Source organism: Emydura macquarii, unplaced genomic scaffold, assembly GCF_026122565.2.
Source record: "Emydura macquarii macquarii isolate MOO-44397 ecotype Brisbane River unplaced genomic scaffold, CSIRO-AGI_Emac_v2 contig_582, whole genome shotgun sequence".
NCBI classification, from domain to species: Eukaryota; Metazoa; Chordata; order Testudines; family Chelidae; genus Emydura; species Emydura macquarii.
In genome coordinates, this window is record NW_027130719.1 from 67,200 (window position 1) to 137,801 (window position 70,602).

The 70,602-nt window shown below is 51.8% G+C and overlaps 1 protein-coding gene, 2 long non-coding RNA genes and 1 pseudogene across 4 annotated transcripts; 1 reads left to right on the forward strand and 3 right to left on the reverse strand.

Annotated features, from left to right (window-relative positions):
• The first annotated feature begins 26,048 nt into the window (after window positions 1-26,048).
• LOC137147943 (olfactory receptor 5V1-like) lies at window positions 26,049-26,981 on the forward strand. The gene has a single exon (XM_067540367.1). The coding sequence runs from the start codon at window positions 26,049-26,051 to the stop codon at window positions 26,979-26,981; it is 933 nt and encodes a 310-aa protein (XP_067396468.1).
• A 3,029-nt stretch (window positions 26,982-30,010) lies between these two features.
• LOC137147945 (uncharacterized) lies at window positions 30,011-33,784 on the reverse strand. The gene is made up of 2 exons (XR_010918391.1): window positions 33,658-33,784; window positions 30,011-32,275 (listed from the first exon to the last, which is right to left on the reverse strand). It is a non-coding gene; the product is annotated as an uncharacterized lncRNA (long non-coding RNA).
• A 6,088-nt stretch (window positions 33,785-39,872) lies between these two features.
• Window positions 39,873-49,031, reverse strand: LOC137147946 (mast cell protease 1A-like; annotated as a pseudogene).
• A 9,991-nt stretch (window positions 49,032-59,022) lies between these two features.
• Window positions 59,023-63,699, reverse strand: LOC137147947 (uncharacterized). 2 transcript variants are annotated; one of them, XR_010918392.1, is made up of 3 exons: window positions 63,644-63,699; window positions 59,889-60,114; window positions 59,023-59,339 (listed from the first exon to the last, which is right to left on the reverse strand). It is a non-coding gene; the product is annotated as an uncharacterized lncRNA (long non-coding RNA). The 2 variants fall into 2 exon arrangements; XR_010918393.1 differs by having other exon boundaries at window positions 59,023-59,359.
• Window positions 63,700-70,602: the final 6,903 nt, after the last annotated feature.

The window sequence follows — 70,602 nt, forward strand, 5'->3', positions numbered from 1 at the left end:
GGAGATATACTAGGCCTCTCCGAGCCGCTCGAGGAGCTCGTCGACTCGGGGCATGGGGTAGGTGTCAAAACTAGAAATCATGTTGACTTTTCGGAAGTCAATACAAAACCGGTGGGATCCGTCCAGCTTAGGGACAAGACAATGGGGCTCCGTCACTCGCTTTTTGAGGGTTCAGTCATGCAAAGTTCCAGCATAGCCTTATTTCCTCCTCTATGGCCTCCCGCAAGTGTCACGGGAGGGGCCTGGTTGGCGCCAGGACCACCGTCCCTGGGTTCTTCTGAATACTATGCTGTACTATGGTGGTCTGGCCAGGCTTTGCCATGAACGTTCGGGAGAAGGCCTTCAGGAGCTACCTGGCCTGCTTCCGCTGCCCTTTGGTGAGGTCTTCGCCCAGTGTGGGCTCTTGCTTGTCACCAGGGTTTGGGGGCTGCAGTCCCAACTATGGTTCTGGGGTATAGGGCACAATCATGAGGGCCTCCCGCTCACACCAGGGTTTCAAGAGGTTCCCATGGTATATCTGCTGGGGTTTCTGGTGGTTTGGCTGATGGACCTTTTAGTTGACGGGCCCACCTGCCGTATGACCTCAAACGGGCCTTGCCAGGCGGCCAGGAGCTTGGATTCCTCAATGGGGAGGAGGATAAGAACCCAATCCCCGGGTTGGAAGGTCTGGGTGCGGGCACCCCGGTTATAGGTGTGCTGGGCATCCCTGAGATTCGCCTGAGCTAGCTCCCTGGCCTGGGCTAACCAGTCCTGCAGCGTCAGGACATATTGGAGCAGCCCTTGGTGTCAGGGTGGTGCTTGTTCCCAGGTTTCTCATACGAGGTCGAGCAGGCCATGCATTTGTTACCCATACAATAACTCAAAGGGGGAGAAGTTAGTGGAGGCCTGTGGCTCCTTCCAGATGGCCAGGAGGAGAGGGGGGGAGCACCTGGTCACAACGGCGGAGTTCGTCCAGGGAAAACTTGCACAGCATCCCTTTCAGTGTCCGGTTAAATCTCTCCACCAGGCGTCCGTCTGTGGATGGTAGACCAAGGTCTGTAATTTCTTTATCCCCAGGATATCGCACACCTCCGGGACCAAAAGGGAGGTAAAATTCGTCCCTTAATCCGAGAGGATCTCATGGGGTAATCCCACCCAAGCAAAGCTATTCAATAGTTCCGTGGCCAACTGCTGCGCCATGGCCCTCCAGAGCAGAATGGCCTCCGGGAAGTGAGTTGCGGAATCCATCACGACCAGCATGTACAGAAAGCCCGCGGCACTCCTGGGGAGGGGTCCCAGGAGGTCCATTGCGACCCTCTCAAAGGGCATTCTGACTATGGGAAAGGGTATGAGGGGAGCTTGTGGTTTTTCCCAGGGGAGCCGCCAGTTGGCACTTGGGGCACGAGGCACAATAGTCCTTCACCGCTTCCCTAATCCCAGGCCAAGATCCGGACGAGGGTTTTGTCCAACCCCAGGTTGCCAGCCATGGGAGCATCATAAGAACATCATGGGAACATCATAAGTTGGACTCGGGATTCCCTGGTCTGGGGGTCTCGCTCCACGTGGGTAAAACTGGCCTCTCCCCCTTGGCATGGGCCTCTGGTCTGGTTCTAGCTGGGAGCCTCAGGGGAGGGGCGTCCCGCTCCCTCGGCCATCCCCACCTGACCGAGCTCGCAGGCCTGGGTTTTAAAGGCCTGGCTCCCCCCTCCCCGCTACCGGACAGGTGGTGTCCATGGGGTTTCTAACAGCCTGAGCCCGCCCTCCTGCTTTGGGTCAGGGGCTGTCCTTCTGGACTCGACCAGCCAGGGTGGGTTTGGTTCCCGCTTTGGGTCCTTCTCAGAGAGGGACCACCCCTCCTAGCTACAGTGATCCTGTCACTGTACATCATGAAATAGTTAAATATGGGTTGGAGTTTGTAATGCTTCATCTCATGGCAAGCACATCAGAAAATTCATGCAAATATTTAGAAAAGATTAGTATACAAGACATAAAGCATTTGGGTTCAGGAATTGAGTGGTTATAAAAACAATCTAAATTAAAACTTACCTAAGTGCTTTTTTCAGAGACGGGCTATTGGTTTGAATGCCTTCTTTTGTCAGAGTCCTTACTGGGGAAAATGGAGTTAGCCGTGTTCTTGGATTTTTACTCAGCTGTGAATTTTGTGGTCACTTTTCCAGCTTGTGACAAAACAGACAGAATAGGGGAGAAGAGAGAGGATAGCAAAGATGTGGGAATATGGCTTTTTATTGACATTCATGGGATTTGAGGCAGCTAGTCCGTGGACAAATGCTTTGGGCTGCCAAGTTGGGTGTGACTGCTGTTGCTCTGTCTGGGTTCAATTCCCCAGTCAGGGACATCTCTTATTGGTCTGGGCAGGGTCTTCTATTTCACTGGTCACTCTGAGACTGGGCAGGGCTGGATGGCCGCCTCCTTGTGCCAATGCCTTGCGATGCAGTTGGACTCAGAATCTGGTCAAAAGAGATGGACAGTGAAATACAGTAAAGTCGGGGCGGGGGTAGGGGTGAAGAAAATGATGAAGAAAACAGGCCACATAATTCAGAGCCACCTGGATCGCTTCGTGAGCTGAGGGCAAACAAATAGTATGTGTTTTAATACAGCTAAATGTAAATGTATGCATCTAGGAAAAAATAACATGTGCCAAATGTGCAAGGTCTGGAATTCTGTCCTGGGAAGCAGTGATTCTCCACCACTGTCAACTTTAAAATCAAAATTGTGTATTTTGATAGTTCTGCTCTCATTGAAAAGGAATTATTTAGGGGATGCTCCATGGCCTGTGTTTTGCAGACTATACGATCACAGTCATCCCCTATGGCCTTGGTATCTATATTATCTCTAGGAACAACTTCCAGGGGCATATGAGAGCTTCTCCATCATTTGGAGTCTTTAAATAAAGTTTGGATGGCTTTCTGAAAGGTACCCTTGTTTTCACCATAGCTTTCTGGGATTCATTCAGAAATCACCAGCTGAGGTTCCAAAGATTATTTTCAAGGAGGTGATTACCCTAATGGCCTCTTCTGGTCTTAAAGCAGTTGAATCTATGAACAGTTCACTGAAAGCAATAGTCCAGATTCCCTTCTAACTTAAACTGGTGTAAAAGAGAAGTCATGTAGTTGAGGTGAATAGATTCAAGTCAGTGTAAACCTCATCTAGGTAAGAAATATTGGGCTCTTTATCACATATGTATCATATGATTAATGGAGTTTTGATATGTCATTATTTGGGATTGATGCATAATTGTTATGAAACAGTACTTTTGTTTGAAACTTTTCACATACTTGAGTATTCTATAAAGTAATGATACCCTGAATAAAGTCCTTTCAAATCATTGTATTTGCTATCCATATAAACACTGACTACATTGTTAATAAACATAACATAATGTTTACCAACCAAACTGACTTGGATTTTGAAGTGAACACTGAGAGTTAGAAGTCCAATTCCAAGTGATTTTCAACTGCAGTCAGGCACCTAATTCCCTTTGGTTGCTTTGAAAATCTTAGTCATAAAGAATCATGAAATTCTAAGTGTCTTCTGGAAGAAAATGGCATGGTTATTAACAAGCATACTTGAGTGTTTAACTCACAATTTTTTGGAGACATTAATTAGTTAGTCACGCTAAAAACTTAAATTTCCGTACCTACTCTGCATATATTCACTCCTACCCCATTTAAGGGTATAAAGTGACAAACAATTTAATGATGGACAGATCAAACTCCACCAGAAGGCATCAATGCCCCTCCTATTGGATTAACACATAACTCCCATTTTCTTGATCTGGAGCTGTAGTAAGGGTTTTGACATGCGCCCACTAAAAAATGTGCCAAGCCTTCCAAATCGTTATCACATTTTATCAGCGTTTAGACAGTAGCAAATTCTCTGGATTCATAGCAACACCTAGGGATGAAAATCCCAGCTGGCTCTTCCAAGACCTTTGTGCTAGCCTGTTTGCAGCTACTGAGAAATTTGGGAGTTCAATAACTGATGTACAAACACAACACAATAACTCTTCGATGGACGGGTTCTAAACTTTGTCTTTGTTTAATATATCCCATTGGTGATGGAGGATCTATAATTAGTCCCTTTGGGTATTAATTCAAAACAATATTTATTACATCATGTCCCCTGAAATGTTGCCAGTTAGTTTTCAATGGCATGGACCAAACTGCTCCTTGGTGCAACTCCTCTCATTTCACTGTGGTTGCACCAGCGATGTATCTGACCAGCATGCTTTTATCACAGAGATTTTGGGCCAGGTTCTGATCATACATACACAGCTGGAGTAAGTGGAATTAGTCCATATTTACACCAGATTGACTAAATTGAGAATCTGGGCCATTGTGCACATTCAAAGTTCTCCAGTATCTCAAAATAGGAATGTGTCATAAAAACCGAATCTCAGAAGGAGAACACAGAAGAAGCGGTGCTTGGTTTGCTTCCTTTGTAACCAAACTGCGCTGCACTTGGACTAGAGGCAAATACACCAGACACTGTACATACAAACACAAACACACAGTCTGGGCATTTCATTTCCAAACACAGCGCCAGTATTCTGAACCTATTTATTTGCCTAAAGATGCATATAATAACCTACTGAGATTTACAAAAGCAATGGGGGGGGGTAGATTTAGAAGAGGACATAACCTCCTAAGTACTACTCTAAGTGCCTAAATCCCAGAATCAGGCCCCAATGGGATTCTCTAAACCCCTGATCAGCTGCCCCCAAACTCGGTAGGTGCCGAGGCCAAAATCTTTGCAGTAAAAGTTCCGTAGGTGCCTACATTTCTGCTTCTGGATATGGGAACTGCAATCTCAGGCCAGACATCCCAACACGTATCCTTCAGAGCAATGCATGAGCCATGGGAAGATAGATGTTCCTCTGCCTATCTCCCCTGCAGCGTCAGAGCTCACCTACCAGTTTGGGTCCCACAAGCCAGCTCTCCCAAAAAGGTGGGGACTTCCTCAGTCTCTCCAGTTGGAGGGGTTCCACTCTGGCTGAAAAATGGAACAGTCATTGGGCCAGAGAGAAAAAGAGAAAATATAAGAACAAATAAGAACAGCCACAGTGGATCAGACCAAGGGTCTGTCTAGTCCAGTCTCCTGTCTTCCAAGACTGGCCAGTACCAGGTGCTTTAGAGAGAATGAACAGAACAGGGCAATTTATTCCCCTCTATTCGGCACTGATGAGGCTGCATTTAGAGTATTGTGTCCAGTTTTGGGCCCCCCTCTACAAAAAGGATGTGGACAAGTTGGAGAGAGTCCAGCGGAGGGCAACAAAAATGATGAGGGGGCTGGAGCACAGGACTTATGAGGAGAGGCGAAGGGAACTGGGCTTGTTTAGTCTGCAAAAGAGAAGAATGAGGGGAGATTTGATAGCGGCCTTTAACTACCTGAAAGGGAGTTCCAGGGAGGATGGGGCTAAGCTGTTCTCGGTGGTGGCAGATGACAGAACAAGGAGCAACGGTCTCAAGTTACAGGGGGGAAGGTCTAGGTTGGACATTAGGAAAAAGTTTTTCATTAGGAGGGTGGTGAAGCACTGGAATGGGTTACGTAGGGAGGTGGTGGAATCTCCATCCTTAGAGGTTTTTAAGCTGAGGCTTGACAAAGCCCTGGCTGCGATGATATAGCTGAGGTTAGTCCTGCTTTGAGCAGGTGGTTGGACTAGATGATCTCCTGATGTCCCTTTAAACCCTCATCTTCTATAATTCTATGAATTTTGAGTGATCGACTCCCTGTCATCCAGTCCTAGCTCCTGGCAATCAAAGGGTTAGGGATACCCAGAGCATGGTGTTGTGTCCCTGACCGTTGAGGCTAATAGCCATTGACAGACCTATCCTCCGTGATATTAGCAATTCTGTCTTGAACCAAGTGATATTTTTCACCTTCACTACAACCCCAGGAAACAAGCTCAAAGGCTGACTGTGAGTGATGTGAAAAAGTACATCCATGTCTTTGTTTTAACCCTACTGCCTATGAATTTCATCAGGTGACCCCTGGTTTTTGCACTTTGTGGTTGGGTAAATGCCTGTAGGGTCTGGTGATTGGCCCACTTCCCTGGGAGGTGAGAGCCCGGAGTTCCAGACTACCTTCTTTAATGACTTTTTTGTTATTTATCTTGCCTCTCTTATAGTTTGAAAATCTTTTTTACTCTAAATCTTTTGTTTTACTGCTGAAAGTTAACCATACTTTGGGTTAAGAAGGCTGTCAGGGTAACTGTATTTGCCACTGGTCACTGAAAGAAAGAAGAACAGGTGCTGAACCAATTTGGGTCCATCGGGTAAGCGCAGAGGATGCACAGAGTGATGTACCCAGGGCCTGGGCTAAGATCCAGACACCAGCGCGGACACACTCGGAGAGGGGCAACAGAAGTGCAGCTCCCCCTGCAACTATGATAACTTGGCGCCCTTATGAGTGTCAGCAATTATTTATGGCCCACCACGGGACTGAGCCATGCAGGAGAGCAGCTCGGGGTATTGTACTGGAAAAGGTCGCTTTTCAGTGCTTTTGTGGTCTTCTTTCACCTGGTGCAACATCAGTGGGTGCAAAGTTAGGCCAGCACTGAGCCGTTTGTAAAATAGACGTTAGGCAGTAAATGTTCTCCACGGTATTTTGTTTGACCTTTTCATCCAGAAAAGGGCTGGGCTTTTCAAAGAAGGCTGAGACAGTGAGGATCCCAACTACTGTTGATTTCAACGGGACTTCAGCATCTAACTTTGTTAAATGCCTTTGAAAATCCCCGATATGTTTTCTATAAATTCCTTTATCAGAATAAGCAATCCCACAGCCTAAAACACCCTCCTGTTAAGGAAGTTCTTTTTGGTTTTTCTGTTGGTGTGTTCAGCTCATTTTTTCTCACATTCAACCTAAACTTGCTCTTTTCCAGCTAACTCCACCTTGACTAATTCCCCTCCCCTACACAATGGACATAGTATCAGGGCTCCACATGGTTGTTGCGTCACCTGGTGAGTTGTTATATCCCAGTTCCCAAAGTTCTCTGTCCCATACAGTCTGTTAAAAAAATCCAGTTCTGCAATATACAGCTGCTTTTTCATGCTGGCTAGCCCCGCTGGTAAGGATGGGCAAACCAGCGTATCTATAATAAAACCGTTCAGATACTTTATTCCCTTGACTGAGCTTCCTGGCTAGGCAGCAGTTTGGCAAAAAGGCCTGGGGGTTACAGTAGACAAAAAGATGGATGTGAGTCAACAGTGTGCCCTTATTGACATCAAGGGTAATGGTATATTAAGTTGCATTCGTAGAAATATTGCCAGCAGATCGAGGGAAGTGATTATTCCCCTCTATTTGGCACTGGTGAGGCCACATTTAGAGTACTGTATCCAGTTCTCGGCCCCCAACCACAGGAAGGATGTGCGCAAATTGGAGAGAGTCCAGCAGAGGACAACAAAAATGATTAGGGGGCTGGAGCACAAGACTTATGAGGAGAGCCTGAGGGAACTAGGCTTGTTTAGTCAGCAAAGGAGAAGAATGAGGGGGGATTTGATAGCAGCCTTTAACTACCTGAAAGGGGGTTCCAGGGAGGATGGGATTAGGCTACTCTCAATGGTGGCAGATGACAGAACAGGGAGCAATGGTCTCAAGCTGCAGTGGAGTAGGTCTAGGTTGGACATTAGGAAAAAAAAATTCACTAGGAAGGTGGTGAAGCACTGGAATGGGTTACCTAGGGAGGTGGTGGAATCTCAATCTTTAGAGGCTTTTAAGGTGCGGTTTGACAAAGTCCAGGCTGGCAGGATTTAGTGGGGGTTGGTCCTGCTTTGAGCAGGTGGTTGGACTTGATGATCTCCTGATGTCCCTTTAAACCTTCATCTTCTATAATTCTATGAAAGACTGATACAATATAAAATTAAATGAGAAAAAATATAAGACTGAGATTTCCAAAAGTCATGAAGATTGGAAAAAGCATGGGAAAATCCCACCTCATTTTCATGTAGTTTAATGTATTCTTCTTGTTGTTGTTTTTGTTAATATTATTTTATTATGTCACTTTTACTGTGGTTATTACAACATTGGCATTGTGCTAAACACGGCACAAACACATAATAAGTAACTTGAGGAGCTTAAATCTAACTAGACTAGAAAGCTGAAGGATGGGAGGGGAAGCTAAGAGAAAGAAAAATGCAAAGTAAATGTCAATCCTTATTTTTTTTATCATTTATTTCCTTCTCCTTAGCTATACCCATGATGAACACAGACTGGGGCAATCAAACATCTGTCATAGAATTCATTCTCCTGGGATTCAGAAATCTCCCAGAGCTACAGATCTTTCTCTTTCCGCTCTTCCTAGGGGTCTACCTTGTGACCATGGCCAGGGACATCTTCATTGTGCTAGTTGTGGCTGATCAGCACCTTCACACCCCCATCTACTTCTTTCTGGGTCCTTGTAGGACGGGCTCCTGCCCGGTCCAGTCCTGGCGGCCCCTCCGCGGGCCCAGGCTCAGAGGAAGGCCACTGCGCCTTCCTACACAACAGGGGAATGTTGTTCTTTGAGTCTTTTGCCCCAGCCCTCAGGCAGGGCGGGCGAGCAAAGGAGTCTTTCGCCCCGGCCCTCAGGCAGGGCGGGCGAGCAAAGGAGTCTTTCGCCCCGGCCCTCAGGCAGGGCGGGCGAGCGAGGAGTCTTTCGCCCCGGCCCTCAAGCAGGGCGGGCGAGCGAGGAGTCTTTCGCCCCGGCCCTCAAGCAGGGCGGGCGAGCGAAGGAGTCTTTCGCCCCGGCCCTCAAGCAGGGCGGGCGAGCGAAGGAGTCTTTCGCCCCGGCCCTCAAGCAGGGCGGGGCGGGCCCCGCCCTCAAGCAGGGCGGGCGAGCGAGGAGTCTTTCGCCCCGGCCCTCAAGCAGGGCGGGCGAGCGAGGAGTCTTTCGCCCCGGCCCTCAAGCAGGGCGGGCGAGCGAGGAGTCTTTCGCCCCGGCCCTCAAGCAGGGCGGGCGAGCGAGGAGTCTTTCGCCCCGGCCCTCAAGCAGGGCGGGCGAGCGAGGAGTCTTTCGCCCCGGCCCTCAAGCAGGGCGGGCGAGCGAGGAGTCTTTCGCCCCGGCCCTCAAGCAGGGCGGGCGAGCGAGGAGTCTTTCGCCCCGGCCCTCAAGCAGGGCGGGCGAGCGAGGAGTCTTTCGCCCCGGCCCTCAAGCAGGGCGGGCGAGCGAGGAGTCTTTCGCCCCGGCCCTCAAGCAGGGCGGGCGAGCGAGGAGTCTTTCGCCCCGGCCCTCAAGCAGGGCGGGCGAGCGAGGAGTCTTTCGCCCCGGCCCTCAAGCAGGGCGGGCGAGCGAGGAGTCTTTCGCCCCGGACCTCAAGCAGGGCGGGCGAGCGAAGTGGTCTTTCGCCCCGGCCCTCAAGCAGGGCGGGCGAGCGAGGAGTCTTTCGCCCCGGCCCTCAAGCAGGGCGGGCGAGCGAGGAGTCTTTCGCCCCGGCCCTCAAGCAGGGCGGGCGAGCGAGGAGTCTTTCGCCCCGGCCCCCAGGTAGGGCGGGCGAGCAATGAGCAGTGGCTCGAGTTTAGCGGGCGGCAGAGGCGGATTCCCTGTTGGGGATTGGCAAGGATCAGGGGGGAGGGGAGGGGGACGCAGGCCCACCCAACTCCACTGCGTCCCAGCCCAGGGCCCTAGCAGTGGCACGGGTGTTGCCACTCAGTCGGCGGGGCTCCTGCCGCAACACGCCGACTGGGCGTCACCCCTAGTACAGCCACGCCTCTGGCTGTCCCTGGGCTCCTTCCTCCCCGAGTTCCCCAGTACCTGTGTCTGCCAGCTCCTCGGGGTCGTTGGGGTATACCGCCCGGGGTAGGCCAGTCAGTCCTTCGGCATCCACGGGGGGTAGACCGGGAGCTCCTCGGCAAGGGGCAGCTCCTCCAGATCGCTGGGTTGGGGATACGGTTCAGTCTCCGGTAGCTCATCCAGGTCGGATCCTGCCTCCAGGGGTTGGGCGTCTGGCAGCTCCTCCAGGTCCGGACCAGCTTCGGGGCAGAACTCCCAGCTCTCTGGTCCCGGGGGCTCGTCCCAGCCGCTGCGGGCCTGTGGCTGGACCCGGCGCCTCGGGCCTGGAGACCTTGGCCAGTCCAGAGGGCCCGGAGGCCCAACCCAGGCCTTAGAGGCGGGTCGCCGCGGCCGCAAACCTGCGGCCGTAGGCTGGTGTGGTTCAGCCTTGCCGCAGCCGGCGAGGCAGCACGTCTGTCTCCGCCGGCAGCCTTCTCCCTTCTGAGCTGCAGGGCCTACTTTTTATGGCTGCAGCCCTCTCTAAGGCTCCGCCCCCTGCTGTCGGGTTGGCCGCCCGGCAGGACCTATCGGGGCCCAGTAGTCTGGTTGCCGGGCAGACTGGGCTGCCGGCAAGTCTAGGGTCTGATTGGGCGCCTGCGGCCCCTCCGCGGGCCCAGGCTCAGAGGAAGGCCACTGCGCCTTCCTACACACCCCCCCCTTCAAGTCCAGCCCTCGGTCTCCGGGGCTGGTTAGCTCTGGTGGGTCCATCCGTGATAAGGCATCTGCATTCGCATGGTCCCTCCCTGCGCGGTGTTCAATCGTGAACGTGAATGGCTGCAGGGCCAGGTACCACCTCATTACCCGGGCGTTGGTCTCTTTCATACGCTGGAGCCAGCGAAGGGGGGCGTGGTCCGTCACAACAGTGAAGGGGCTTCCCAGAAGGTAATAGCGTAGCGCTTCCAGGGCCCACTTTACAGCTAGCGCTTCCTTTTCTATTGTGGCGTAGCGCTCCTCTCGAGGGAACAGCCGGCGGCTTAGATAGAGGATGGGGTGCTCCTCCCCATCAAATACTTGTGTCAGTACAGCCCCCAGCCCAACGGCCGAGGCATCCGTTTGTACGATGAAGGGCCGAGAAAAGTCAGGGCTGTGCAGGATGGGCTCTCGACACAGGGCCTCCCGAAGCGCGATAAAAGCTCGGTTCCGATCCGGAGTCCACTGGACGCGGAGCGGCTGGTCCTTCCGCAGAGCGTCGGTTAGCGGTGCTGCAAGGGAGGCAAAATTTGGCACAAAGCGTCGGTAATATCCTGCCAGTCCCAGAAATTGTCTGACCTGTTTCTTATTGGTCGGCCGTGTATACTCCCGCAGGGCTTGTACCTTGTTCACTAGGGGTCGCAAGGTCCCTTGGCCCAAAGTGTAGCCCAGGTATGTCGTCTCACGCCACCCAATGCGACATTTCCGCGGGTTGGCGGTCAGACCTGCATCGCGGAGGGTTCTTAGTACCGCGGCCACCTGGTTGAGGTGGTCGCCCCAGTCTTGGCTGTAGATTACCACATCGTCCAAGTAGGCGGCCGCATAACTTATGTGGGGGACCAGAAGCTGATCCATCAGCCTCTGAAAGGTCGCCGGTGCTCCGTGTAACCCGAAGGGCATCCGGACGAAGTGGTATAGGCCACTAGGTGTTGCAAAGGCTGTCTTCTCTCGCGAGCCGGCTGCTAAGGGGATCTGCCAGTACCCCTTGGTTAGATCGAGTGTGGAAAAGTACTGGGCCTCCCCAAGTCGGTCGAGGAGCTCGTCAATCCGAGGCATGGGGTATGCGTCGAATTTCGAGATCTCATTAACGCGCCGAAAGTCAATGCAGAAGCTCCGGGATCCGTCCGGCTTAGGCACTAGTACCACCGGGCTCCGCCACTCGCTCGCCGAGGGCTCGATGACTCCGAGGCGTAACATGGCCTGGACTTCTTCTTCCACCGCCGCTTGGAGGTGGCGGGGCGGTGAGCGGGCGCCCGTCCGCACGACTTCGCCAGGTCGCGTTTCAATGGTGTGGTACACCCGGTCGGTGTGTCCAGGAGTGGCGGTGAAGGTGGTGGCGAAGGTCTCAGTTAGGTGTCGTACCTGTCGGAGCTGAGGTCCGCTTAGGTTATCCCCAAGTTGGGGTTCTCCTGGTCCCTCCTGTTCGGGTAGCAGTGGGCCCAGCTCCGGGTCAGGAGGCTGCGGGTTGATGAGGAGCCCTTCTCGCTCCCGCCACGGTTTTAGTAGGTTTACATGGTATACCTGTCGTTTTTTTCGCCGGTCAGGTTGGCGAACCTCGTAATTCACAGGACCCACGGCCCGAAGGATCTCATAAGGTCCCTGCCAGTGGGCTAGGAGCTTGGACTCAGTGGAGGGCAATAGTACCAAGACCCGATCCCCGGGTTCAAACGATCGAGTGCGGGCTCCCTGATTGTACGATTGGGCCTGCCGCTGCTGCGCCGCCTGTAGGTTCTCCTTGGCCAACAGCCCTGCATGGCGGAGATTCTCCTGGTGGGTCAGTACATACTGGAGCATCCCCTGCGAGGGGGAGGGGGCCTGCTCCCAGTGTTCCCTCATTAAATCCAGGATCCCGCGGGGCTGCCGGCCATATAACAGCTCGAACGGGGAGAACTGTGTCGAAGCCTGCGGAACCTCCCGAATGGCGAGGAGCAGGGGGGGAATCAGTTGGTCCCACCGTCGCAGGTCTTCCGGTCGAAATTTCCGCATCATATGTTTCAGGGTACGGTTAAACCGTTCGACCAGGCCGTCCGTTTGGGGATGGTATACGGAGGTTCTGAGTTTTCGAATCCCGAGGATGGCACATACCTCCCGTAACAATCGGGATGTAAAGTTGGTCCCCTGGTCGGTTAGCAGCTCCCGGGGGAGTCCGACTCGGGCAAACACTTTGACGAGTTCACCGGCCACCGTCCGGGCGGTGGCATTCCTCAGGGGGATGGCCTCGGGGAACCGGGTGGCATAGTCGACTAGGACCAGGAGGTAGCGGAATCCGGCCACGCTCCGTTCTAGGGGTCCCACTAGGTCCACAGCCACCCTTTCAAAGGGTGTCCCTACCACGGGGAGGGGGACCAGGGGAGCGCGCGGGATTCCTGCCGGTGCCACCCGCTGGCATTCGGGGCAGGAAGCGCAGTAGTCCCGGACCTCCCGGTGTACACCCGGCCAATAAAATCGGGAAAGGACCCGGGCCAGGGTTTTGTCCACGCCCAAGTGTCCCGCCGCCGGGATATCATGGGCCAACTTCAAAACGGCCCGCCGGTGGGGTCGTGGCACCACCAACTGGGCATGGGGCTCCTGTGTTTGGGGGTTTCTCTCCAACCGGTACAGCCGGTCCCGCCGCAGCTCAAATCGCGGCCATTGGGCGGCTCGCTGGGGGTCAGTCGGGGTCCCGTCCACCGCGGCCAGCTGTTCATACACCCGGCTTAGGGTGGGATCCTCCCTCTGTTCTTGGCAGAAATCCGCCATGGGGGTTTCCGAGGGTGGCGGACCCCCATCTATTCGGCCGGTCTCTTCGTCTGGTTCCTGGATAGTTGGGTCCGGCGCGGTGGCGGAATCCGGCGGGTCCTCAGCCTCGGGGGGAGCGGGCGCCTCAGGGGGCTCTCCCTCGGGGGCCCCGGCATCTGGGTCTTCGGGGTTACTGGTTCGTTGTAGGACCCCTACCAAGTCAGGCCAGTCCCGCCCGAGGATTACCGGGTACGGCAGACGGGGGGCTAGGCCTACGGAGAGAGTATGAGTCTGCGGCCCGACGGTCAGAGGGACCTGCATTGTGGGATAGTATCGCAGGTCCCCGTGGATACAACGTAGGCCAACCTGGCCCAGCGTCTTCCCATCCTCGGGGACCAGACCCCGCAGGATCAGGGTCTGCCCGCACCCCGTGTCGACGAGGGCCTCAACCCGTCTTCCGGCCAGGTCCACCGGGGTGGTCGTCTTCGGGCCAGAGGGGCCCCGAGCCCGCCCTTCTCCGGCGTAGACCATCCCATAGGTGCAACTTAGGGTCGGGCACTGCCGACGCAAGTGCCCCCGCTGGCCACATGCGTAGCAGGGGCCGGGGTCCCCAGGCCCCTGAGGGGGTCGATTCGGGGGCCGGCTGCGACTGGGCTCCAAACTCTTGGGCGGTCGGGGGTTCAGCCCAGATGGGGGCTTCCCTGCCCCAACAGGTCCGGCCCGCCCAGGACCTGTAGCCATGGGTCCCAGGGGCCTCTCCGCAGCCAGATAGTCCTCCATCAGGTGGACCGCCCCCGTCAGGGTGGTGGGGCGGTGCCTGATTACCCAGGTCCTCCCCTGGGTTGGCAAGATATGTAAAAATTGTTCTAAAATTACTTGCTCGGCCACAGCGGAGGCCGTGTTCTGTTCGGGTTGGAGCCAGCGCCAGCCGGCGTCCCGGAGCTCCTGGGCCACAGCCCGGGGTCGGGCTCCGGGGGGAAAAGTCTTCTCCCGAAACCGCCTTCTGTAGGTCTCGGGACTAATCTCGAGGGCGTCCATAATCGCAGCCCTCACCGCCGCGTAGTCCTGCGCCTCTTCGCTGCCCAGGGCCCGATAGGCTGCCTGGGAGGCCCCAGTCAAGTATGGGGCCAGGAGGATTGCCCACTGGGCTGGGTCCCAACCCGCGGCCGTGGCCACTCGTTCAAAGGTCACGAGGAAGGCCTCTGGGTCATCTGCGGGTCCCATTTTTGTGAGGCGGGGCTGGAGCCAGGTGACGGGCGAGCTTCGGCCAGACGCCTCGTCCTGCCCGGGGCTGGTCAGCCCTGTATGGCCACTCAGCTGCTGCATGAGTTGCCGCTGGAGCTCCTGCTGCTGGGCCCCCAGGTCTCGCAACAGCTGCTGTTGCTGGGAGCCGAGGGTCTGGAGGAGCTGTTGTTGCTGTTGTAGGTGGGCCGTCTGTTGCTGCTGCTGTGCCTCGGTCCACCACTTGATCAGTTTTTCAGCATCCATGCTGCTCGGGTCGATCGACGTCTCCACCCCTAGGAAGAGTCGGTCCAGGCAGTCCCCCTTTTAGTCAGGGGGGGAGGACTGCCTGCATTCTCCACCACGTGTAGGACGGGCTCCTGCCCGGTCCAGTCCTGGCGGCCCCTCCGCGGGCCCAGGCTCAGAGGAAGGCCACTGCGCCTTCCTACACAACAGGGGAATGTTGTTCTTTGAGTCTTTTGCCCCGGCCCTCAGGCAGGGCGGGCGAGCAAAGGAGTCTTTCGCCCCGGCCCTCAGGCAGGGCGGGCGAGCAAGGAGTCTTTCGCCCCGGCCCTCAGGCAGGGCGGGCGAGCGAGGAGTCTTTCGCCCCGGCCCTCAGGCAGGGCGGGCCCTTTCGCCCCGGCCCTCAGGCAGGGCGGGCGAGCGAGGAGTCTTTCGCCCCGGCCCTCAAGCAGGGCGGGCGAGCAAGGAGTCTTTCGCCCCGGCCCTCAAGCAGGGCGGGCGAGGAGGAGTCTTTCGCCCCGGCCCTCAAGCAGGGCGGGCGAGCGAGGAGTCTTTCGCCCCGGCCCTCCAGCAGGGCGGGCGAGCGAGGAGTCTTTCGCCCCGGCCCTCAAGCAGGGCGGGCAGGAGTCTTTCGCCCCGACCCCCAGGTAGGGCGGGCGAGCAATGAGCAGTGGCTCGAGTTTAGCGGGCGGCAGAGGCGGATTCCCTGTTGGGGATTGGCAAGGATCAGGGGGGAGGGGAGGGGGACGCAGGCCCACCCAACTCCACTGCGTCCCAGCCCAGGGCCCTAGCAGTGGCACGGGTGTTGCCACTCAGTCGGCGGGGCTCCTGCCGCAACACGCCGACTGGGCGTCACCCCTAGTACAGCCACGCCTCTGGCTGTCCCTGGGCTCCTTCCTCCCCGAGTTCCCCAGTACCTGTGTCTGCCAGCTCCTCGGGGTCGTCGGGGTATACCGCCCGGGGTAGGCCAGTCAGTCCTTCGGCATCCACGGGGGGTAGACCGGGGAGCTCCTCGGCAAGGGGCAGCTCCTCCAGATCGCTGGGTTGGGGATACGGTTCAGTCTCCGGTAGCTCATCCAGGTCGGATCCTGCCTCCAGGGGTTGGGCGTCTGGCAGCTCCTCCAGGTCCGGACCAGCTTCGGGGCAGAACTCCCAGCTCTCTGGTCCCGGGGGCTCGTCCCAGCCGCTGCGGGCCTGTGGCTGGACCCGGCGCCTCGGGCCTGGAGACCTCGGCCAGTCCAGAGGGCCCGGAGGCCCAACCCAGGCCTTAGAGGCGGGTCGCCACGGCCGCAAGGCCGGGGGGGGTTCACCTGCGGCCGTAGGCTGGTGTGGTTCAGCTTCTTGCCGCAGCCGGCGAGGCAGCACGTCTGTCTCCGCCGGCAGCCTTCTCCCTTCTGAGCTGCCAGGCCTACTTTTTATGGCTGCAGCCCTCTCTAAGGCTCCGCCCCCCTGCTGTCGGGTTGGCCGCCCGGCAGGACCTATCGGGGCCCAGTAGTCTGGTTGCCGGGCAGACTGGGCTGCCGGCAAGTCTAGGGTCTGATTTGGGCGCCTGCGGCCCCTCCGCGGGCCCAGGCTCAGAGGAAGGCCACTGCGCCTTCCTACAGTCCTACTTGCAGACCTGCTAAATCTCCATCATCCTGCCCAGGATACTGGCCAGTCTCCTGTCTGGGGACAGAACCATCTCTGTCAGTATGTTTGCTGCACAAGTTTATGTTTTTGCTTCACTGGCAGCTACAGAATCCTGTCCTCACTCTATGATAAGTATTTAGTGTGTACAAACCACTGCACTGTGCAGCCTCTGAGAAAGGCCGGTTCTTCCTCCAGCAAGAGGACTGGTCGTGGATAAGTGTTTAGTCTGCAAAAGAGAAGAATGAGGGGGGATTTGATAGCAGCCTTTAACTACCTGAAAGGGGGTTCCAGGGAGGATGGGGCTAAGGCTGTTCTCAGTCGTGGCAGATGACAGAACAAGGAGTAATGGTCTCAAGTTGCAGTTGGGGAGGTCTAGGTTGGACATTAGGAAAAAGTTTTCACTAGGATGGTGGTGAAGCACTGGAATGGGTTACCTAGGGAGGTGGTGGAATCTCCATCTTTAGAGGTTTTTAAGCTGAGGCTTGACAAAGCCCTGGCTGGGATGATATAGCTGAGGTTAGTCCTGCTTTGAGCAGAGGGTTGGATTAGATGACCTCCTGAGGTCCCTTCCAGCTCTCATATTCCATGATTCTATAAGTGGTTGTTTGGCTCTATCATCATCATATCATCCTTGATGTCACTATTAATTTTTTATGGCCTCAGAAAAATGGGCCACTTCTTTTGTGATTTCACCCCAGTAATAAAACTGGCTTGTAGTGACTCCACCCTGATCGTGCTTTCAGAATTGACCCTGGTCTTTCTTTGCACTCTTGCCCCATTTCTGTGACATCTGTTGTTGAATGTTTATATCATCATCACCATCCTGATATTTATTTCTATCACCAGTAGACAAAAGGCCTTTCCCCCTTCCTTCTCTCACCTGATTATGGTGGCAATATTTTATGGGACCACAGTGATTTTCTACATGATACCGAAATCTGACAGCACTGAGACCCCTGAGCAAAGTGTTCTCTGCGTTCTAAGCTATCCTGGCCTCAATGATCAACCACCTCCCCTTGAGAAACAAGGAAGTCTATGATGCAATGAGAAAAGGATCAGTACATTTGTGGCTTTGTCAAGAATTCAGACTTCCCTAGCAACTTGTTTTAGATTGAAAAGAAATGAGGATGATCTGAGACCACCAGACCAGGAGGATGAGGTAGATGAGGCTTTCTTTACTCAACTGGGGAAAGTTTCCAGTTCACAGGATCTGATTCTCATGGGAGACTTCAATCACCCTGACATCTGCTGGAAGAGCAATAGAGCAGAGCACAAACAATCCAGGAAGTTTTTGGAGAGTGTCGCTGACAACTTCCTGGTGCAAGTGCTGGAGCAACCAACTAGGGGCCGTGCTTCTCTTGACCTGCTGCTCACAAACAGGGAAGATTTGGTAGGGGAAGTAGAAGTCGGTGGCAACAGAGGCAGCAGTGACCATAAGATGGTCGAGTTCAGGATCCTGACAAAAGGAAGAAAGGAGAACAGCAGGATACGGACCATGGACTTCAGCAAAGCGGACTTTGACTCCCTCAGGGAACTGATGGGCAGGATTCCCTGGGAGGCTAATATGAGGGGGAAAGGAACCCAAGAGAGCTGGCTGTATTTTAAAGAGACCTTAATGAGGGCACAGGAGCAAACCATCCCGATGTGCAGAAAGAATAGCAAATATGGTAGGCGTCCAGCTTGGCTTAACAAAGATGTCCTTGGCGAACTTAAATGCAAAAAAGAAGCTTACAAGAAGTGGAAGCTTGGTCAGAAGACTAGGGAGGATTACGAAAACACTGCTCGAACGTGCGCGAATGAAATCAGGAAGGCCAAAGCACAATTGGAGTTGCAGCTAGCAAGGGACGTGAAGGGGAACAAGAAGGGTTTCTACAGGCATGTTGCCAACAAGAGAAAGATTCGGGAAAGTGTGGGCCCCTTAGAGAATGAGGGAGGCAACCTAGTGACAGAGGATGTGGAGAAAGCTGAGGTACTCAATGCCTTTTTTGCCTCTGTCTTCATAGACAAAGTCAGCTCCCAGACTGCTGTACTGGGTGGCACAGAATGGGAAGGAGGCCAACATCCCGCAGTGCTGAAGGAACGGGTTCAAGACTATTTAGAAGTCTTAGATATACACAAGTCAATGGGGCTGGATGCAATGCACCCGAGGGTGCTGAGGGAGTTGGCTGAGGTGATTTCAGAGCCATTGGCTATTATCTTTGAAAGCTCGTGGCAACGGGGGTAGGTCCCTGAGGACTGGAAAAAAGCAAATATAGTGCCCATCTTCAAAAAAGGGAGGAAAGAGGATCCAGGGAACTACAGCCTCACTTCAATCCCTGAAAAAATCATGGGGCAGATCCTTAAGGAATCCATTTTAAGGCACTTGGAAGAGAGGAAGGTGATCAGGAACAGTCAACACGGATTCACCAAGGGAAAGTCATGCCTGACCAACCTGATTGCTTTCTATGATGAGGTGACTGGCTCTGTGGATGTAGGGAAGGCGGTGGATGTGATATACCTTGACTTTAGCAAAGCTTTTGATACTGTCTCTCACAGTATTCTTATGAGCAAGTTAAAGAAGTATGGTTTGGATGAATGGACTATAAAATGGATAGAGAACTGGCTAGAGCATAGGACTCAATGAGTAGTGATCAATGGCTCCATGTCTAGCTGGCAATTGGTCACAAGCGGAGTTCCCCAGGGGTCGGTCCTGGGGCCGGTTTTGTTCAACATCTTTATTAATGATCTGGAAGATGGGGTAGATTGCACCCTCAGCAAGTTTGTGGATGACACTAAGCTGGGGGGAGTGGTAGATACCCTGGAAGGTAGGGATAGGATACAGAGTGACCTAAACAAACTGGAGGATTGGGCCAAAAGAAATCTAATGAGGTTCAACAAAGATAAGTGCAGAGTTCTCCACTTAGGAAGGAAGAATCCCATGCACAGCTATAGACTGGGGACCGATGAGCTGGGCAGCAGCTCTGCAGAAAAGGACCTGGGGGTAACAATGGATAAAAAGCTGGATATGAGTCAGCAGTGTGCCCTGGTTGTCAAGAAGGCTAATAGCATATTGGGCTGCATTAGGAGGGGCATTGCCAGCAGGTCACGGGAAGTGATCATTCCCCTCTATTCGGCATTGGTGAGGCCGCATTTAGAATATTGTGTCCAGTTTTGGGCCCCCCACTACATAAAGGATGTGGACAAGTTGGAGAGAGTCCAGCGGAGGGCAACAAAAATGATTAGGGGGCTGGAGCACAGGACTTGTGAGGAGAGGCTGAGGGAACTGGGCTTGTTTAGTCTGTAAAAGAGAAGAATGAGGGGGGATTTGACTACCTGAAAGGGGGTTCCAGGGAGGATGGGGTGAGGCTGTTCTCGGTGGTGGCAGATGACAGAACAAGGAGCACCGATCTCAAGTTGCAGGGCGGGAGGTCTAGGTTGGACATTAGGTTAATGTTTTTCACTAGGAGGATGGTGAAGCACTGGAATGGGTTACGTAGGGAGGTGGTGGAATCTCCATCCTTAGAGGTTTTTGAGCTGAGGCTTGACAAAGCCCTGGCTGGGATGATATAGCTGAGGTTAGAGGCTTTGAGCAGGGGGTTGGACTAGATGACCTACTGAGGTCCCTTCCAACTCTAATATTCTATGAACATCAGATTTGGCTAGCTGATATGTTTAAGAGGAAACACATTCTAAGCAGACTAGAATGGATAAGGACTTGAAGACCCAACCCCATACAGATGGGAGTAAGGCTAGAATATCTAAGTTGTGGCAGATATGACAATATATTGTATCATACTGGACAAACCTTACTGGATTAAATTAAACTATACAGAATTAAGGTTCACATCTTTGTAGTTTGTTGTATTAAAATGCAAATGCATTAAAATGTTTATGTATTACTGCAATATTGTAAGGAACTTCACTCGGAGAAGGTCATGAAGACGGCTATCTCTGAGAGATAGTGGGAATGTCAAAGGACTTTGGGGGACAATACATGTGATGTGAATGTCCTAGTTTATTAGTAGGGGGAAGGGAATACAAATGACCCATTTTTATAACTGGCTGTTGGGCAGATACCCAATTCAAGGCTTTTCAAACAGACAAACTGAGTCACTCACAGAGTCAGGAGTTCTTCTTGTTCTGAGCTGAGGATATGAAGACCTTGAATCCACAGGAAAAATCCTGTGTGGGGATTTAAGGCCATGTCCTGCCAAGCCCATATTGCAGTGGGGGTAATCTTTGGTAGACTTCTTTCATAGGTTTTCTTTACAATTGTTTTTAACATATGTTCTCTGGTGGTTTTTGTACCTTAAGGATAAATACGAGTGCTTAGAACCAAACTTCAAATCTGTGCTCCAGGATGGACAGAGGTGGGGACTGAATGAGAGTCTCCCACATCCCAGGTAGTTTTCCGAACCTCAGTGTTGAAGGAATTAGGAGGGACTAAGGTCCTCTGTGCTGTCTGGTGAATTTAGCTTCCCCCCGCATGGAACTATTGGGCAGATTTGTTTCAAATTCACAAATGTATCGGGGCAACCAAAACTGCGTTTTTCAGTGAATCCACTGTTTGTCTTAAACAATGTGTCCAACTCTACACAGTGTAGATCCTCCTTTGTCTCGTCTCCTATTATTTACCACCACCGTACTCGGTCTATTTGCTCCTTTCTCATTCATTGACTGTATCTGTTGGTGAAGTCCAAGGACGGAGGGCTCTTTTCCATGCTTTCACCTCCACTGCCCTCTTGTGGTAATTACACATTATGGCTATCACCTTCAAAAGTGCGGAGGGAGATGAAATGATTGGCTATTTGGATGTCTAACGCATTAGCCTACTTTGGAAAATCTGAGCCTATATACAGGCCTTTTTAATTGACTGTCCCTGAGATTGGAATCCTAAATCATGTGGGTTCTTTTGATAATCTAAGCCTCAGTGATCTCATTCTTCTGAACCATACAACGTTGCTTCAGCACATCGTTATTGGTGGCTTGGCACAGACAGGGAATGTCAGGAACCTTGTCCCAAGGGGGACAAGACAGCATTTAAACAGCTCTCAGGAAATCAGCTGTTAGTCTTGGAGTCTGCTAAGGACAGGCTCTTTGCTCCATTCCCACTGATAACCCTACACACCTTGGAATAATATTTCAAATAGTTGACGTCCTTAGATGCTATATCCCAGAGGCAGACAGAGAGATTAGACAGACCAGTCAATAAGTATGTAGACAGACTAAGAAAAGAAAAAGAGAATATCACAGATCAGAACAATCTCACCATATTTATGATCAGCTTTTAAATGTCAGGTGAGTTGATTCATATTTTATTCGTTTTAATCTTTTATTCTCCTATAGATTTCAAAGGACCAGATTCTGCTTCTCTTATCTACGAGTGGGTCTGTCTGCAAAGTCCCACTGACATCGGCTTGGATGCATCAAACTGCTCTCACAGAGTCAGTTGCAGCCAAGGGCCATGGCTTTTAACCCTGTAATCTCTCTCTGTTTTTCAAGGCAACATGGAGAAAACGGAGAGAAACTGGTGCATGTGAGCAGTAGTTTGTATTTTTTGAGTGTGTCTATGGGGTTGTGAGTAACTTAGGGGCAGGGCATTCTCTGGAGAAGGCATGTTTCACTGTGCACAGACTCTGCTTTTGTTAATGTTCAGGTTCTAGTCCAAGGTCCATCACTTCACCTGAGTATTTATCTCATTAGGTAATACTAGGGAAAGGATTTATTTTCTCTCTAGTGGACACAGCGGGGTAAACATAACTTTGATATTGGACAGAACATTGACTTCATTCCCATTTCCACTAAAAATCAAGGTCAAAATAGCCGCTCACTTCTACGAGGGCAGGATAGATTCTCTTATGCATGAGCAGCCTGAAATTCAGGTGAGCAGGACCCTCAGTCAGACGTCTCATTGGGTTGAATTTTCAAAGGCACGTAGGTGATTTAAGAACAAAACTCCCATGAACTTCCAATCAGACCCCTTTATTTAAAATCATGGCAGCATGCCTAGAGAGTGTTTGCTGGGCACATTCTTTTATTATGAACAGTGTTATTGTTCCTCAGTATTACAGAAGGGGATTTTTAAAAATAAATAGTTTTCACAATGTAAAGGATCTTTAAGGATACGAAGGGCAAAGCTATACAGTTTAAAATTATTCCCCGTGAGTCACCAGTAAATCCTCCGCCTACTCTGTAGGTCTGGGTAGTCAGGAGTTTTGTTAAACCCTCTGCAGAATTCCTGCATTTTAGATGCTCAGATGCACTCGGTCTCCATTAACTTTCCTTAACATTCTCGCAGTGCCTGAGAGTTCTGTTTGCTGGAAATCACTGACCAGGATGTCTTGCCCTCCTAATATGTTCTTCAGCTGCTCAGTCATATCCTCAGGGATAATTATAAATATTACAATAATCATGGGGCTCATCTTTGTTCTATTTTACCATAATATTTCTACCCCATGGAAGCTTTCTTCTTCCTTTGCTCTCTTTTCTTCTTGTTTCTAATAATGATGCTGTCTGGTGTTATGGCGATACCAATGAATGTTTGGCCTGCTTTTCTGCACCACTCGGTCTGCTGACGATTGCCAGAACTCATAAAATCTGAGCCTTTTTGTTCTCCACAGCACTTTTGATTTGGTGGTTGTAATAACGCCTCATTTATTTAAATCCGTAGTTCCACAGAGATTCTGATTAAGGAATTGTATGTCTGTTCATATATTCTCCCCCAGCCAGGCTCAGCAGGTGATCAACTGTCTCTTTTCAGAAAACATCCTGCAATTTGAGGAGCAGTTTTGTTTTTCAGTCTTACTTCTGAGTAATTAAGCCTTAAGGACTTCTCTTGAGGAATTCTCTCTCTCTTTTCAGATATCCTTCTACAAAACGAGATTGTTAATCTTCTATCACTTATACATTTGATCTCTCTCCACTACTGTCTGTGCATTTATTTCTGTATAAAATGTTGGTGTCTTTCTGTGGAGATCTCCTTTCTACTTCCTTCCATGCTGTTTTGGGGTGGGATGCATCTCGATCATTGCTTGTTATGATCACCAGATGCTTTTATACTCTGTCTGACTTTTCATATATTATGATGTCGCATTCTTCATTGTCACTTACTTCCTTCACAGATAGCAAACCTTTTCCACCACCACACTCTTGGATGTCCTGTCCATTTCTTGATTGGTATTAAATACCATTATTATTTTATTTTATTTTATTAAATACCATCAATATGCATTATTAGCAGCTCTCTTGTTTGGATGTCAAATTTTTTACTTGATTCCACTAGGTTACCCCAGCAGCGTATTGTACTACTGTCATCTCCCACATATTAGTAAATTCGTAGCCTTGAATTTTGTCCTTAGAATAGCTCCTATTGGTCTAATATTCTTTCTTCACTTACTCTTTGACTTTCTTATGTTGGAGCTCTGGCAGTTCCTTGATTTCGAGGTATTTGTAGTGACCATGCTGAGAGATACCTTGGAATGTTCCTTCATTAACTTGTATGCCATCCAATTGTACAAGTCTGCCCATCAGTACAGATTCTGACACACATTTAACCAAGCCACCCCATAGTTTCATAAATTCACCAAACTTTGTTACTCATACATCAATCTCTAGCTCCTTTTGGGATTGTTCATCTCCTTTTAGTTCATCCATGTCTAATAAATGGCTAACTCAGAGTTACTCTTTGCTGATACAATAACCAAAATTTATCTTACTGAGCTTCCATGTTTGTGGTAGCATGGCTACCACAAGCTGCTCTCTTGCTAATCAATATCCTTGAAAGTTTTCTTTTCCAGTATGGACATTATCAATAAGAGTCCCTTCTTGCTAGAGTTGAGTGTTCCAGTTAAACATGGATTGCTGAAGAAAGGAAATAATCTTTGGATGAACCCTGTGCATTTTCAGTGTCTCAACGGTCAATGATTGTGAGACTTGGTTGTATTTTTTTTCTAGTAGTCTACCCACACAATTCCTGATTCTTTTCTTTCTTTCTTTTGTGTCTTCTGTATTGCTCCCATTTAGCCTAAGGTGATCTTTTGTCCCTTTCAGGTTTACTGAGGTGTCTTTTTGCTCAGGAGACAACATTCCACCGTGAGCTGGCACCATAAATATCTTCTTTGCCAGAATTGTTGATAGAAATTTCCATATAGTTAATAAACAAGTGGTCAGTCTGTAATTCATAGGCTCACTGCAGCCTTCTTATACTTTCCAACCCATACTTCTTTAACTTGCTGGAAAGAATACTGTGGAAGACAGTATCAAAAGCTTTGTTAAAGTCAAGGTATATCAGGTCCACTGTTTTCCCCACATCCACAGAGCCAGTCACCTCTTCATAGAAAGCAATCAGGTTGGTCATGCATGACTTGTCCTTGGTGAATCCATGTTGACTGTTCCTGTTCATCTTTCTCTCTTCCAAGTGCGTTAAAATGGATTCTTTGAGGACCTGCTCCATGATTTTTCCAGGGATTGAGGTGAGGCTGACCAATCTCTTGTTCTCTGGATCCTTCTTCCCTTTTTTTGAAGATGGGCACTATATTTGCCTTTTTTCAGTCGTATGTGACCTCCCCCAATCGCCACGAGTTTTCAAAGATAATGGCCAATGTTTCTGCAACCACATCAGCCAATTCCCTCAGCACCTTCGGATGCATTGCACCCGGCCCCATGGACTTGTGCATGTCCAGCGTTTCTAAGTAGTCCTGAACCTGTTCTTTCACCACCGAGGGATGTTCACCTCCTCCCCTTACTGTGCTGCCCAGTACAGTAGTCTGAGAGCTGACCTTGTCTGTGAAAACAGAGGGGAAAAAAGCACGTATTACCTCCGTTTTTCCCGCATCATCTGTCACCAGGTTGCCTCCCCCATTCAGGAAGGGGCCCACACTTTCCCTGACTTTCTTTTTGTTACTATCATACCTGTAGAAACCCTTCTTGTTACCCCGCATGGCCAGTGCTAGTGGACTTTCACACAAAACACCTTACCAGTGGAGGAACGTGTCACACAGCTAAGCTCTTCCAAGGTCCTCTTTATGAAATTTGTAATATTTATCAATTTGTCTGTATTCTCTGTGCTTGGTTGGGTCGTCAGCCTCTATCTGGCTGGGTCCCAAAACAGTATTTCTAGGCCTTGGAGGTTATTTCTTATTAATGTTACAGAAATCTTAGTTATGTTGATAAGGATGAATCCAGTAAGACACAACAGATATTAAATACTCTACAAATATTACAACATGTAACAGAATAGGCCAGATTCCCAGTGGGTGTGAATCAGTCATAGCTCCATTGGAGTTAAGGGGCCAGATCCCCTGCTGGAGTCAGAACAGCTGTATTGCTATTGATGTTAGCGGGACAGATTAAAAAGTTATTAGGCCAGAGAGTGGATGATTTTATATCCGGAGACCCAGTATCTAGTCCCCTCTCTCTAATGCCTCTTTAATTATTGACCCACAGTGGAACAGGTCCAGGAGAGACGAAGCAAGGTCTGCATCAGACTGTCCCATGGTCCCAGCTGAGCTGGGATTTTGTGAATGCCTGTGGGGCCTGATTCTGGGATTTAGGTGCTTAAAGGGGCAGTTAGGTGCCTAAATCCTTGTCTGTATCTGGCCTATTTTGACTGTGTGAAACACACAAATTCCAAACGGCTTATGACTACCTGTTTCTTTAAATCATGTCTATTAAAAAACCCCACAAAACAGGCTGGAATTGGGCTCTCTTTTCATTCATCCTTCTGACTAGATTATCTCCACAGGCCCTTTCAATTCACTTTTTTTAATATATGTTATTTTCATTTTATTTCCTTACAGCTCACAGTTTTCCTGAATAAATATCAATGGAAAATCAAACAACAGTGACCGAATTTATTCTCCTGGGACTGTCCAGTGACCCACAGATGCAGATTCTCCTCTTCCTGGTGTTTTTTGTTATTTACCTAATCACTCTGGTTGGTAACATAATTATCATGCTGGTGATAAGAGCTGATTCTCACCTTCACACCCCCATGTACTTCCTCCTCTTCCATTTATCCTTTGTTGATATCTGCTATTCCTCAGTCACGGTGCCTAAGATGCTGGTCAACTTCCTAGCAGAACACAAAACTATTTCTGTCCACGGCTGCATTGCCCAAATGTTCTTTATCCTCTTCACAGCTGGTGCTGAAGTTTTCATTCTCTCAGCCATGGCTTATGACCGCTACGCTGCCATCTGCGACCCATTGCGTTACATGGAGATAATGAGCAAAGCGATCTGTGTTCTGCTGGTGAGTGGCGCATGGACAATAGGCTTCTTCCATGCACTGCTAAACACAGTTTTTACATTCGAATTGCATTTCTGTGGGCCCAGACAAATCAGCCACTTCAGCTGTGAGCTCCCTCATATAATACAACTGTCCTGCACTGAGACCTTCACCAATCAAGTGGTGCTTCTTACTTCTATTGTGATATTTGGAACAAGCTCATTTCTCCTCACCCTGGTCTCCTACATTCACATCGTCTCTGCCATCCTGAAGATACACTCTGCGGAGGGAAGGCGTAAAACCTTCTCCACCTGCAGCTCCCACCTGATTGTGGTTGGTCTATGGTACCTGACAGGTTTTTTCCAGTACACAAAACCTAGCTCACTCTCCTCTGTGTTGCTGGATGAAATGCTCTCCCTCCAGTACAGCATCTTGACACCCATGTTCAACTCCATCATCTACAGCCTGAAAAACAAGGAGGTGAAAAGAGCACTAAGGAAAATGTTGGGGAAATGGATCTTTCTCAAGTAGTGTTGATGATCTTATTTAATTTATTTTTAAATCATAGAGTATTGAACTGTAGATAACTAGGGTTTGAGACATTCAGAGCTCAGGTAACTGACAAATAGGTTGGGACAAAACCTCAGTGGACCTAAATCAGTGTGGTTCTAATGAAATCAATGGGCTAGATCCCCAGATACACAAGAGTCACTGGACTAGGGGGGACTGGATCCTGTGTCTCCAACATTCAAAATGAGTGTGCTGTGCATCAGGCTATTGAGGCATTCATCCACTTCTCTCCTGCCTTTCTCTGAATAGCTCTTTAATCTGGCCCACTGACTGCAATGGAGCTATGGCCAATTTATAACAGCTGGGGATCTGACCATTTCCATACAAAGAATCTCTTCATTTATTAATTTCTGCTCTCTTTTTTTGGCTTAGTTTCTTGGAAACCCTATTTAATATTTTAGTACCTTATTGAACTGTACCACATTGAAGTCTCAAGGGGATTTCAGTAATAATGGGTGGGACCAATTGGTTTGCTCCCCAGGTAGGGCTATATACACAAAGGGACTAAGGCTTGAACAGGAGTATTTGAGATCCAGCCACATCAGGATAGCCCATATCCCAGTGGTTAGGGAACCCACATGGGAGGAGGAGGATTCGTTGGACAGTCAGTGTGTTAGGGTTTCCCTGTCCCATCTCTCCCATTTCCTAAACACAGTTCACCAGAAAGCGAGAGTCCAGAGTCCAATCTGCAGGCAATGCAATGGGTATAATTGGGGCTAAACAAGCAAGCATAAAACCATAGCCCTTCACACTAGTCAGCCTTCCTTTCCCATAAACTTATCTTAATATGCCGATAGTTTCCTTCCGCTCTTGACCCTTTCCTCTTGTCTTTAAACAGATATTGAACTTTATAAATAATTGAGGGACCCAAAGGATTACATGCTTAATAACAAAGCCAAAGAACACTAGCTGGCTGTTTTTGGCACAAAGTGCTTATAAGTTCTGCAACTTTGAATGAAAAATTCAAATGGACCTGTAGTGGTATATCCATTTTAAACATAAAATAGGGTTCCATAAAGCAGAAGTCATATTACATTTTGGAGAGTCTTGAGTCTAGGGGTTTTGGTATCTCCTCTTTTGTATCCCGTGTGTGAGATTGGAAGCAAGGTTACATTTTGGCCAATGTCACTTTATGGTCCTTCAGTGTTTCATTCTCACACCTTTCTTTATCTCCCTTCCTCCTCCCAAGTGATTGCTTGACCTGGCTCTAGCATCCGTCTTGAAGAGGAGTCAGAGCTTTCCTTCATTTGTACATTCATATGTCAAACCTCCGCTACACCTTGAAACTTTTTAACTACATCCCTTATCTCATCTCACAGTACTAAAGAATAGCCATCTAGTGGTGGTTAGGCTGTGAGCCACAGTAAGAATTCTAAAAGCAAATCAGATTCCTTGTTTAATTGCCTGAGTAAAATAGAAATAGATGTAGAGAGATTTTTCCTTTATATTTTGAAGATTGATATAATAATGATTATTCTTTAAAGTGTAATATTGCTTAATGATGGAATTTGTTATTCCTTGACATAAGTGAATTCCATTTTGTTAGGTTCCTCCATTTTGTTGTTTTTCTGAACCTTGTACTATTGAATCTAAAAATATTTTGATTAACTGTTTTTTGTGTATGTGTGAGGATTGGGTATATAGGGTGTGAATAAATAAGGGGAGATGACAGCCCAAACCATTTGGACAACAAAGAGGTGGAGTAAAGATGCCAGCTGCAACTATCATTCTGACCCTGAAGGCCAAAGAATGAAGATAACAACTCTAAAACACGGTAGAATCCACCCTGAGAATGGAACAAAGTGTGAAAGAAGAAGCGGAGAGGTCATGCTTGTAATTGACTGGTGATTAAGTACCATACAGAATCTGGAGGTTGCATGACACAGCAACTCTCATAGGATTGTATGGAGATTAAGCACTATAAAGACGAGGTGAGAACATGGAAACTTTGGATTCCTTCTGCAATCATCATAGAGAATCAGATTACGCAGTAACAGAGGCCCTGCTCCCACCCCTCATGCTCAGCATACCTGGCCAATAGGCTGTCTTGAGCAACACATAATAAGGACTGGGAATTATATTATAACTGTTTACAGAACTCTTGGTTATGAATGGGTGTGTGAATATGTGAATATTATAGTTTTTTAAGATTTTTTTATTTAGAATAAATGTGGCATATTGCCTTATCCCCCGAATAAGATCCTGCAGTCTTTTCCTTTACAAGTATAACAAGGCAAGAGCAAAAACAACGAGAATTCTGTAGCACTTTAAAGACTAACAAATTTAATTTCAGCAGGCATAAGCTTTCGTGAGCTTCAGCTTACTTCCTCAGGTGCAGTTGGTAGAAATGATACAGCAAATAGGAAACATATAAAGCCGGGTAATTAAGGCTTAATGACAACCATTGAGTTGGAGGTGAGAGTGGGTGGTCAGAGCAAATTACTTCACCGCTACCCGTCTGGAACTCTTCTACAAGCCGAGAACAACATACAATGTCTTTGTTCTTTGTTTACCTGTGTACCTTGAAAACTTGAGTTTTAGGAGGGCAAGCAGGCCCAGCAGCAGGCCCGGAATATCATCTCAGGCAGATATACAGGCCTAAATACTTATACAAAACTAAACTTTATACTGCTAATCCTAACACTGACTGTGTTATGTGGACTCTTTGGGACTATAGATGGATCCAAATTAATACATACAAAGTACTTTGAGATCTTTGTGGGTCCCAGATTCTGCTGAAAAAAACTGCTCAATTCTACCATTGTCTGTGTGATAGAAACATGAAAATTGCCGTAGTGAATCCAGCATGGGGGCCATATGTAGTCCAGTGTCCTGTTCCGGACAATGACCAGAAGCAGACGTTCAGAGTAAGTTTCACTGTAGACAGATGTGGGATAATCAGCCCCCACAGTACAATTGTTTATTATTAGATATTGGCTTAATCCCTGAAACATGATGTTTAATATCCCTTCAAAATATGTTATAATTAATTATAATAACCCTGAATATTTTTCTTATCTTAATCTTTAAATTAATTTTGATACGTTTTTGGTCTCAGTGTCTTTCAAGTGGCAAGAAATGCCATAATCTAATTATGTGTCTTTTTCATGCCACCAGTACATGCATTGAACATCCTCCCAGCACTGGTTCACCAAAACCATCATGCTTATCTTATGATAAGCCTATAGGAAGATAAAGAAGCGGCCTCTGCTGAATGGGCTTTTTCATCCATCTGGTATGTTTATGTACGTCTTCTTTTCTATAGACACGATACTGCACACACTTGAGTGTTTAGAGTAAATGGACATTTTCCTACAGACTGTCTGCAGTTAGAACTCCAGCGGATGCTTACAAGACTTCAATTTATAGACCAGCTGCATTATTAAGACTAATCAACAATATGCACCATCCCAATACTGCAGACAGGTTCATATTCATGTTAGTAATCTGTACTCACAATATTTAATTTCAATAAGGTTATTCATGTGTTCAACATAGTCATAGGAGAAAAGATTTTGCTGGATGGGCACTATTTTCCTATTTATATGAGCATTTGTATTCTCACTAAACCTGTCAAATTGAAAAGTGAGATCTACAAGATACTAATTAGGCCTTAAATTTCACAGGGTTCCAAATTCTGGGCACTGACAAAGAGACAGGAGCATATCTTGAATAACGTGGAAAATTAAAAAGTAAAGATGGATGCTTGGAGTTACATTGATGGACCATGTTTACAATGAATGAACTAGGGGAAATGTGAAGGTGGTACCAGTTATAGAAAAGCTGAGGGAATCCAGTCACAGATTGTTTGACCATGTGAAAAGGATATAGGAAGAATAGATACAAAACAGGCAGTTTCTCCTAGAACCGGAGGGTAAGAAAAGGGATGAGAGACCCAAACTAGATTGACAAGTACTACATACTACACTACATACTACAAGGTCTGATTCACTGCAGAGTCTCTGATGAATTGCATTCAAGACAGACTGGAAGGGATAAGAAGGAAAAAAAGAGCCAACTCTATATAGGTGGAAGTAAGATTAGAGGAAGATCTGAGTTGAGTAAGTGCAGCGAGGGGTTGAGACATTATATTGCAGGAGTATCGCTGTGACAGATAGGATAGTGTCCGGTAATATACATGACAAACCTTATGGAATTAAGTTTCACATCTTTGGAGTTCATTGTATTAAAAATTCAAATGTTTATGTACTACTGTAGGATGGGATATACTGGGGACTTGAAAGGACTTTGGGTATAATACGTGTGAAGTGGATTTTCAAGGACATTGGTGGGGGTGAAGATGATGCAAATGACCCAATTGTACCCCATCCTTTTGGAGCTTCACTTTAGGCAGAGACTCCAGGTCTGGCTGATTTCCTAGTCAAATAATCAGGACCTAACTGATCGACAACTAGGTAAGAACACAAGAACTAACAACAACAACAAATGATTAAATATATTGGAAGCAGGAAGCCTGAGAAACAATCAGTGGGGTCATTGGATGATCAAGGTGCTAAGGGGGCACTCAAGGAAGACATTGCTGTTGCATAGAAGCTAAAATAATTCTTTTCATTGGTGTTCACTGCAGAAGGTGGGAGGGAGATTCCTTCAACTTAGGAGACAAATCAGAGGAACCAAACTGACAAATCATAGACAGGGTGTTTACTCCACTTTCCCATTCCCAAGCCTGTATTAATTTATTAGTGAAGTTTAAATCTAGCTGGCCATGTTGCTATCTTGTGGTAATTATAAATTATGGCTGGGAGCTTCAAAGGAGTGTAGGGGATTTGAAATCATTTGACATTAAGGTATCTAGCTCCTTCAGCTGTTTTGAAAACCTGAGTCTAAATACATGCCTTTTTCATTGACTGTTGCTGAGATTGGGTACCTAAATCCTGTGATAATTCAACCCTCCTTGCTCTCATTCTTACTCCCTACAGAGCATTGTTTAATGGTTGACCCAGCCCAGTTTTAGCGGTAGCTCATTACAGAGAGTGAATTTCAGGGATCTTATCCCAGGGGGAACAAAACAGCATTTAGACAATTCTCAGGAAATCAGCTCTTCAGCTTGGAGTCAGATGAGGAAGGCACTTTGCGCCACTCCGACAGAGAGCGTGACACATGTTGAATGGTCTCACTGCTCCGAGTCAAAGGTCCAAGGGTCACATCCAGAGACCTATTGGATGTCCTGAGATGCTGGATTCCAGATGCAGATAGACAGACTAGATAGCCAAATCCATACGGAGGTCAGTAAACTAAGAAAACAGAGAAAATTGCAGGTCAGAATGATCTCCTCATATTTATGATCCATGTTTAAAAGGCAGGTGAGTTGATTCATAATTTTATTCCTTTTTAATCTTTATTTGCTTTCAGTTTCAAAGGCCCAGATTCGGCCCCACTGATCTAGGGGTGGGTCTCTGTGCAGAGTCCCAGTGACGTCTGCTCCTCCAGAGGCAGTCACAGCTCACGGGGCAGCGCTGAAAACCCAGCTCTGGTGAAGCACACAACTCTCTTGCTCACTCACGCTCCCTCTCTCATGACAGCACTGAAACACAGGAGATCAGCTGTTGCATGCTAGCAGTAACTTCTATGTGTGCTCTGGGTGTGTGTGGGGGGATGGCGCGGCTAGGGGCAGGGAATTCTCTGGAGAAGGTGATTAGCCCTGGAACTCACTTTTCAAAGAATCTGCCTGGCTTGACATTCACATTGTAGCGGAAGATCTGTTTGACTGGGCAGTTGTGTGATGAGCTGATAAGGGAGAAAAGATTTAGTTTCCCCCTGGGAGACATATGGGATTAAATATAGGTTTGACATTGGACAGAACACCAGCTTCATTCCCATTTCTACAAAAAATCAATGTAAAAATAACCGCTCACTTCCAGGAGGGCAGGAGAGGTTCTTATGTATGAGCAGCCTGATATTCAGACTGGGGAGACACTCAGTCAAAAGTCCCATGGGTCAGATTTTCAAAGGGACTAAAGTGATTTTTGGCACAACAGCCCCTTTAACTTTCACGCAGACCCTTCTTTTTAAAATCATGTCAGCATGCCCGGGGACAGTTTGCTGGGCACATTCATTGATGATGATGATGATGAAGTCTCTCAGTATTAGGTAAGGTGGATTTTTTACAAAGAAACAGCTGTCACACCGTACTGAATCATGGCGTTTTAACAGAACAAAGCTGTTCTCTAACACGTAACCCACAGACAGCAATACACCGTGACTGGATGGATTCCGTAGGTTTGGGTATCAGGAGTTTGGTAAATCCTCGGCAGAATTCCTGTCTTTTAGGGGCTCAGAGTCATTCCTTCTGCTTCCACTTTCCTGCACGTTCTCACAGAGACGAAGGGCGTTGTCTGCGAGAAGTCATTGACCTTGATATCATGCAGTCCGAACCCGGGGGGTCCGAGCCCGGTCCCGGGGTGCTCGGAGCTCAGGGTCTCCCCGCCGCTCACCTGCCCCCGCCGGCCGGGCCGCCCAGCTCGGTCGCTCACTTGAAGCACCGACCCCGACTGGCCACCAGCGGGATCCCCATCGCCGCCTGCGCCGGGGAGAGGCAGGGATGGAGCAGGGGACCCAGGCGTCCGGCCCCGCCCCCTCACCCCATCGGGGGACTCAGGCGTCCGACCCCGCTCACCCTGCGGACGCTCCCAGCCAGACTCACGCCGCCCCTAGAAACAAACCAACCAACTTCTGGTGAACGGCAGCGACGTCCGCCTCGATGTCGTACGTCATTTCCTGTCGCGGGTGGAGGGGGAGCAGAGGCTGCTCCACTCCCGACAGGCGGGGCCGGGAGCGGATTTGAGGAGTCTGGAGCCACCCCGCCCCCAGCCAAAGACCTTGAAGGGGAATACTGGAGGGATTAAAGGGGAGGCTGGAGGGATTAATGGGGAGATAGGGGGAATTAAAGTGGAATACTGGGGGGTTTAAAGGGAAGGCTGGGAGAATTAAAGGGGAGGTTTGGGGAATTAGAGGTGACCACTGTGGTAATTAAAGGGGAGGCTGGAGGCTTTTCAGGGACTTCAGAGGGATGAGAAGGGATGCCAGGAGGCTGGCAGGAGTTAAAGGGCCTGCGAGGAGAGTTGCAGGACTGCAGGATGGTGAAGGTGTGGTGACGGGGCCTGGGTGTGTGGTGGCCACTGAGGCAGGATGGTGAGCAGGCCTAGCGGTTACAGCGGGTGGGGGGGAGGGGCTGGGATCCAGGACACTTGGGTTCTCTCTGTATCTGCTGTATCATTTCCTGGCAGCCAGGACTCCTGGGCTATATCCCAGGCTTGGGGAGGGCAGTGGTGTCTAGTGGTTAGAGCCAGCTAGGCAGGGGCCTGGATGCCTGGGTTCTCTCTGTATCTCTGCTGTGTCATTTCCCCTCTGGCACTGCACGGACACAGCTCCTGGCCCTACATCCTCACACATGCTGCCACATCCCCTTCACCTGGTCACAGACTCTCCGGGGGGCTTCTCAGAAACCCTCCCACTGTGGTCACTGTGATGGGGGGCCGGAGGTGGCTCTCCCCAGCCCGCCCCTGCCCACGCCTGGGCTGCTGTGAGAAAGATCAAAGAGCTGCATTCCTGCCCGCCACTGAGATCCGGGGCTGTCACCCACAGCCCCCAGCACGCAGACACGGGCGGGGAGCTGAGCACGACTGGGCCAAGGTGAGGAAGGCCCCCAGATGAGCCCAGCTGTGAGTCGGCTTCCTTGATCCTGTTAGACACGTCCCCACTGAGGTCTTCTCCATCCAGGGGTGCCTCATTCCCCAGCCAGGTGGTTAGGGCACCAGAGCACAGAGGACTCCAGCTGTACCCTGAGGCTTCCCCAAGGGGTTTCTCTACCCTTTGCCCCCCCTGGGGTGGGGGTCGCCAGGCAGCAGGGTCTGTGCCTCTGTGGTCACCAGGCCCTGCCCTCCTCTCCCAGTCCATATAGCTCCCAGGGCTGAGGCAGAGGCTCCGTGCCTGTCCCTGAATGGCTCTGATGATGTAGCTCTTGATCCTGGTCTGCCCCCTGGGGAATGCGCTGGTGAGTGGTGGGGGACAGACACCTGTGGGGAGTGGGTCCCTCTCCTGGCAGGGCAGCAGTGTGGATCCTGCTGGGCCAAGGGGGCTCTAGGTAACCCCACAGCTGGAACTCTCAGGGCAGCCCATGGGGTTGGGCTCTGTGGGGACTCCTCTGCCAACCCGTGCCCCACACAGGAATGCCAGCTGCAGGGTTGACGCACAGGGCTGGCGCCCAAGAAATTTGGGACCATTTCCCGCATCAGTCCTTGCTCCCTGCAGGAATCTTGGGCCCAAACCCGGGGCTGGGAGTTTCACAGAATGCCAACGGGAACCGAGCACCTAAACCCCTCAGGCAGGTCAAGGAACGATCGCCCGGTGCCTCAATTTCCCGATCTGCACAATGGGAAGCAGGATTCTGGCAGTGTCTGTTTGGACAGGATGCTGTTTGGGGCAGGGATTGTGGGGCTGTGCAGAGCTTGGCACAACTGGGCAGGCTCTGATCTCGGTCGGGGTCTGTGCTGTGCCCAGCCCAATAAGGGTCCTGATCTCGGTCTAGGCGCCAGCATAATGCAGAGAACAGCAAAGTGCAGCATATGCTGAGATTTTCCAACACACCCACCCCGGGGAAGACTTGTTCACAGCTGATCACCAAAGGTCTTTTGTTATTTTTCCAGGGGAAATTTGGACTTTAGACATTCAACCCAAAACCTACTTTTTTTCCAGTGGCCCAAATCTGAAAATTTTCCTCTGAAAATCTCCCAAAACGAAGCAAAAGAATCAGTTTCAGCAGAGAAATTCAGTAACTCAGGCCATGCGATCACAGACCCACTCCTGGTGTGTTTGGGGCCGAAGTTCCACTCAGCGATGTCAGAGCTTTAGATTCACCCTCCGTCCCCACGGGGCATCCTGTCTGGGGGGGAACTGGGCAGCCGGCAGGGAGCCAGGCACAGGGATCCCCCAGGGAAAGCATCACTCGTGGGCCGTGGGTTGAGGTTGTGGGAAAGGCAGCTCGGTCCCAGTCTGTCCCGGGGAGACAATGGGGCCCTTTATGTTAACATGGTTCCTCCTCAGCTGAGATCGTTGGGGGACGGGAAGCCCAGCCCCGCTCCAGTCCCTACATGGCCTATCTGGAAATACAAAATGGAAATAATATCTTCCGCTGCGGAGGGTTCCTGGTGTCAAAGAACTTCGTGCTGACAGCCGCTCACTGCAATGGAGAGTAAGTGTCTCTGCATGGGGGGCAGGTCAGGCGTTAGCAGGCGATGGGGGGCTGGGAGCTCTGGCATGGTCGTAGGTCACAGGGAAGGAGAAGATCGGATCTGGGGGAGCTCCCCAACCCTGACTGGATCTAGCCGGGGGGTCCCTGGGATGTAGGGAACTGAGCCCCAGGGGCCGGGAGGACACCAGGCAGCGAAGGCGCTCAGAGGAACAGGACAGGGGGATGGAAAGACACTGGCTGGGACCCCAATGCCTAGAGGGGAAAGGCCCCTTGTGCCCCATTCCCACCTCCCCAGCCAGCAGGTGCCCAGCCCCGGGGCTGGATGGCAGCCGGCAGGCGTGCAGTGGGGTGAGGGTTTTCAGGCCGAGAGCTGAGTCCGAGATCCCAGCCTGAGAGCCCCAGGCTGCCCCGTCCCCCCATATCACTGTCCCTGCTCCCCTCCCCCAGCTCCTCACCCTGCCCCTAATGCACCACATGTTGCTCTTGGCTCTCACAGCAAGATCATGGTACATCTGGGGGCCCATGACATAAAAAAAACAGGAACAGAGACAAATGATCCCCGTGTGCCACCAGATTCCCCCACCTGCGACACAACAAAAAGACTCAAAACAACGACATCATGCTGCTGCAGGTACAGTCCCATCCCATCCCCCAGCCCGTGACCTCACATTGCTACAGGCACCACCCCCTCCCCATCACCCTGCCCCCTGTGGCCTCACACTGCTGCAGGCCCCGCCCCATCCCATCCCCCGCCCCCTGTGACTTCACACTGCTGCAGGCACCACCCTCTCCCCATCACCCTGCCCCCAGTGACCTCATACGGATGCAGTCCCCGCCTCCCCTTCTCCGTGCTGCTGAGCGGCCTGGTGCATCTCGCTCGCTGCTTTGGAGCCAGCAATGAATAAAAATGAAGTTAAAAAAACAAGCGAGATTCCGGGAATGAGCGACCAACCCGAACCGTGAATCCAGCACAGCCGCAGCATCCGCTGGGCGTGGGGGGAATCGGCTCCACAGACAAAGGCTGGGCTGGTGCGTAATGCACTAGGATGGGCTCTGGGAACGGGGAGCTTGGGGGTGGCAGCGGGGAATGGGATGGGCCAGGGCTGAGCTGCAAAGGGAACCGCAAGGAGAAAAGCTGCTGGGGCAAGCGGCTGGTCAGACCCCAAAGGTTCAACTTCCAGGACAAAAGGGGAACAGGTTGCAAACTGTTCTAGTGACAAATAATCGATTGGCCTCTTCATAGCCTCTGGGTCACGGTGCTCCCGGGGTTCCCTGGTGTCAGGCAGCTTCTCCAGGTCAGGACCGGCCTCCAGGGGCTTCTTCCATCCAGCGGGTGGGGTTGGCTTCTCCCAGCTATGAGGGTCCAGCAGCCCTGCACAGTCACCAGGGTTGGGCAGCGCCCTCCAATCGCTAGGGCCTGGCCGGCTCGGCAAGGTCTGGCGGCTCCAGGTGGTGGGATGTTTACACCAAACGGCCGCAGACCCTGGGTCAGGCCTAGGCCGCAGCCACCGGGAAGACATATCTGCCTCCAGCAGCAGATTCCCCCTAACTAAGCTGCTGGGCTGGCCTTTTATACTTCCTGCCCTGGGCCTGGCTCCGCCCCTCTGCTTCCGAGTGGCTGGGCCTGCAGGGCCTGGTTCTGTCCAGCGGGGGCAGAGCGACCCTTCCTCGGGCCCGGGCGCCGAGGAAGGCCACAGCGCCTTGCTACAGGGATCAAATGTCCGTCTGAACCCAACCCAGGTCAGTGCAGGGGCTGAAATACCGAGGGGTGCGCCATGAGCACAGGAGGGGAAACACCGGCAGATGGTGCGGGAGGACAATTAGCTGGCTGTAATGGGGGGCTGGGGTGAGAGCGACCTCCCCACAACTCTCCGGATCGGAAAGTCTTTGCCTGGGAAAAGCCCATTCAAATCCCTTCGGTGGCTGGGCCCGGGGCAGGTTCACAGATGCTGCTCCCCAGGGCTGGGCTGGATTTCCCATCCCTGGGGATGGAGATGTTTCTCTGACAGCTTGGCCCTAGTTCAAACCGGGATTAATTTGGGGCCAGGGCAGGCAGGGGTCCGACGGGATGAGCCCCGTGGTGCCTCTGGCCTTGGAGCGGCTGAATCATTCAACCACACGTGGATCTCTTAGTGCGGTGTGTCGGGATGGGGGGTTCAGGGTGCCGGAGGGCAGCGCTGGGAATATCTCCCAGACAAATCCGGCCTTTAGCCTTGGGTGTTACAGCCCCAAGCTTGTAACCAGAGACCCGTCCTGCCCTGGGGGACCCTGCGCCTGCCCCAGACCACATGGGTCAGGAGGGAATTGAGGGCTGGAGACCTTTGTATCAGATCTGTACTGACTGCAGAAGTTACAAGATGGGAAGTGAAATTAGCAAGCACCATGGAGGGGCTGGGAAGGTCGTGGGGCCTGTGTCCGCCTGAGGGTGGGGCTGTGAGTTGGGGGGCAGCAGTGTGGGCTAGTAGCCAGAGTCTCAGGACACCTGAGTCCTGTTCCTGGCTCTGCTGCTGGGTGACCTTGGGCAAGTCACATCCCCTCGCTGCACCTCAGTTTCCCCATCTGGGGATAATGATCCTGACCACCCTGGTAAAGTGCTTTGAGATTTGCTGAAGGGAAGAGCCTGGGCCCAGATCCTCAAAGGTATTTCTACTCCCTTTGAGGTCAAGGGGAGTTAGGCACCTAAACACGTCCTAATATCTGGGCCTATTTGTTCTTACTTAGCCCTAATGTTCTCTGAGACACAACCCAGCTTCCCTTCTTCCTGCCTCCCAGCTCCATTATCATCACCCAACCCTGCATCATTCACGAACACAACATCCAGTCTACAGGCCAGGGCGGGAAGAGGCAGGGCGAATTCTCCAAACAACACGTATTTTATTCAATATCAACATAATAAATAACAAATAGTCAAATACTTGTGGGAAGTGGAGAGAAAAAAAGAAAGGAAAAACCCTGAAAATAAACAAAAGTTGGGCCCAGTTCAAAATGCATGAAGCAAAACATTCAAAATTTCAATCTTTTTCACACAATTGTTTCGATGTGCGAATGTCAGGGGCTGTTTAATTTGCCCAGCCACGCTTCATGGTGATAGGTTGGCTGTCTAAATGACATGGCCCCATTCCTGGTCTCTGGTTGGGCGAAGACAAGACCCAAACAGAGAGACCTGGGGACAGAAGCGAGGCAGACGCTGAGTATAAATCTGGACAGACACAGCATGGAAGCACAGAAACGTGGCCCAGAGAGACAGCTGAGAGAAGCAGCTTTTTGGGCACAGAGTCTTGGCTGGAAACGCAGGCTCGGGACTGCAAACAGAGGAACTCTCTGATGCTGTTTGATTCTGATTTTCAAGATTCCTGGTAAATCAACCAGATCCCATCAAAGGAAATACCAGACTCAATTGTCAATTGAGAAACACAGGCAGGGCCTCGAATGTTGACCGGCCGCTGGGGTGACAATAGAAGAGAAGAAAATTTAAAACATCGCTGGGGCATTTCCAGATGCAAGGTAATTTCCAGACTGAGCCCTTTGTAGCATTTCTCTAACAGCAGAAAAAAATACTCGGCTCTAAAGTCCCTCAGGGGTTACACGCCAGAACGGAGTCTGGTATGGCCTAGCTGGCCCTTTAAATTGGCATGTCTCCTTTAACTCAGTTTCTGCAGCATTTCATTGATCCAGGTGGTGAATTTGGAGATTCTTGTGTATACGCTGGCTGGGCATCCGGTTGGATCTCCATTGGAGACGATGCCCTGGACCACCCCATCACACACCAGCGGCCCACCGGAATCGCCCTGCCAATACGGAGAATAACATCAGTGACCGACATTACCCAGCCCGGCCTGTCTCCCAGAGATCTCAGATTCCATGGGGGATGGCTGATCTCTGCTACTGAAGGCCCAGCTCTTGCCATCAAACAGACCCCGCCTGGAAAAGGGTCGGCAGAGTGTGAAATCCACAGCTGGGCAGAAGGATGTGCCCGTGGAAAAGGCAGTATCCACAAATAGTAACTTTACACAGAGAAATTTTGGTTTTTATATTCCCAACAAGTTTCCATTTTTGCATCAAGAAAATGGAAATTTCGGGTCAGTTCCTACCAAATGAGAACACTTCTTTTTTTTTTTTAAATGACCTAAAACATTTAGTGTGGAATCAGTTTAACAAAATGTTCAACTGCTTTTACCTATCCGTGCCTTGGCTTATGGGATTTATAGATGGTCTTCAGTCTCTCTGAGGGCTGGGCTCCCTTGAGGAATACATCTACCATAAGGCAACCCGGGCTGGCCTCTGCCTGAGCTGTCTGGGGCATCATGAGAATAGCAAGACTCGGTGCATTGTGGGAGAAGTAGTCCAGGCAGGGACTACATAAGGGAAAATAGCGGCCTGAACTACAGCTCCCAGAAGGTAATGCGCGTCTAAGGAACTGCAGCTTAATGTCCAAATTGTTTGCAATGAAGTATTTTGGATGAGCTCAAGAAACCAGAATTTAGAATCATAGAAATGTCGGGCTGGACGGGACCTCAAGAGGACAGCGAGTGTAACCCCCTGCACTGAGCCTGGAGCGAATAAACCTAGATCATCCCTGACAGGTGTTTGTCCAACCTGGTCTTACAAACCTCCAGCGATGGAGATGCCACAACAACCCTAGTTACCCTTCAACTCTCCTTAGAGTTAGAAAAAGGGGGGAGAATCATATGTAATCATAACTGTGGGGAATGTAAATTATAAATGTTTAATTGATACAGGGGCAAAAAAGTCGGTTCTGGCGGTAGATGCAAATGTAGCAGGGTACAAACTTGATGGGAATGAAGCTATAGTGGGGGTGGGGAGGGGGAACAGTTATGCAAGTTCCTAAGACTGCGCCAGTATTAGTTACTGTGGGACCTTTAATTGTGGAACATCAGTTTTTGTTGACCGATTCCTCTCCAGTTAATTGGTTGGGGAGGGATTTGCTGTGTAAACTGAAGGCCACTTTGCACTGTGATTCCTCTGGTGCTGTGAAATTAGATATGCCCCTAGACGAGTTGGAGAATTTTGTGATGGTATGTAGTGCTGGAGACAGGAAACTAACTTTGCCTAAAGAATTACAGAGCCTGCCTGATTCCCTGTGGGGATGGAATACTACTGATGTTGGACTCCTTCGATCAGCACTGCCAGTAACTATACAGGTAAAACCTGAACCCCCACCTGCTGTGGCTCAGTACCCAATTTCTAGAGAGGCAGAGAAGGGCTTGGAGCCCTTAATTGATGATTACCTGGAACAAGGAATTTTAAGGCCTTGTATTTCACCTTGTAACACTCCGATTTTTCCAGTTAAAAAACCTAAGCTAGATGACCAAGGAAATCCTGTGTACAAATTTGTTCAGGATTTAAGAGCAATAAATGCCTATATCATTCCACGACATGCAGTCGTGCCCAATCCTGCCACCATCGTGACTGCTGTCCCTGTCGAGTCATGTTGTTATTTTGCAGACCCTGGATTCCTGCTTTTGGGGAACTTGTGAGTTAACTAAAGCCTCTGTCCCAGAGCCTCTTGAAGAGACTGCTGAGCTGAAATTAAGTGAAGCTCCAGCCTTGGGACTCCCTGATTGCAGAAAGACGATTCCAATTGTTTGTGCACGAACGAAGGGGGGTGGCCTCTGGAATCCTAACCCAGAGTTTTGGCTCCAGAAGACGACCAGTAGCTTATTACTCTGCCCAGCTAGATCCAGTAGCCAAGGGGGCTGTGGGTTGTTTAAGAGCTGTTGCAGCCACAGCAGCGATGATTACAAAGAGTAAAGATCTTGTGTTGGGCTATCCTTTGACTGTATTTGTGCCTCATGAGGTGGAAGCCCTTATGACACGAGAGAAGACCCAAGCATTCTCCCACCAACGAATCGCCCGGTATGAAGTGATTTTACTGGCAGCAGAAAACATCACCCTTCAAAGGTGTTCCATATTAAATCCAGCAACACTATTACCAGAACCTGACCTGATAGAAGAGCCCCGTGATTGCTGCAAGGTAGTAGATGTGGTTGAGCAGCCACGATCAGATTTAACAAATGTACCTCTTTTTAATCCAGATCAGATTTTATTTACAGATGACTCCTCATTTGTGCGGGAGGGTCACCGATATACCGGAGCAGCAGTGACCTCCCTATTCGTAGTGCTGTGGGCGGAACCACTACCAGCGTCACTCAGCGCCCAGGCAGCAGAGCTAGTAGCACTAGCTAAGGCGTGTGAGTTAAGCAAAAATTTAGCTGTCAATATTTATACTGCCTCTAAATATGCCTTTGGAATTTGCCATGCTGTAGGAGCCTTATGGAAGCAGCGAGGGTTTCTCACTTCTACAGGGAGTAAAATTGCTAATGCCAAACAGGTTGAAGACTTGCTGAATGCCATTATGTTACCCAGAGAAATTGCAGTCATGCACTGTGCAGTTCACACCAATGCTACGGATGACATCAGCCTGTGGAATAGACAAGCCGACTACGCAGCCAAGGAAGCAGCTCTACAGCCACTGCCCCTGAGTGTGTCTGCTCCAGTGTTCGTGCCAGGAGTACAAGAAAAGGAAATATCAAATGCCATAACTGCAGAAGAGAAAGCCCGGTGGGTAAGGTTTTATGAGGCAGTGGAAAAGGAAGGATTATGGTGGACTCCCCAAGGTAAGCCCATTTTATCTTTTGTTAAGACCCATGTGCCAGCAGATTCATAGCCAGGGGCACTATGGGGCGGCAGCCATCGCAGATACCATCCTGTGTACATGGTTTGCTCCTGGAGTCCATCAGGTAGCAAAAAGGGTAACCCAATCCTGCCCCACTTGCCAAGCCTTTAATGCAGTATCCCGGAAAGATCTAAAAGAAGGTGCCCAGCCATGGACAGTTTTACCATTTGAAAATTTGCAATTGGATTTTATTTCCTTGCCAGCCTGTCAAGGTTACAAATATGTGCTGGTGATTGTTGATCAGTTAACCCACTGGGTTGAAGCTACTCCTGCCAGAAGTGCAACTGCAACTGTTCTAAGAAATTTTTTGTTAAAGGAGATCATCCCTAGGGTCGGGCTTCCTCAAATGGTTAATTCTGACCAAGGCAGAATTATTTTACTGAAGAAACCCTGAACGAGGTGTATGCAGCTTTTGGAATTACCAGGAAACTACACACCCCATACCATCCGCAAAGTTTGGGACAGGTGGAAAGGGTAAACCGGGAAATAAAAACCCTATTGGGAAAACTTTACCGTGAATCACAATTAAAGTGGCCCCAGGTCCTACCTATTGTTTTGTTTCAATTAAGAAATAGGCCAAGGAAAGATATTGGTCTTAGACCATATGAAATGTTGTTTGGACATCCCCCTGCAATGGCAAAGCAATTTTAGTTTCTTACTAGAACTCTTATGGGAGGGGATCACCAATTATATGAGTATGTGAAATCCTTGCGTAAGCGTTTTTTTACTCTTAGAGAAAGCAGGAGCTCTACTCCAGCCAGTTCCCCTGGATTGTGAGGTGCACCCTTACCAACCTGGTGACCGCGTGTGGATAAAGATTTCCAGACGTTCCAGTCCCCTAACGCCAGTTGGGGAAGGACCATTCCAGGTGCTGCTAACTACCCATACAGCAGTAAAGGTTCCAGAAAAGTCCTCCTGGATCCACCATTCCCAAGTGAAGCCAGCAGTATATGATGACAGTACCCCGGCTGTGGTACCACCTTTGAAGCTAACCCGACAGCCAGACTCTAATGCATGGACTATTGCTCTATTTACTGAACCAACCTAGAATGTGTTTATTGAGCTAAAATACTACTGAGTTTTTCGTTTTGTTTGTATAATCACTGGGTTTATTATTGACATTTTATTTTTGTGCTGGAAAATAGAAAAAATGGTGAAAGTCCAGGGTTTTAAGACCTCTGCCTCCCATCTAGTTTTCACCCTCTGTTATTTTTGGCGGTTTACAGGGCATGGGAGCTCCACCCCGGACTCCACCCCAAATACCCCTTATCAAACCCGGATCCATCCTTCCCATAACAATTGGTGGGTAGAAATGGCTCGTACTGCCTTAAATTCCACTGCCTTTTGTATGACGGGGGAAGATAATGTAGGGTCATCTTTGACCACTTGTTTTATTGGGGTAGCCTGTAATTTTCCCAATATTTATGCCTATACCCAATTAATCGACTACAACAATTCTACCTGGGTAGTGGGAGACCTACCCCGATGGGGATCCACTCTTAAGCCCCAGCCACACTGGACCAATGCCCATCGACTCACCTTTTAGTTACATAGTTTAACTCGAGCCCATGACTGTATTCAATTTGTTAATTGTACTAAAAAGTGTGTTAATGTAACCACTACTAAAGAATTAAAATGTAGTAGTGTTAGTTATAGTAGCTATTTTATCACTTCCCTTTATTTACTTAAGGGGTGGTTTTTATTTTGTGGTTTAACTGCTTACACTTATGTTTTTGCCAACGCCACTGGGGGTCCCTGTGCTATAGGCAGAGTAACTTCTGCCTTGGCAGTGTTGCCCCCTAACCGTTTCTATCCCTCTCGCCTACGGCGTACCCTGCAGCAGTTGGGTCCTGATTGTGATAATTTAGTTAATTTGCTTTCTAAAGCTGAGGCCATTTTCCTAGCTACATCCTTAGTGGGTGTCCCTGAACTTACTGTTATTAATTACAAGGAAGTATGCAAGGTGGCATGTGCCTTAGCAAAGGCTATTAATTTAACCTCCACTTTGATTCAAGCCATGGCTGAGGATTTACAAGACATTCGCCATGCCACCCTGCAAAATCGGCTTGCAATAGATTATCTTTTGTTACGTCATAATCATGGATGCCAAGAATTTTAAGAAATGTGTTGCTTTAATTTATTAGACCATATTTCATTGATTGAAAAACGTCTAGCTGATCTCCACTATTTAGCAGAAAAAATCAAGCAGTTTGATGGTAAATTTGATTTGTGGGGTTGGTTAACTGCTTGGTTACCAGATATGCAATGGCTTAAGTCTTTGGTTTTTTATAGTGTTTTGTTTGTTGTAATTTATATTTTTAGATGTTGTTTTTTCAATGCTTAGGTAATTTGCTCTTTGTGTGTTCTGCTTTTACCAGAGTTGTGAAACCCAGCGCCCCTGCCCTGCAAATGTTGACTCAGGTTGACATTGTTGCACTTAAACAAAGAGTAAATCAAGCTTTTTTAGTGAGCCAAACTGGTGATACAGTATGGCTCAAAGGGGGGATTGAAAGAAAATAATTGTTTGCTTGACCACAGTTACTCCATTTTGTTGTTTTTAGTGTTCTGCTTTCTGTTGAAATTACCCTCCCGCTCCTCTTTAATATGTTTATAGTGCTTATCCCTGCCAAGGTCAGAAAGAAAGATTAACAGAAGAAACGAGGAGTCAGTTATAATTTAGTTTTTGTTTTTTGCAGTCTTGAGACATAGTCTAGACAATGTTGATAGATAAGTTGAAACCTTTTGCCCTTATTTTTATGTTATGCATATGTTTATAGTTAAAAGAAGTATAAAGTGTAATGTTAACAGTAATAACAATAATAATTTGAGTGTACCAATAAGCATTAAGAATTTACGCATATATAATTTCTTTGTTTGTGTTTGTATAAATATGCAAGAGAGCATGCCTTCGGGGTCTCACACTGACCACTTGTTGGGAAGTGTCCGACCTCTGCAGAAATAAAACTTGGAGACTGCCCAACTACCTGCCTGGATCTCTTTTCTATCTGGTGCAGGGCTAACGAACATCATTTGGATATTTTTCCAACAGTGCTTTTTGGAATTTTCCACTCTGCCGAAAATTTTGAAATCTCAGCTTGTCTTCGAAAGCCAAGGGGGGAATGTTGCCATTCCCACGGGACGGGAACGCTGTGACGTCCCCTCAACTCCAGTGCAATCCTGACCCTACGGATGTCAGCGGCGAAGCTCCGATGAACGTCTGCAGGGCCAGGATTTTGCCCGAGGTCCTGTCTGTTGGGTAGCCTCAGAGTTGAGTTCTCCAGTAGACCTGCCTGTGATGGGGAAGAGTAGAGATGGTCATAAAATAGGGGGGGCGGAATGGGGTGATTTGTCATCAGCATTTTCCCTGGAACATTTTGTTTAAAAAAATCAAAGCCCCAAAATGTCTCGTCACAGGGAATCATGGGAGTTGTGTTTCAGATGCCTCGTGGCCTAATGGGAACACAGTACTCAAAGAGCCCTACTGGGTCATCGAGTGCAGTTCCAGCCATCATGGGCAGCCCTGCCATATCATCCCATCCATAAATATGAAGCTCCATCATGTCCTGCCACCCAGCTGCTCTCCTTGGAGGTTGTTCCAGGTCCTCCCACCTCTGATGGACAGAAACCTTGTCCCCATCTCCAGCCACCATTGATCCTGACCCATTTATTCCCATTTGGATTGTCCTTTAGCTCCAATGGCTTCTCTCCCTCCCTGGTGTTTCCTCCCCCTCCCCCCCCACAGTATTTCTACAGCAACCAGACCCCACTCAGCCTGTGTTTCGGGCTGAACAAGTCCAGCTTTTCATCAGGCTGGCTCTCCGTTCCCCTGAGCATCCCACCAGACCTTCTCAGCACTGGCACTAGCTGGGATCCTTCTTTCTGGGACACAGCTGCCTGGAAATGTGCATCAGATTCCTTGTGTGCTCTGCCCAGAGCCTTCACCACTGGCCTTAAAACCTCCCCTCTGCCTGATGGAGGCACCTCAGCTGCTCCATCCCTGGGTCGTATTGGCCTTGCACCCGGCCGTGGCCCACAGCCGTCCTGCATTGACTGACACGCCCAGGTCTCTCTCCTCCTCTGGTGCTTCCAGCGGAAGAGCCCCCCCGGCTCAGAGCAGCCATTTCCTTGTGATAAATTTCACCCAGTTTCCACCAGCGCCTTGCACCAGAGACATCCCTGGCTGGGCTGCCTCTCCCATGATGCACCACGGCGTCCCTTCCCGCAGCAGTGCAGCATGGGAGAGGCACGGCCATGTGGTTTCCATCAGCTCATCTGGCAGCAGGCCAGCGGCTCCAGGCAGGGGGATATTTACCTCAAACGCTGCTTTCTTGGTGTTGGCATTGCTGGCGCACAGCATGGTGCTGGGGTTGTAATGTCGGTACCGCTCTCTGCACAGCCCGTCCAGCACCACCTCCTGCTCTGCTTCCTGCAGCCTGTCGGGGGTGGTGTTCACGCTGGTCCACCCCACCCGGCCACGCTGCACTCAGAGCCCAGCCTGACGTAGTGATCAGCCTCCAGCAGGGGGACAGGTTCCACCCACTCGCTTAGCTCCATGCCGTGCAACAGCTGCCACGGGTGAGAGCCAGAGAGAAAACCAGATCCAGATCAGAGCAGGGATCAGAGCGGGCGAGGGCCAGCACAACCAGGGAGTGAGTGTAAGGTCATTGGGCCTGGGGGATGGGATAGGGTGGTGCATCCAGCAGTGTGAGGTCACAGGGATGCAGGGAGATGGAATGGGGGCAGGACCTGCAGCAGTGTGAGGTCACTGGGGGTGGGGTGATGGGATGGGGGCGGTGCCTGCAGCAGTGTGAGGTCACTGGGGGTGGGGTGATAGTATGGGGCGGTACCTTGATCAGCATGATGTCGTTGTCCAAGTTCTCGTTCTTGAAGTCGGGGTGCTGGACCCAGCATCGGGCCCAGATCCGTTGCCAGTTCTGTCCTGGGTTTTTAATGTCCCAGACTCCCAGGTGGACAAAGATGTTGCTGGAAAAGCTGAGGGGGGAATACGGTGGTGTCAGTCCCCATTGGACGGCAGGAGTGACTGTCACAAGCCCTCGGGCACAGACCCCAGCCCTGTGCTGATGAATGTTGGGGGAAGGATGCACCCCTCTAGTGCCCGTACCTTTCCCATCTCCATCTCTTCTGCCCGCGACCCCCCTCTCCATCCTCAACGGGAGAGCGACGCTCCACACCTCGGCTAGGGCCTCCCCATGGCCGTCGCTCTTCCAGGGGTGCGAAGAGGTTGGGTCCCTAAGCGACGCAGCTGGGCCGGTAAATAACCCCACCGTCTCTCTTGGGAAGGGCTGAAATGGGCTGTTCGACTGGCCTGTAGTTTTGCTGGTCTGTCCTCTATCCACAGGAGAAGGGCTTCGCTGGTGGGATATCGCTATGGCCTCATTGGCGTAGCCTGCCAGGGCAGACCTGGCACTTGTTTGAGGAATCCCAGATAAGCCGGAGTTGGGCTCTGATCCCCCCAGAATTGAAACTGGAACATTTACCTAAACTCTGCAACCTACCGTGGTGTGACTGATTAACACGGAGACCATCTTATGCACCTACGTACGGATGAACTTCCTCCTTCTTCCTTAACCCTAACTCTAACCCTAACCCTAACCAAAAGAATGAGCAAGGAGCTGTTTTCCTCTGCAGGGTGACCCATTGGCCAGTTCTGGATCTGAGAAGTGACGGCCCAGGGAAAAGACCCGAGAAGAAGCCAGGTTTCAATTGAGTGAAGTGACTCAAGGACAGGGCTTGTCCTTATCAGACTGAATTCAAACGTAGGCTGCGATTTTCACCCTGCAGGGCAGGTTTAATCTGGTGGGTTTGGGCTTTAAAATCTTCCCGGCACCCAGACAAATTTGTAATTTTCACATCCCAAACACGCGTCTAGTCTTTGGGCAACAACATACCGGCCCCGATCCTGCCCCTGGCCGGGGACTGGCTGGGTACGGCACGTTTCTTACCCCAGGTTGCAGTTACAATGAGCCGCCGTCACCATCACATCCTCACGGATGAGGAACCCGCCGTAGCTTCCCGCCGACCCGATTTGCACATAGGCCATGTAGGGCCTGGTGCTGGGCAGGGCTTCCTGGCCCCCGTTGACCCGAGCTTTAAAGAGACAGGGAGGGCATCAAAAGGGAGGCTGGAGAGTGGAACCATGGTCCTGATCTAATCCCACAGGCCAGTCCCCTTCTGGTCTAGGTCAGACCCTTGGGCCCCCCAAGCGTGGTGTCCCCCAAATCAGCCCCTCACTCCACCCCACCCAACCTTCCTCTGGATCAGCCCTTAACCCCGGCCAGCCTTGTCTGGTGATCTCATACACAGCCATCCATCTGTCTGTCTGTCTGTGGGTCACCCCTTGGCCATTTGCCCTGTCAGAGAACTAGGCTAGGGATTCCTCAGCAGCCCCGACCCCATTTTCCTGCCGCCTGAGACTCGCCTGAGCCTGACGGCTTATTCTGTTTCCTTCCCCATTCTTGCCACTGGAGCTGGCAAAACTTTTTCAGCAAATACCCAATTTGCCGGAAAATGCAATTCCCGGAAAAGAAGACAAGTTTCGTTCTGGCCACTGGGAAACGAAATATCTTAACTTTTTGTTTTGAAACTCTGTTTTGTGTAGAAGTGGAGGGAGTTATTCTTTTTAAATACTTTTTTTTTTTTTAAGTGTGGAAAAATCCCTACCAACCGACCTGACATGAAATGAAAAACACCCCCCCAAAATTGTTTCGGTTTGAAGGAAGGGGCTAAAAATGAATGAAAAAGCACGAGGAAAAATAAAAGGATTCTGAATCAACTTTTTCTTTCAAATTTACGTTTTGGGTTCAAAACGCTGCTAATTAAAGAAAATAAGGGTGAAAAACATCTGAAAAGGGCCCAAAATGGAACCCAAAATGGAAAAAAAAAAAATTGCTTCAGGCCAAAGGAAACACCCCAAAGCAAATGAAAAACAGAAACCTTTTGGATTGGTGTCAAAGTATTTTTAGGGTTTTCCCTTGGATGAGAAAGAAATCCTTTTTGGTAGGAACCCAATCTCCCCCTTCCCCGGATTTTCAGCTTTGGCCGCTGAGCCAGAAAGTCAATGGTTCGCTCGGCCGGGCGGTTCCTTTATTTCTCTGGCAGGCATTTTCCCCAGCCCGCGAATCGTTTGCTAACCTTGTCCTGGCCCCTCCCCAGTTTGCCGCTGCCCCTTTTAAAGTGCACGCCCAAGAGCTTGGTGCAGGATCTCAGTATCCTCCAGGAAATACCACGCCCAGTCCTGGCTCACCATGGCCCTGTTCACGCGGCCAGGGATGGCACTAGACTCTTGTGCCGCAGTTACGCATGGGGAGTTCGGGGCGGGGCCATGTCAGATCGAAATAAAGTTTGGCTGGAGAATTTCACCCCAGTGGGGATGGGAGTGAAGCTGCTTTAGGAGGGATCTTGGTTCTCTCGTGTTTAGGTCTGGGGGTCCCAGGGACACCGAAGGCAGCACTAACATCCCTCCGCAAGCTTTCCTAAGCCCCCAAAGGCTAACTAGGGTCTCCGCGGCATTGCAAATCCGGCTGCTTAGTAAGAGATCTTCTGAATGTCAGAATGGGTTGGCCACAGATCGGCACCATCTATCTATCTATCTATCTATCTGTCTGTCTGTCTGTCTGTCTGTCTGTCTGTCTGTCCGTCCATGTCTGAAGAGATCTCTGAGCCATCAGTGATTATCGTCTAGAACTCATTGTCAACAGGAAGGATCCCAGAGGACCCAACAAAGGCAAAGATTGCATTGATCTATAGAGAGGGGAATACGGGAACCCATGGAATTATAGACCAGTCCCCGTTATTTTGGAAAGAGAACGGAGCAAATAATCAAACATTCAAATTCTAAGCGTCTAGAAGCAACATGCCTTTGCCAAGAACAAAACACGGCAAACCAACCTCGCACCCTCTGACAGGGTAACAAGTCTTGTGGATAGGGCAAGGTGGTGGATGTGATTCATCTCAACTTTAGTAAGGCTTTCGATACCATCTCGTATAACCTTCTCATACACAAATTTGGGAATACAGCCTAGATGGAGCCACTGTAAGGTGGGTGCATGACTGGTTGGAGAAACCGTTCCCAGAGAGTACTTATCAGTGGTTCCCAGCCAAGCAGGAAGGGTGTAACGAGTGGGGTCCTACAGGGATCAGTTCTGGGTCTGGTTCTGTTCAATGGTTTTTAGACAATGGCGAAGCGCTGTGGAGGACAGGGTTAGAATTCAAAACAATCTCGGCAAACTGGAGAGATGGTCTGAAATAAACAGGCCGCAAGTGCAATGATGTAAAGCACTCTATTTAGGGAGGAATAATCAGTTGCAGAAATAGAAATGGGAAGTGACTGCCGAGGAAGGAGTGCTGGAGAAAGGGACCTGGGGTCAGAGTGGATCATAAGCTAAATATGAGTCAGCAGTGTCACAGCCTTGCAAAGAAAAGCAAACATCGTTCTGGGATGTATTAGCAGGAGTGTTGTAAGCAAGATCACAAAAGTAATTTTCCTGCTCTACTCCGCGCTGATTAGGCCTCAACTGGAGTATTGGGTCCAGTTAAGGGCACCGCAATTCAGGAAAGTTGTGAACAAACTGGAGGAAGTCCAGAGGAGAGCAACAAAATGATTAAAGCTCCAGAACACATGGCCTAGGAGGGGAGATTGAAAAAACTGGATGTCTTTAGTCTGGAGAAGAGAAGACTGAGAGGAGACATGATAACAGTCTTCAACTACCTAAAAGCTGTTATAAAGAGGAGGGTGATAAAATGTTCTACTTAACTGCTGAGCATAGGACCAGAAGCAACGGGCTTAAATTGCAACAAGGGAGGCTTAGGTTGGACATTAGGAAAAACTTCCTAACTGACAGGGTAGTGAAGTACTGGAATAAATTGCCCAGGGAGGTTGTGGAATCTCCATCATTGGAGATTTTTAAGAATAGGTTAGATAAAAACGTGTCACAGATGGTCTCAGACCTGCCTCAATGCAGGAGATTGGACTAGATGACATACTGAGGTCCCTTCCGGACCTATCTAGCTATCTAATATTTGAATTATTCAGATCTTATTTGTTTAGTTAAATTTGTTTGTTGATTTAATTCTGGGTAATTGTTTCAGGTTAGGTTGAGCTTACTAGGGTAGGAGGGTGAGACAATGTTGCAAATGTCTTTCTTATGGTGGAAAAGCCCATCCATCCATCCATCCAGATACCCCTCCATTCATCCATCCATCCATCCCTTATCCACCACTTCATCCATCCATCCATCCTGAAATACATCAATCCATCCATCCATCCATCCCCATACACACCCTTCTACCAATCCATCCATCCCCAAAGAAAGAAGGGGCCATCTCCCTACACCTCCATCCCCCGACACTTCCATTCATGCATTCATCCTCCTACGTATCTTCCACCCATTCATCATTCCCTCAACATGTCAATGCATTGATCCATCCATCACGCTACACCACTTTCATCCATCCATCCATCCATCCATCCATCCACCCATTCGTACGTCCATCCAAATCCCTACATGCCCATCCCCCTCCACATCAGCCCATCCATGCCCCTCCACAGCTTCCATCCATACATCCATACATCCATCCACATACACACCCTTCTATCCATCCATCTATTCATCCCCCAAAAAATCCATCCATGCATCCCAGCCATCTGTACATCCATCCATCCCCACACCTAGATCCATAGATTCCAAGGCCAGAAGACACCATTTTGATCATCTAGTTTGATCCCCTGTATAGCACAGGCCATACAACTTCCCCCAAATAATTCCTAGAGCAGATCATTTCGAAAAAAACATCCAGTCTTGACTTAAAAATCGTCAGTGTTGGAGAATCCACCACCACCCTTGGTACATCGTCCCGTGGTTAATTATTTCTTATTTCCAATTTCAATTTGTCTAGCTTCAGCTTCCAGCCATTGGATGGTGTTAGCCATTCCTCTGCCAGGTTGAAGAGCCTGTTGTTAAATATTTGTTCCCACGTTTATACATGTCACCCAATAACCTTTTCTTTGTTAAGCTACACAGATTTAATCCTTTGACTCTGTCACTATAAGGCAGGTTTTCTAGTCTGTTAATTGTGCTTGTTGCTCTTCTCTGACCCTGTTCCAATTTACCAACCTCCTCCTTGAATCATGGACCCCAGAACTGTACACCAGGATCCCAGCAGACGTCACACCAGGGCCAAAGCCAATGGTAAAATAACCTCTCTACTCCTAATCGAGATTCCCCCATTTATGCATCCCAGGATCGCCTAGGCCCTTTTGGCCGAAGCGTCGCACTGGGAGATCACATTCAGCTGATTATCCCCCGTGACTCCCATATAAAAGTGGAGCAGCAGGACAGAAGCAGCACAGGCCTGGCCCGTCCAGTGATTCCTGGCAGGGCTCAGGGCTTCAGCTTCCTCATTGTCTTCTGAATCCAGGGGATGATGGTAGAGACTCTTGTGTACACCCCGGGTGGGGTGATAGGCCCCCGTGAGACGATGCCCTGGGCTGTTTGCTCGCACACCAGAGGGCCCCCAGAGTCACCCTGTGAAATGGAACAAGAAACAGATGAAGAAAAGGTCCAAGAAACCTTCAAACCAGGGCCCAGCTGGGCCTGCATCACACCCTCCTGTCCGCTGCAGCCCATCTGGTCTTTGCCTCCTCCAGGGAGAAGAAAAGCTATTTTCCCGTGCAGCGTACAGCACCTGATGCAGCAGGACCTGATTCCTAACCTTTGCTCAGACGCCCGTCAGCCTTATTAATAAGAAAACCATATCAAGGGCGCGCGAGGGCATAGGCAGATTCATCTTTGCAAAGTCTTTGCCCTTCGTTGGGTCCCCCATGCATATCATCGTGGAGGCGTTATAGTGACGATATGGCCCGTCGGGATCCTTCGGACATGCCCTATCCTCCAGCACTTCCACGTCCACCTCCTGGAGCGTGGCCGAGCTGAATTTTCTCCATGCTTGCGTCCGGCCCTAGCCGGCAATGCTGCACGTGGTCCCTGGACGCACTCGCTGGTGGGCCAGGGGAAGGCAGATGGGATTGACTTGTTCACTGAGAATTGCTTTGTGCTCCAGCTACAAACAAGAGAGGAGACCAGGAGCAGAGGCACCATGGAGGTCAGAGCTGAAGGTCAGAGACGTCTCAGTCCAAAAAGAAAGAAAGTACAGCCAATGTATGTCCATGAGGTCACTGGGGGCAGGGTCATGGGTTGGGGGTGGAACCTGCAGCAGTGTGAAGTCACTGGAGGTGGGGAATGGGATGGGGGTGGTACCTGCAGCAGTGTGAGGTCACAGGAGGGCAGGGGATCAGACGGGAGCGGTACCTGCAACTTTGTGAGGTCACTAAGGCTGAGGGATGGCATGGAGCAGTGCCTGCAACATTGTGGGGTCACTGGGGGTGGGGGGATAGGATGGGGGCAGTGCCTGCAGAATTGGGGGTCACTGGGGCCAGGGGATGGGATAGGGCGGAGCCTGCAGCAGTGTGAGGTCACAGGGTGTGGAGGGTATGGGGGTGGTACCTACAGCACCATGATGTCATTGTCCAATGTCCCCTCATTATAGTCTGGGTGTTGGATTCGGCGAGGTACCCGGATCTCCTGCCTGCTGGGTTCTGCTTTGAAGACATTCATAAAATCATAGAATATTAGAGTTGGAAGGGACCTCAGGAGGTCATCTAGTCCAACCCCCTGCTCAAAGCAGGGCTGACCTCAGCTATATCAGCCCAGCCAGGGCTTTGTCAAGCCTCAGCTTAAAAACCTCTAAAGATGGAGATTCCACCACCTCTCTAGGTAACCCATTCCAGTGCTTCACCACCCTCCTAGTGAAAAACTTTTCCTAATGTCCAAACTAGACCTCCCGCCCTGCAACTTGAGATCGTTGCTCCTTGTTCTGTCATCTGCCACCACAGAGAACAGCCTAGCCCCATCCTCCCTGGAACCCCCTTTCAGGTAGTTAAAGGCTGCTATCAAATCCCCTCTCATTCTTCTCTTTTGCAGACTAAACAAGCCCAGTTCCCTCAGCCTCTCCTCATAAGTCCTGTGCTCCAGCCCCCTAATCATTTTGGTTGCCCTCCGCTGCACTCTCTCCAACTTGTCCACATCCTTTTTGTAGTGGGGGGCCCAAAACTGGACACAATATTCTAAATGCGGCCTCACCAATGCCGAATAGAGGGGAATAATCACTTCCCGTGACCTGCTGGCAATGCCCCTCCTAATGCAGCCCAATATGCTATTAGCCTTCTTGACAACCAGGGCACACTGCTGACTCATATCCAACTTTTTATCCACTGTTACCCCCAGGTCCTTTTCTGCAGAGCTGCTGCCTAGCTCGTCGGTCCCCAGTCTATAGCTGTGCATGGGATTCTTCCTTCCTAAGTGGAGGGCTCTGCACTTTTCTTTGTTGAACCTCATTAGATTACTTTTGGCCCAATCCTCCAGTTTGTTTAGGTCACTCTGTATCTATTCCTATCTTGCAGGGTATCTACCACTCCCCCCAGCTTAGTGTCATCCACAAACTTGCTGAGGGTGCAATCTACCCCATCCTCCAGATCATTAATAAAGATGTTGAACAAAACCGGCCCCAGGACCGACCCCTGGGGAACTCCGCTTGTGACCGGTTGCCAGCTAGACATGGAGCCATTGATCACTACTCATTGAGCCCTATGCTCTAGCCAGTTCTCTATCCATTTTATAGTCCATTCATCCAAACCATACTTCTTTAACTTGCTCATAAGAATACTGTGAGAGACAGTATCAAAAGCTTTGCTAAAGTCAAGGTATATCACATCCACCGCCTTCCCTACATCCACAGAGCCAGTCACCTCATCATAGAAAGCAAACAGGTTGGTCAGGCATGACTTTCCCTTGGTGAATCCGTGTTGACTGTTCCTGATCACCTTCCTCTCTTCCAAGTGCCTTAAAATGGATTCCTTAAGGACCTGCTCCATGATTTTTCCGGGGATTGAAGTGAGGCTGACCGGTCTGTAGTTCCCTGGATCCTCTTTCCTCCCTTTTTTGAAGATGGGCACTATATTTGCTTTTTTCCAGTCCTCAGGGACCTCCCCCTGTTGCCACGAGCTTTCAAAGATAATAGCCAATGGCTCTGAAATCACCCCAGCCAACTCCCTCAGCACCCTCGGGTGCATTGCATCCGGCCCCATGGACTTGTGTATGTCTAATCCTTCTAAATAGTCTTGGACCTGTTTCTTCAGCACTGCGGGATGTTGGCCTCCTTCCCATTCTGTGCCACCCAGTACAGCAGTCTGAGAGCTGATCTTGTCTGTGAAGACAGAGGCAAAAAAGGTATTGAGTACCTCAGCTTTCTCCACATCCTCCGTCACTAGGTCGCCTCCCTCATTCTCTAAGGGGCCCACACTTTCCCGAATCTTCCTCTTGTTGGCAACATGCCTGTAGAAACCCTTCTTGTTCCCCTTTACGCCACTTGCTAGCTGCAACTCCAATTGTGCTTTGGCCTTCCTGATTTCATTCCTGCACGTTCGAGCAGTGTTTTTATAATCCTCCCTAGTCATCTGACCAAGCTTCCACTTCTTGTAAGCTTCTTTTTTGTGTTTAAGTTCGCCAGACTTCTTTGTTAAGCCAAGCTGGACGCCTAACATATTTGCTATTCTTTCTGCACTTCGGGATAGTTTGCTCTTGTGCCCTCAATAAGGTCTCTTTAAAATACAGCCAGCTCTCTTGGATTCCTTTCCCCCTCATATTAGCCTCCCAGGGAATCCTGCCCATCAGTTCCCTGAGGGAGACAAAATCCGCTTTTCTGAAGTCCATGGTCCGTATCCTGCTGTTCTCCTTTCTTCCTTTTGTCAGGATCCTGAACTTGACCATCTCATGGTCACTGCTGCCTAGGTTGCCACTCACTTCTACTTCCCCTACCAAATCTTCCCTGTTTGTGAGCAGCAGGTCAAGAGAAGCACGGCCCCTAGTTGGTTGCTCCAGCACTTGCACCAGGAAGTTGTCTGCGACACTCTCCAAAAACTTCCTGGATTGTTTGTGCTCTGCTGTATTGCTCTTCCAGCAGATGTCAGGGTGATTGAAGTCTCCCATGAGAATCAGGTCCTGTGAACTGGAAACTTTCCCTAGTTGAGTAAAGAAAGCCTCATCTACCTCATCCTCCTGGTCTGGTGGTCTGTAACACACACCCACCACGACATCACGCTTATTGTTCTTGCTTCTAAGCTTAACCCAGAGACACTCAACTGACTTATCTTCAGTTTCATACTGGAGCTCAGAGCAGTCATAGTGCTCTCTTACATACAGTGCAACTCCTCCCCCCTTTCGCCCCTGCCTGTCCTTCCTGAACAGTTTATACCCATCCATGACAGTGCTCCATCGTGTGAGTTACTCCACTAAGTCTCAGTTATTCCAATCATGTCGTAGTTTCTGGACTGTGCCAGGACTTCCAGTTCCTCCTGCTTGTTTCCCAGGCTTCTTGCATTTGTGTACACGCACTTGAGATAAGTACGAATCGGGAGGCCTCCCCTGCTGCACCCTGCTCCTTCTGCTTCCTTGTGGTGTCCCTCTTCCCCACTTACCTTCGGGCTTAGGTCCCCGTCCCCCATCAAAACTAGTTTAAAGCCCTCCTCACTAGGTTAGCCAGCCTGTCTGCGAAGATACTCTTCCCCGTCTTCGTTAGATGAATCCCGTCTCTTCCTAGTAATCCTTCTTCCTGGAACAGCATTCCATGATCAAAGAATCCAAAGCCCTCTCTTTGACACCACCTGTGTAACCACACATTTACTTCTGCAATGCGACGGTCCCTACCTGGGCCTTTTCCCTGAACAGGGAGGATGGATGAGAACACCACTTGCGCTTCAAACTCCTTTATCTCTTTTCCCAGAGCCACATAGTCTGCAATGATCCACTCAAGATCATTCTTGGCAGTGTCATTGGTGCCCACGTGGAGAAGTAGGAAAGGGTAGCGGTCTGAGGACTTGATAAGTTTTGGCAGTCTCTCTGTCACAGCCCGAATCCTAGCTCCAGGCAAGCAGCACACTTCTCTAGTTTTCCGGTCCAGACGGCAGATGGATGACTCCGTCCTCCTTAGGAGGGAGTCCCCGACTACCATCACCCTTCTCTTCCTCTTCGGAATGGTGGTCGTGGAACCCCTGTCCCTAGGAGAATGCATCCCTTGCCTTCTGATCAAATGGGTCTCCTTCTGATCCTACCTACGTGAAAGGGGGCAGAACGAAAGTGTATGTAACAGTGTATAAAAGAGGGTGTCAGAGGGAATACCAGCGTCTGGTCTAGGGGATAACTGAAAGTCCCGCCGTTGGGCCGAGACCATTGTAACGCCGCCAATATGAAACTGACCCAGAGATACTCTGTAAGTCATTTCTCATTGTGCCGCACGCAATAAACCTGTCCTGGGTGCCTTCGTTGCTCAGCTAATCTGTGGTCGTGTCGACTCATTCGATCGTGAGAGCCGTCTCAGTTTCCTGATCAGAACTGGGACAGCATCTACACAGGGACACACGCACGCAGCCTACACTGATAAACACCGGTGACCAACACACTGAGTACCACAGGAGCATTGCCAGCAGATTGAGGGAAGTGATTATTCCCCTCTATTCGGCATTGGTGAGGCCTCACTTGGAGTACTGTGTCCAGTTTTGGGCCCCCCACTACAAAAAGGATGTAGGCAAATTGGAGAGAGTCCAGCAGAGGGCAACGAAAAGGATTAGGGGGCTGGAGCACAAGACTTATGTGGGGAGACTGAGGGAAATGGGCTTGTTCAGTCTGCAGAAGGGACTCGCTGCTCTGAGTCATGCACTGGGAAGGAAGTGTGGAGCCGAGGCCATCCAGTGGGTGACTCAGCGCCGGCTGCTCTCCCCCCAGATGAGCTGCTGGAGTGGAGAAGCCGGCCAAGGTGCAGGAGATCTTGGCGCCAGATGTGCTGGGTTCCTGGCTCTGCTCCCAGAAGTTCTAGGGGAGAAGACGCCCTGTCCCAGAGATTCTTTCCCCCCTGGGCTACTGCCTCTGGAGGGAGGTTGTTTTCCAGCCACCGGCTCCCTCCCTTGTGCCCCCGATGTGTCAGCAGCCAGAGGCTGATGTTTCATGGGGACCCTGCATAAACCCACAGCGTATGTGACTTGGGGTTTGCCAGTGGCTCTATAAATCCCCCGGGGTGGAGGCACAAGGGAATTCATTTTTCCAAGACACTCATGATGCTGATCCTCATCCTGCTGCCCGCGGCCTTTTTTCTCCCCGTGGGGCTGGGGCTGGTGAGTGACGGGGAATCGGGAGCTCTCTGGGCTCTCTGCGAATCCTGGCTCCTCCCCAGAGTCAGATGCATCTGCCAGGGTGATCGCTGCCTCCCCAAACCCAGCTCGGGAAGGGTTTGGAGGTGTGGGTGCAGGTGTGCAAGCGGCAGAGTTGGTACCCAGATAAAGCCCCTGCAAGACAGAGAGGGAGACTGGGAAAAGGAGAGAGACAGAGGGGATCTTAAGTGGGCGCCAGGAGCCAGAAGTCCTGGGTTTTATCCCCAGTTCTGGGAGAGAAGTGGGGTCTAGTGGTTAGAGCAGGGGGGTGGGAGCCAGGACTCCTGGGTTCTACCTCCTTCTTCATTTGTCTGAAGGTTTTAAACTGAAGCTCTTTAGGGAAGGGACGGTGCCACAACAAGTGCAAAGAGGGGCTCCCATATTGCTTGGGGTCTGTGCTGTGTGCAGCACAACGGGGGACAATATAGAAATAACAGCCTCAGATTTTCAAACTTCCCTCATTGATTTGGAAGCCAAACCAACATCCCTGAGTCGTCTTTGCCAACGTTCAGGTCTGAGCGACTCACGGACTTGCACGGGTTTAACGAAACTGATTTTAACCCACATCTGCCATTCGACTGGTTCAGCTCTGACTGTGGCTGCCCGGGTATTTATTTCAACTGGGCCTGTAGTGTCAAAAACTTCCCAGGGGCCAGCTAGCCCATCCATCCCTGCCCACTTTACCCCCATTCCGTCGTGTGCCAGCCCTGTCCTTCAGCTTCACTAGTTCTTCCTTGCCCTTCTCTCCCCTCCACCCTGCTGTCTTTACACTGAATGTCGAGTTTTGGTTTCATCCAGCTTGGTTGAGATTCGTTCAGAGTTTTTCCACGGGAAATTTTGACTTTTCCTTGAAAACGCCAAAAGGAATTTGTTCTCCTATTCACATTTAATTCATTTTTTTAAAAGACATCTGGAGAGAGTGAGAAAAGAAAAAGAAAAAAATATACATATACATTTCATGGTATATAAACTTTCCGAAAATATGAAGTATTTGCTTCCTCACCTTAGCTATGCGTGAAACATTTTGTTATCTCTAATATGAATGGTTAGAATATCAATCCCTTATTGTATTCCACAATTAACAAACCTGAGATACTTATAAAAATCCAACATAAGAAAAATTACTGAATTCTGATAAAGACTAGAAGCAAAATTCAGAGGCCGGAAATACAGACGGGGAGAGGAAGGAAGTGGGCAGAGAGAAGGGGGAGGTGAAGGGGGCCCATGCATTTGATCGGATCATTCAGATACCCCAGAAACATTGTCAAAGATATGGGATACTTTCCTGGAAGTATCTCTGTAATGGTCTCCATTTCTTCCCAAGCTTAGGAAGTCCAGGCTCCAACCTTCTTTGATTGTTGGTCGCTTTTTGGATTTCACCATTATCAGTGCTCTGCTTAGCCAAAGTATTTCAGATTTATTCCTCCTCCAATTAACACCCATTCAGTTGAAAATTACATGTTTAATTTTATTTGATAAGGAAAAAATGAGCTCTCCCCTTCAGTTCCACCCAAAGCCCACGGGTCTATGAGCTTTCCCAGAGCATATGGGTTAAGCAAACAACTTCTGAATCACAGCACCAATATTTGTCTGACTTAGTAGCGCCTTTTTGAACACGGGTCCAATACATCCTCCATGTAATTTGCTGCTGAATTAATCTTAAATATAGGTGTAAGGAGCAGGCTGGAGCGCTGGTGAAAATTTGTTTCCACTTAGTTAGCAGTTAGTTCCTCCTCCCATTGCGTTTTTAGTTCAAATTTGCTGGCTAGCCAGGCGTGCGTATAATGCTGCCATAGACCTTGGCAATGTGGGTAGCATTCAGAGAAGCAAAAGCAGTTATGGGTTATGGGCAGAGAAGGCATCAGGGCTAAATGGGTGGAAAACAGCAGGTTTCCATTGCATACCTTGCCATTCCTTCTCAGTCTCTAGCGTGACCAAAAGTAAAAAAAAAAAGAAACAATTGGCAACCAAAGCCCGCAAATTTGCAGCTGACAAGTGCAGAAAACCAGGGGATATAATCAGTTTTCCAAGAAAAACAATGCAGTGTTTGGGGCGAGGAGACACATTCTGGGAAAATGTTCATTTTCTAGAAAACCCAATTAGTGGTTGAAAAACAGATTGAAGGGTCAGCTTTGGATGAGACCGGGCTTGTAACTGTAAGTTGACGGAGAAGGTGGAACATCAGCAGGGGAGATGTCAGTGGGGTTCTAGGTGACCCCGGCCGCGCAATCACTGACCCACTGCTGGTGCATTTGGCATCGAGTCTCCACCCAGCAATGTCAGAGCTTTAGATTCACCCTCTGGTCCCACGGGCCATCCTGTCTGGGGGGGAACTGGGCAGAGTAGCAGGGATCCAGGCACAGGGATGCCACAAGGAGAGCATCACTGGGGGGGCATGGATTGAGTTTCTGAGATGGGCAACTCGGTCCCAGCCTGTCCCTGGGAGATGATGAGGCCCTTTATGTTAATCTGGTTTCCCCCCAGGAGAGATCATCGGGGGACAGGAAGCCCGGCCACACTCCAGGCCCTACATGGCCTATCTGAAAATACAACGTGGAAAAAATATCTCCCGCTGTGGAGGGTTCCTGCTGTCGGAGAACTTTGTGCTGACAGCTGCTCACTGCAATGGAGAGTAAGCATCTCTGCATGGGGGGCAGGTCAGGAATTAGCGGGCGATGGGGGGCCAGGAGCTCTGGCACCATCGTAAGTCACGGGGAACGAGCACATCAGGGTCAGGGGGCTCCCAGCCCCAGGACAGCTGGGCAGGGCTCTGGGCTGGGGGAGCCGGGCACAGACCTTGTCTGGATCTAGCTGGGGGGGTCCCTGGGGTGCAGGGATCCCCAGGGGCCGGGAGAACACCGGGCAGTGAAGGGAATCAGAGGAACAGCAAAGGGGGCTAGGGCAGACACTGGCTGGGACCCCAATGCCACGGGGCAGGGGCTCTGTACTGCAGCTAGTGCCCCATAGAGGGGAAAGGCCCCTTGTGCCCCATTCCCACCCCCCAGCCAGCCACTGCCCAGCCCTGGGGCCGGATGGCATCCGGCATGTGTGCAGTGGGGTGAGGGTTTTCAGGCCGAGATCTGAGTCTGAGATCTCAGCCTGAGAGCCCCAGGATGCCCCTTCCCCCCATATCACTGTCCCTGCGCCCTTCCCCCAGCTTCTTGCCCTGCCCCTAACGCCCCACGTGTTGCTCTTGGTTTTTGCAGCAAGATCAATGTCACACTGGGAGCCCACAACATTAGGAGACGTGGAGGGAGCCAAGAAGTGATCAGCGCAGTGCGCCACATCCCCCACCCGCAATACAATACAACTCATAACAATGACATCATGCTGCTGAAGGTACCTCCCCGATTTCATCCCCCTGTCCCCTGTGACCTCACACTGCTGCAGGGACCGCCCAATCCCATCCCATCCTCCCGCCACCTGATTCATGAGTTTCTGATTTGTCTTACTCCAGCGTGTGTGCGCACGCACGCACACACACACGCACACGCACAGGTTCCTGGGCTGGGTTCATTCGTCTCCCCTCTCTGCTCCGGCAGCTGAGTTACAACGCAAATCTGACTAACACGGTGAGCACCATCAGTTTACCACCGGCTCCTCACCGTGTCCCCCCATGGACCGTTTGCAGCGTGGCTGGCTGGCGTAGGACCTCCCCGAACCACACAACCAACAGCCTTTGGGAAGTGATCCTGATGGTGATAAGGGACCAGACCTGTAACAGACGTTACCATTACAACAATGCCTCCAGCATGCTGTGTGTAGGGGATCCCCGCTACAACAAGTTAAGTTATAAGGTAAGTGGCTGACGGCTGTGAGCTCTGCTGCTTTTTGTACTTCCTCAGCCGCTTTGTGCGGGGGCTGCCGTGGTCACAGGGGCCTGGCGAGGACAACGGGACCGGAGCCTTCCCGATTATCTAGCCTGAAGTGACTTCACCCAGGTCATACACTGACACCTTCACCTCCCCTTGCCACCCACTGTCAGGGACCATCACACGGCCCCTTGCTGCCTAATTCACACATCACAGGGGTCCGATGCAGCCGGTCCCAAGATCCATGTTCCCTGACTGCACACAGCCCACGAGGCCCAGCTCCCTGTCTCCAGCAACGCACAAGATACGAGACACTGTGTTCGTTCATTTCCTTTTTGAATGTGCCATTGGCCCAAACAATGCGTGAGTCCTGGGTATGAACCCGTCTCCCTGCTTGTTCTGGGGCAGGGCGATTTTGGAGGCTTGTACTGTTCGTAGGGGGTCAGGGCGTGTCCAGTACCCGCCTTCCCTGAGGAGGGGGTAGGGACCCGGGCCCACCCGCTCCTCCGCGTCCCAGCCCAGGGGCCCTATGAGCAGCAGCTATCTACTACTGGCACTGTTTCCCCAGCTGCTCTGTCTTCCCCTGGGCCAGTCTTCCCCCTCCTTCTGGCTCCTTGAGCCAGGTACCTTTCTCTGTCCACAGGACTCTCCACTCTCATCTGTTAGCCACAGCCACTCCTCCAGCTTGTGCCCTGACTGTTTGGGGGGGGGGGGGGGGGCTTTTATGAAGCACCTGGCTGGTCCTTCATTGGCCCCAGCTGCCTCTAATTGCCCCCTGATGGTACTTAGTCAGTCTGCAGGGAACAGAGCCCTGAGCATTCTGGGGCTCCCATCTGTCCCTCCACACTCTTCTGTGGCTGCTGTGGAGGAGACTGCTTGGTTATGGAGCTGCTGCTGCTGCTTGGGGGCCCTGCTGGCCTGCCCCCCTCTCGGCTGGCTGGGGGGAGTGGGTGAGTGGGCTTTTCGCCGCCGCTGCTGATACTGCCACCACGGGTGAGGAGGCCTTCTTGGGCTGGCTGCTGCTTGGGAGCCTGCTGCCGCTATTGCTGCTGTTGCTGTGCCTGCAAGGAGGGGACTGCTTGCCATCCCTGCGACCATTGCTGCTGCTGGGGGAGTGCTCCGGAGGGGGCTGCTTTGTATCCTGGACTGAGTGACTGTGCCATCTGCTCTTGTGGTGGTGGGGCCAGGTACTGTTGTTTCTGTGGGGGGGGGGGTAGTGTGGAGCTCCCCTCCCCCCAGGTCCATCTGCTCCCTGCTCCGGCCCACCACCACCACCATCATCGTCGTCGTTGCCCCCTCCGCTGCCCCCCAGCCACCGTTTGTTGCCCCCCCCTCGCCCTCAGCTGGGCCGCTCGTCCCTTGGACTGCCTGGGACTTTTGCAGCGGCACGGACTGGGACTTTTCCACCACCCGGCCCACCTGGGCGCCTGTGCTCCCCTGCCCTTGGCCCTCCTCCCCTTGCTGGGTCGGAGGGCTCCCCTTGCTCCCTGCTCTGCCCTCTGGAGCCCCTAGTATAGTTTGGCCTGACCCTTGCCTTTGTCCTTCCCCGGCCCTGAGTGTTTGTTTTGTTTGCCCCACCCAGCCCCGCCCTTCAGCTTATTTTGCTTGTTCCTGCCCTGTTCCTTGGAGCCTTTTGTTCCTCCCTGCCCCGCCCCTGTTCCGTGCCTGCCCCTACTCATCCCCATGCCCCTGTTGCCTTTTCTCGCTCTGACCTGCCCCCTCCCCCGCTCAGCATGCCCCGGTGCTCCTAAGTGCCCGTGAGCCCCCAGGACCCCGGTGCCTATTTCTTTTGACCCCTATTCACCGCACTCCCCGATGAGCTTGTGACCCTCCCCCCCCCTTCCCAGTGCAGCCGGAGGAGCCGGACCCCCCCCGTTCCCGCCCCGTCCCTGCCCACCCCTTTTTGCGGCACCCTCCTCCCCAGCCTGCAGCCTAGCGGGGAGGAGCGGTTAGCCATTCTGTCCGTCCCCCTTCCCAGACCACCCTTTCCCCTCGGTGTTTGCCCCTGGAACCCCGCCCTGCTCGCAGCCTGGCAGGGCGGGGCGGTCAGTCTGGACCTGCCCCCTATCTCCTTCCTTCCCCTTCCGGTTGCTTGCTCTTCCGTGCCCCCCTTTGATGGATCAGACAGCCCCTGCGATGGCCCCTGTCCCCTCCACAAATCCCACTCCCCTGCCCGCCCCGATGGCCGCCGCTGCACCCGCCACTCCTTCCACCACTGCTGCCCCTCCCGAGACACCGGCGGCAGCCGGCGCAGGGGGGACCTCCACCGCTGCTGCTTTACCTCCCTCGACCGGCAGGAAGGGCCAGGGCTGGAAGAAGGGCAAGGGCCCCGCCCGGAAGGCACTGCCCCCCGGGGGGGCGGGCCCCCCTCCCTTCCGCGGCCCCGCCATCGGCCACGGCCCTCCCCTCCTCTGCCATCCCCTCCTCCAGCTCTGGGGGTGCTTCTGCTCCCCACCCCAGAGTGTACGCCCAGGTAGTTGCCCCCCGTCCAGCCACCGCCTCATCATCTGCCCCCGCCGCCTCCTCTAGTTCCATCTCCAGCGGCCGGGGCCCCTTCCCCACCCTGACCAGGAAGCATGGTGTCCGCTGCCTCCTGGTGCCCGCCTCGCCCCACGTCGAGACCTATGTGCGGGCGTTGGCGTGGGTGGTGGGGCCCTCGGCCATCGTGGCGGCCTCCAGGATGTACGGGAAGGTCGTCTTCTTCCTGGCATCGGAGGCCGCCGCCCAGGAGGCGGTCAAGAGGGGCCTGGCGGTGGGGGGCGTTTACGTCCCCCTGGAGGACCTGGGCATCCGGGTGGTCCTGACCTCCGTCCCGCCCTTCCTCCCCAACGCTGCCCTGCTCCCCTTCCTCTCCGCCCTGGGGAAGCCCATCTCGGTCCTCAGCCCTCTCCCGCTGGGCTGCAAGGACCCCGCCCTCCGTCACGTCTTGTCCTTCCGCCGGCAGGTGCAGCTACAGGTGCCGCCGGCGGTGGCGCGTGACGGGGGGGTTCTCGAGGGGTCCTTTTTGGTGCCCCATCAGGGGGCCCATTATCGGGTGCATTATTCCTCGGGGGAGGCCCAGTGCTTCCTCTGCCGGGCGATGGGGCATGTCCGGAGGGATTGCCCCTTGGCCCGGCACAGAGGAGCACCTGGGTCGCCCGAGGCCCCGGTGGACCCCGGCCCTACCACCGTCAGCAGCCCTGGACGCCCAGCACCCGTGGCCGCCCCTCCTCCTCCTTCTCCTTCTACATCCATCTCCGCTCGGGACACGGGGGTGGCCCCCCTGTCGTGCCCCAGTGAGCGGCCGGACCCCGTCACCCCCGCAGTGAGTTCTGGGACGGGGTCCGTGGGGGAGAGGGCGCCCGGGTTGGCTCCGGGCTTGGGAGAGGGCTTGCCCCAGGGGGAGGTTCCCCAACCCCTTGCTGCCCTGTCCCCGCCCCTTCGACCCTTGATCTCACCGCCTTTGCCCTGGCCCCAGCCCTGCGGGCCCGCCCTCCGTCAACACTCTGGAGGGCTGGGTGCTCGTCGGGGAGAAGCGCGGCAAGCGGAAGAAGGCTCGGCACCTCCCCGCTCACTCGGATGGGGAGGAAGCCCCCCGGAAGTCCCGGAAGGGGGCCACCACCGCTGATCCTTCGGCTGCGCCCCCCGACGCCATCCCGCAGGTGGTGCCAGTTGAGGAGGCCGTTGCAGCAGCGTGGTGGAGTAGCTCCGCCCCCATCTTGGAGGCCCCCTTCGCCCCCCTCGCCTCCTGTCATTGATCCGGTGGCAATCGGGGTGGCGGAGGGAGACTATAGCTCCATCTTTGCCGAGATTGAGTCCCTGGGTCTGACCCCAGTCACCCGGGAGCGGACGACCTGTTGCCACCGGGCCTCGGTCTCAGCGGTCTTGAGCCGGCCCTTTCCCTCCCTCCTTCCCCTTCTCCCCAGACGGCTGTTTATGCCCTTGCGCTGCCACCACCCGATGCCCCCGTTTGCCCGGCTGTGGCCGGCTTACCATCAGCAGCCGCCGGGCCTCTCGAGGTGACGGCCAGCGCCGGGCAGCCAGGCCCTGGGGTATCTGAGGCAGAGCAGCTGTCTCTTGCCCCCTCCTGGGGGCCCCAACCCGAGCTTCCCCCTGTCCCTTATGGGGGCTGCAGGCACTGAGCTCATCCTGGCGCCCGCGCTGAATGTCAGTGAGGGCCCCCCGCCTGACTCCTTGTCCCTGACCCCTGCATTGGGTCCGGCAGCGTCATGCCATGGCGGCGCTGCCCCTGGGGCCCCTGATCCTGACGCCACCCCTGTTTCTGTCCCCGATCCAATCCCCGGCCCTGACCCCCGCTCCCGCCCCGATACTACTCCTGCCCCTCCCCTGCCCACCTCCCAGATTGTTACCGCCCCTGGGGTCGTGCCATTCCCCCTGCCATCTGCCGACTCCCAGGAGGTGGTATTTGAGTTTTCCCTCCCATCTGGGTCTGCTGTCTTCCCTCTGCCGCCGCTCCTTGTGCCGGGGGCTGGGGCGGGCAGTGCGGTGCCCGTGTCATCGGCGCCTCGTCGGGGCTCTGCTCCTTGCCTGCCCGTCTCTGTTGGCCACGGGGCCGCTGCAGGGCCCCGGCCGGAGGATGGTCCGGGGTCTTCTACCCTGGCCCCCGGGGCGCTGCGGGATGAGCTGCGGACCTTCCTGGGTGACTGTTGTGGGGCAAGGAATCGGGTGCAGCTTGCCCTGCAGCACTGGGGGGATTTCCATCTCATCCTTCGGGCCATGAGGGCTATCCTGAAGGAGGGGAAAGGGACCAGGAGGCAGGACGCTGCCTCCTACCGACGGGCCCTCAGCTTCCGTGACTCCCTTCTGGCCTTTGGGATCGGTCACGGACTGCTGCAGGGCCTGACGGGGGCTGCCAGCATTCCTGCCAGTGAGGATCCTCCCCAGCCCTCCTCATGGCTCCCACAGTCTTCGCCACTCTGAACGCCAGGGGCTGTAGGATGGGTCTCCACAGGAACCAAGTGCTCTCCTTCCTGCGGAGGGTACTCGGTAGTGTTCCTGGAGGAGACCAATACGGATCGAGTCACCGAGGCTGTTTGGCGGCTGGAGTGGGGGGACGGGGTGTTCTTTAGTCATCTCTCCACCCACGCGGGCGGAGTGGCCACCCTGTTCTCCCCCGACCTACGGCCCGAGGTGCTGGGGGTTGCCGAGGTCGTGCCAGGTCGCCTGCTGCACCTCCGGGTCCGTATGGAGGGGCTGGCGTTGAACCTGGTCAACGCCTATGCCCCGACATCGGGCTCGGAGAGGGTGCATTTCTTCCAGCAGGCGTCCGCCTTCCTCGGCACCTTGGATCCTCACGAGTGCCTGGTCCTGGGCGGGGATTTCAACACCACCCTCGAGGAACGGGACCGCACGGGGACCGAGCAGTGCCCGGCCGCTGCCGACGTCCTCCCGGAGATCATAGACCATCACTCCCTGCTGGACGTCTGGCACGACCACCACCCGGACGACGTTGTCACCTTCACTTTTGTCCGGGTGGGGGAAGACCGGTCGCGCTGCTCCCGGTTGGACCGCATTTATATTTCCCGTCACCATCTTTCACGGGCCCACTCCTCTGGCGTACAGCCGGCCCCTTTCTTGGATCACCATTTGGTGTCTGTGACAGCCTCTCTCACTGCCGAGAGGCCGGGGCCGGCCTACTGGCATTTCAACAACAGCCTGCTGGAGGATGTGGGCTTCATGGCGTCCTTCCGGGAGTTCTGGCTGGCCTGGCGGGAGCAGAGGCGTGCCTTTTCCTTGGCGCGGTGCTGGTGGGACGTGGGGAAGGTGCGCGCCAGGCTCTTCTGCCGTGACTATACCCGGGGGGCCAGCCGGCGGAGGGATGCGGAGATAGAGCAGCTGGAGCGGAAGGTTTTAGAGCTGGAGAGGCTTCTGGCTGCCAGCCCCTGTGATCCGTCCCTCTGCGGAGCGTGCTGGGAGAAGCGGGAGGAGCTCTGGGCCCTCGAAGACCTCCGGGCTCGGGGCGTCCTTGTTCGATCCCGCATCCGTCTCCTTCAGGAGATGGACCGCGGCTCCCGCTTCTTCTATGTCCTGGAGAAACGGAGGGGGGCCCGGAAGCACGTCATCTGCCCTTTGGCGGCCGACGGCGCCCCCCTCAAGGATCCGGTGGAGATGCGTGGCAGGACCAGGGCCTTCTACGCTGACCTTTTCTCCCTGGATCCGACTGACGTTGCCGCCCGCAGGGTCCTCTGGAATGAACTCCCCACAGTCGGCACGGGCGACCAGGACCGGCTAGAGTTACCTCTCACTCTGGCCGAGTTCTTGGCTACCCTCCGCCTCATGCCCACTTATAAATCTCTGGGCATGGACGGGCTGACCATGGAGTTCTACTGCGCATTCTGGGACGTCCTCGGCCCGGACCTCGCCATTGTCTGGGCTGAGTCCTAGGGTGGTGGAGCGCTCCCCCTTTCGTGCAGGTGGGCCGTGCTCGCCTTGCTGCCTAAGAAGGGGGACCTCCGTGACCTTCGGAACTGGCGTCCTGTCTCGCTCCTCAGCACGGACTATAAAATCATAGTGAAGGCCATCTCGCTGCGGCTGGGGTCCGTGCTGCAGGACGTGGTCCATCCCGACCAGACCTACACCGTCCCAGGCCGGACCATTTTTGACAACTTGTATCTGGTCTGGGATCTCTTGGAGCTCGGGTGTACGGACGGCCTGTCGTTCGCCCTCCTGTCCCTGGTCCAGGAGAAGGCGTTCGACCGGATGGACCACGGGTATCTCCTGGGCACCCTGCGGGCGTTTGGCTTCGGGCCCTGCTTTGTGGGCTTTCTCCGGGTGCTGTACGCCTCCGTGGAGTGTTTGGTCAAGCTCAACTGGACCCTGACTGAGCCGGTCAGGTTTGGGCGCGGGGTTCGTCAAGGCTGTCCGCTGTCAGGCCAGCTGTACGCTCTGGCCATCGAACCCTTCCTCTTTCTCCTCCGTCGGAGGTTGACGGGGTTGGTGCTCCGTGAGCCAGAGCTGAGGTTGGTCTTGTCAGCATATGCTGACGACGTGCTCCTCGCGGTCAAGGACCCGGGTGACCTGGTGCGGTTGGAGGCCTGCCTGGCCGTCTACTCGGCAGCCTCCTCCGCCCGGGTCAACTGGGTCAAGAGCTCTGGCCTGATGGTAGAGGCCGGTTGGCGGGAGAGCTCCCTCCCACCCGCGCTTCAAGCCATTCGGTGGAGCGCGGGTCCGCTGCTCTATCTGGGCGTTTACCTTTCTGCCACCCATCCCTCCCCGGCGGAGAACTGGCACGATTTGGAGGGCAGGGTGTCTGAGCGGCTGCGGAGACGGATGGGACTGCTCCGGTGCCTCCCCCTTCGGGGGCGGGCGCTGGTGCTCAACCAGCTGGTCCTGTCCATGCTCTGGCACCAGCTCAACACCCTGGCTCCGCCCCCGGGTTTCCTGGCCCACCTTCAGACGACCATGCTGGAGTTCTTCTGGTCAGGACTGCACTGGATCTCTGCAGGGATTCTGAGTCTTCCTCTGGAGGGGGGAGAGCAGGGCCTGTGCTGCCTCCGCAGCCAGGTCCATGCCTTCCGCCTCCAGGCCCTGCAGAGACTCCTTTATGGTGCAGGTTGTCCAGCGTGGAGCCACTTGACGCACACCTT

What these genes read in the sequence shown, in the direction of transcription:
- LOC137147943 (XM_067540367.1), top strand. Translation starts at nt 26,049, where the DNA reads ATGGAAAATCAAACAACAGTGACCGAATTTATTCTCCTGGGACTGTCC.